The 72,089-nt window shown below is 37.5% G+C and overlaps 1 pseudogene; it reads right to left on the bottom strand.

Annotated features, from left to right (window-relative positions):
- Positions 1–35,834: 35,834 nt before the first annotated feature.
- On the bottom strand, positions 35,835–36,527 carry LOC101595142 (annotated as a pseudogene).
- Positions 36,528–72,089: the final 35,562 nt, after the last annotated feature.

Raw genomic sequence — 72,089 nt, 5'->3', positions numbered from 1 at the left:
CACCACCACGCCTGGCTGTCTTATTTTTTAAAAAAATAATCATATTAATTAGTTTAATAAGTTAAAAAATTGAAGGGAAGCAATGCACTTGCATCTTTAAATACTCTGTGTCCTTGGATAGAGTGATGGCTACCAACTCTCAGTACTAGAAATTGGTAGCTTGACCCACATTGAGTTGTTAGTTGGAAAGAACATTGAGGTTCCCAAACAAAGCAGACTTTGGTCACTTACCTACCTGTGGTAAAATGTAAGATCTTACAGCCAAATGTACCAGCACATGCTGCCAACACAGAACATTGAGAGATCAGGTTGGAATCTGAAAGGGAAATAGTTCCCAGATGGTTAGCCTGTATAGTGCTAGAAAGTGCTACTTGAGCTGCTGGAGGAAAATGGCCAGCAACATGATGAGCAACAGGAGGAGATATTTCTGTATGAAAGCAATCAGCCTGACAACATGTACACACCTCTTCAATAGTGGCGCCCAGGCTAGATGTGTAACCAATGGATCTCTGATTGGCTAAAAGACCCCCTCAGTGGAATGTAACCCATAGCTAGTACTGGGACCAAGTCAGAATCCTATGGAGACCAAGCTTATGGACTACAGTGAGAAGTTCCCACTAGTCTTTGGCCAAAACAGAGGCTACACCCATCAAAATCTGTCTTAATTAACAATGTTTATCCCCTTTAACCTATGCTGATCTCACTCTCAGATGGAGAAGCTGTTTTTCTTTTACAGAAATTAGCAAAAAGGACAACCAAATTCTATCAACAAGATAAGGAAAGATAGCTGAGCCAGGTGTGGTGGTACATTGTGGTACATGTGGTGGTAAACCCAGCACTCAATATGCAGAGGTAAGAGGGTCACCATGAATTTGAGGCCACCCTGAAACTACTTAGTGAATTCCAGGTCAGTCTGGCGAGAGTGCGACCTTACCTTGAAAAAGCAAAACAAACAAACAAGATAACTGACTCCCAACTATGAGATGAGCCACCCTTGCACATCAGCTAGGACCCAGGTGAAACCACAGAGGCACTGACAAAATGAGCAAGAGTGCTGCTTCCATTGTAAGCTTGACAACCAGTGCTAGGATGATGGAGATAGACATGGAGAATACTCAAATTGCACCAAAGTAGAAATCCAGAAGCTACTGAGATCTCAATGCTAAGGTAGACTTAAAATATACCAACAAAGCACAGGAAATTTTGAGGAAGAGGGGGCAGAAAGATTGTAAGCCCACAGAATAGAAGGGAGTATATACAGACATTGCACCCCCTGACAATGACTGTTGCTCTTACAATTTATAGCCCACATCCCCATGGGAAGTACCAGAAGTCCCACTGAGAAGGGTCCATAGTGGAATGGAGTACGGAGAAGGGAAAGGATTGTAACAACACATGAGGTACTAGGTTTTTATAGTTAAAGTATATTTCTTTTCATCAGTTTGAGCTTACTTGTGTTACATAGTAGTGGTTCAATACTTGCATTTTCTCTGGTGTTTTACCACTGGCAGTTATAAGACATATTTGATTTATGACAAATGTTATTTTATTCATCTTCCAGATTGTCCCAACAATATATTATAAGACAGAAAATGTCATGCTTACTCAACCACTCTGTTTTTTTTTTTTTTAAATTTCTGAATAGAATCCATTAAACTATTGTGGGGTAAATGAAGCAGCTAAGGCATAATGAAGTGTTTACTCACTTGTTTGGCTCATAAGAGAAACATGCAATATTGCCTCTTTGGCATTGTTCCCTACAGGGCACTCTGATCTCTGGAAACAAGTTTTTTTATTTTAATGCTTTGTGGTTACATCGCATTTACACACCACTTCTGTATTTCAGTTAAAGAGGATGATTGTCTGACAGTACAACCTACTTATCTTTAGATGATAACCAAAAAGACCAATTCCACAGAGGCAGAGAATAAAAGAACCCCAGAGAAAAGAGTCATCTTAGTGAGTTCGGTCAATAAAACTATGAGGAAACAAATCCAGAGCATCCTCTGTTTGAATGAGCACACAGAACTACCTGAACAGATCCCTGCGATGAGAATCAGGAGTCGCCCCAATTCAGTGACTACTCTATTGTGCTATGAGCTTTCCAGTGAAAATACAACCATATGTTACTTAAGAATTTCAATTATTCCCTAAAATAAGCAAAACAACATCGTCTCACTATCTAAAAGACAGTACTATTCAGATAACAACTACTTGAATAGACTTCCCACATTTGGCTATGTACATAGACAGTTTATAAAATAATTAATTTTATATATAATTATGAATTAATAAAAATTATATATCCATGTTACTATATACAATGCATCTTTTAACAAAACCCAATATATACTCATGATAATAATTTTTCTTAAGTATAGGAATTAGAGAGAACATTCCCAGCCTACCAAAGATTATCTCTAAAACACCTACAGATAACATCATCCTAAATGGTGAGAAAGTCGTTTTTTGGGTACTATTGTCTTGGATTAGGAACAAGCAAGGATGTCCTCATCCATCACTGTATGTCTGCTCTGCTCTGTATTCCTACCTAGCAAATAAGAAAAAAACGGAAATAATATGCTTGTAAATTGGGAAACAAGACATATTTTATATGATAATCAAAAAAAAAAATCTAAAGATTCAAAATAAAAACTGGAACAAACAGGTGATATTTTAAAAGTTTCAGAAGGCAAAATTAGCCAAAACTCACTCACTTTCCTGTAAACTTTCAATAAATAAGTGGAGTTTTAATTGAAAAATTTTAATTAAAAAAACCCACAATACTATTTTTATTAACACTTTAGCGATGAAAATTTCTATTTAAATCTACTGAAATATAGACAAAGGCTATATGAGAAAAATTATATAAATGTTGGGAAAAAGGAAACAAACTTAAAGAAGAACCACAACATGGAAGCATCAAAAATGCAGGATAGGAATAATGCAAATTTTCAAAATATATGATTTTATTTTCCAACTTCATCGCTATTCTGGTATTTATAACTGAAAAACTGAGTCTAAAATTTGTATAGGCAAACAAAACTAGCCAACACAATATCTAAAAAGAAAGGAATTGGCAGAGTGACATTATCTGACTTCAAACCTCAGTAAATGCAAAGCTATACTCATTGAGAGAGTGAATTATTGGTGACAGGATAGATCAATACATCAACAGAACATACAAGTGAGCCCAGAAATAAACCACCATCAATATGCTAAGTGATTTTGAACAGTGGTGCCAAAACAGTACACAGAAACAGACCTCATACCTCTAATGAAAAAGAACTCAAATAGTCACATAAAATGAACACATGTAAAAGACAAAACTATAAAACAGAAAAACAATAAGAGGAGAAAATAAAGATGACAGGGTTGGTTGATGTCTTTTGGCTACAATGTCATAGAATCAATAGATGAAAGTCTAAACTGATCAGCTGAGCTTCATTAAAACTAAAAGAACACATTTTATTAAAGGGTAGCCCAATGAATGAAGGGGTAATGTTGAAACCTGCAAAAAATATCCATTAAACCAGATCTAACTAATAAAAGAGTATAATCCAAAATACATGAGGAAACTTCAAATTAGATTTAAAAATAGTCCTCAAGGGCTGGGAAGATTGCTTAGTGATTAAGTGTGCTTGCTTCTTTTTCTTCTTTTTTAATCAGAATGCTTATTTAATTTTCTTTTAATTTCTAGTACAAAGAAAATTTTGTTTAACAATTATTCTCATTCATTATTTTAAGACATTGTCAGATTGGAAACTCAAAATTGAGTTCCAATGTAAAGTTATTTTTGACTCTGACATAAATTATGAGATCCACAAATAATAGCAATTAGAGTTGACATTTATTGTTATCGCTTAAATATAATCACATTTGATCCTTACAACAATCTTATGAGATAAATATAGTTTTCCCATGTGTGCTTGCTTCTTAAGCATTAAGGCCTTTCAGGCTGGAAACCTCTGAGTTTGATACCCCCAAATCCACATAAAAGACTGGGCATGGCCATACACATCTGCAAGCCCTGTCTATGGGAGATGGAGACCAAATATACGTGGGACTTACTGAATAGCAGCATCTCTGCATTGAAGGAGAGACCTCTCAGGAAGGACTAAGAAGATCTGTGGTGGCTAAGGGCTGCGAGGGAGAGACTAGTGACACACTGAGGAAGTGAAGGGCAGTGAAAGTGTTTTGTGAGATTCTATAGGTATTTGTAATTGTGCTTTTGTCCCCTGCATGGATTTATACCAACACTGAAGCTTAATGTGAATAATTCACTTTGAGTGATAATGTTAAGACCAGTGAAGCTCAATCAATTGACCCTTTGGTTGAGGTTGTTGGTGATGGGTGAATGTCTACATGTATATGGGGATCTGGTGGTTCTGGGAAATATCTGTACCTTTTTCTCAGTTTAACTGAAAATGTAAAATTCTCTAAATATTAGTTATATTTTTGCAAAGCTGTTAGAGGAGAAAGTACTGGAAAATAGATTAAGCATTAAGCAATGGCACTTCTACACTTCTTTCCCAGATAGAACCCCTGTATGGAAGCAAAGGAGGTTATCAGGTCTCATACTGTGGTGGGAGCAGATCGTGTTACTTATATGGATCCCAGAACCTTTTGTCTGTGTCACCCACATCTCTGGCTGGCCAAGGAGATCTAATGACTGGGTCAAATGCTAAAATGTTTCCTAATTTTCTTCTTTATTCAAAAGACCTTCCATTCCAAAATTGTAGCATTCTATCCAGGTTCTTAAACACAAGTTATTACATCATTTATAATGAAGAAAACGGACGTTTTTCCTCATTACTTTTGTGAAAGATACCTGAATATAACTTGAAAATAAGTAATTGATATCTGTTTTATGTTTTTTAACTACCTAAATATATTGCCGTCCAAAAAAAAAGAAAGAGAAATACTCAGTGTAACAATTGGGTGAAGAGTTCGGGCAACTGGCAACTGGTGTGAGTTGGGCTTCTGGGTCCATCATAAGGTCAAAGTAACTTCTTTGTCTTATTTCATTTATAGATGTTCAAATAGATTAACTAGTTATCATTTCCAGATAGTGGCATTCCAATAGCCTATATAATTAATCTTACTCAAAAAATTATGACCATTTTTTCTTGTAGTCTTTATTAGGGCCATAGAAAACAGATTGATTAAGAGTTTTGGATAGATAACACTTACTTTTTTGATAGACAGTTTGATAGGTGTAGGCCCTCTTATACCCCATGATTGATGGTAGCTTGATATTGGAGAGTGGGCTTGTGTTTGAGTATGGTTCTGACTTGTTTCCCAGCTCCAGCTATGGGTCTAGTACCACTGAGTGGATCAGTTAGCCAAATCAAGAGCAGTTGGTTCCTCACCATGGCTGTGTACCACTATTGCACTTGTGTGGGCATCACATCAGGTTATTTGTTGCTAATTAGGTTAAACAATGAGTTGCTTGGACAGATCTTGGTCATTTCCCCCAGTCACCTATGTAGCACCTTCTGGCACTAGACATGCTGACTGTCTGGGGACTGACTCTCTCCTGGCTTCCAGCCATGTCATTCCATTTTATGCGTCAGCTGCGTATGGAGTCTTCAGCAATAGGGTCTTACCACTGGCCTTTGGTGGGTCATCAAGTACTCTGACAGAAGTCTGTCATTGTTTTGGGAAACCTTGTAGGTTTCTCTGATCAAAAGCTCATTGTGGATGGTAGGCCCAAGCTGGAAGTGGGGGTTACAGGTCAGTGTCCACTAAGAAATTGAGGAAGAACATAACTAATATACAAGAGTTAGAGAGGAGAGAGATAGAGGGGAGAGGGGGAGAGGGAGGGAGGGAAGATGTAGAAGATTTAGGTTAGTCTTGATACTACCCTCTCCAGTGTCTTGTGGTTCAGGTGTTTCCTGTAAGGGTCTAGTGAAGGTTCAGCCATTTGGTCTGTCTTTTAGGAAGTAGAATTTTATGGTACCATTGCTGTTTGGGTCCAGATTACTGTTTTCCAACCTTCAAAGCCCTCCCCGCCCTCCCATCCATCCTATTGTCTAGTCCATGAGGTGCTTGCTGGGTATGTAAGGCAGATCCTAAGGAGAGAGCTGCCCCAACATACCTCAAAAGGGGCCCAACTGAAACTAAGGACAACTGGCAAAACAAGCAAGGGTGATGTTTTCCTGTGAACCGAATACCAGCACAAAGCGGAAGGAGACCAACGCAGAGAAAAATAAACTCCTACAAATCAGAGAGCCAGAGCCTCAGAGGCCCCCAACACCTCAGCACTGAAGCAGACCAAAAATGAACCCAACATGGCTCAGGGAAATTTTGCGGAAGAGGGGTGGAAAGAATTTCAGAGTCACATGTTGGGTCATGATTTGCAGAGACATTTATCATACCAATAACTGGGGGCTAACTCCACAATGCACAACCCATTTACATCAACAAGGAGGACCCAATGGGAGGGGGTAGATCACAGATGAGCCTAAACAATGGTACCAAACTGCCTGTATTTACTGAAAAGAAAACTAATAAATTAAATTTTTTAAAAAAGAGTTTTGGATAGAATTTTTTTAAAGATAAGATGTTCTTGATAGTCTTTTTCCCCTATGACAGTGGCTCCTTCAATTTGTTAAAATTTGAAGAACCTGTGGTAGTCAAGTTGAATACTGAGAGATGTGCGCAACAGTGAATCTCCCATTTTAATACTTAAGAGAAGTGAGAGTAGCAAATACATATCTAAGATAAATACATGATTTTTGCCTTTGTCATTTCTGTTAAGCTCTACATAAAAAAAGTCACTATAGCTGCTGTCATGTACACATTTATCCTAACACTCACTGACTTATGAGGTGTGAGGAAAGGGCTTCATGGTTCATGCCCCTGGGTAACTAGAGCTCTGCGTCAGGTTCCAGAGCAGACATTGGCTGGAGCCATTCTATCACTATTCTAGGGTCCAGCTTGAAGAGGAGCCATTACACACAGTGCTTTTTTTCTCATACAAGTGCAAAAGCCCAAGAGAAAAATGCCCAACTGCAGTATAATAATGCAATCTCTCCTTGCCTCTTGTTTAAAATATATCCCACTGACCAATGCAGAAGACATTGCAATACCCAGGCCAAGTGGAGATTTGATGGGAGGGTGTGTGACTATATAAGACAACCTAAAGGGAAAGTAACAACTCATATCAAGAATTTTATGCATGACACATTTGACTCCTACTTATCTAACAATTTATTACTCAAGCTTAAATATCTTACTTCTTATTCAGATAGGGCTATATTTACTCTTTCAAAATTCTTAGTGAATAAATTATTCTTGACAGCTTTTCTGGATCTTGGAAGATGTAATAAGTGCATAAAGTAAGGCTCTGGGGTATTAAATATATGGGGCTGCGAAGATGGCTCAGTGAATGAAGTGCTTGCTGTTCAAACATGAGAACTGGAGTCTGGATTCTCAGCACTCATGACAAATTCCATGTGCTCCTGATGGCCTGGCTATAATCCTAGCACTAGGGAGGCACAGAGGGATATCTCTATCAAGCTGCTGGCTAGACCAGCTGAGTTAATGACCTCTGGGTTCAATCAAATGAAGACCCTATTTCTATAAATGAGATGGGACAGCAATATTGGAAGATATCAGACAACCACCTCTGGCCTCTATACATGCATGTGTGCACATGTAACCATGCATATATGAATATGTATATAACACACACATGCAATACACAACACACATATACACACTTAAAATAGTGAGGAGTCCTTGAATAACATGCTAAAAATTTCCTGGCATTCCTTAAACTCATGAACTAAATATATTCAGCCTTTTAAATAAATATATCAACTTCATTGTAATATCAGTTACTGTTCTATGCTATTGCATCTTCCTGAATATCTCAGTTTGCTTTTTGTTGTTGTTGTTGTTATTGTTTTTCTCACTCTAGCCCAAGCTGACCTGGAATTCACTATGGCATCTCAGGGTGGCCTCAAATTCATGGCAATCCTCCTGCCTCTGCCTCCTGAGTGCTGGGATTAAAGGTGTGCACCATCACGCCTGCCTTTCAGTTTGCTTTTTTTGCATATAAGTAGATTTTGAATACAATGACTAATTTTATGTGTTTTTCATTGATTAGAAATTTGAAGTAATTTGTAATATAGCACATAATATAGTAGAGTGACATGTGACAATTCTTTAATAATTGTCAAAACCCAAATATTCTATCCAAACTTAAGTTTATTTGAAATCAGTATATATTGCTATTGAATGAAAGCTGATGAATGTGCATATAATGAAATTATATCCATTTCAGTATACAGACATGGTAATTTATAACTTTACTCTCATTAGTGGATTTTAAGTGTCTTCTGGGTATACCTCAGTAAGGAAGCATTATGCTTGCTGCATTCCTATTGCTGCATTGGTCGTTCTCAGTTAGCTATTGTGACTAGCCATCTTTGATATTAAGCTGTGTACTTCTGTGAGGTTCTGTTTGATATGCTGTCATGCATGGAAAGAAGCTCATAACAAGGTGAAATATCTATCATTCTCAACATTTTGTAAACTTTACAACTTCTTTGAGTTGAGCTGGAAGATTCCATAATACAAGTGCTATTTTATATTTTGCTTTTCTTTCTTAAAAAAGATTATCATTACAGAATAAACTCCTTAGGCTACTAAATGTGTTTTATTCTTCAATTCATAACAGGCATTTATTTCATGAAACATTTTCAAAGTGTAGGGAAAAACTAGGAAAGCACCTTAATTTTAGTGCAGTGATTATCAAATAACTATAGATATTTTAGTATGTTGGTTTGAAGTTCTTTTTAGTATAAATTGTTGTGTTCATACAGTTGCCATAATGTTGGTCTTACAGAACATTTGATTTACAAATATGATTACACATTTCTTTGAAAGAAAATCAAAAGTACATCTCTCTTAAAATGACAATGATTACAGACATAATAATAACTCTCAGTTAACATTATTATAGAGCAATTACAATTTTATATGTATTAGGACATATACCTCTAATATAAAAAAGTGCCACATAGATACTATTATTTTCATCTGCCATTCACAGATAAAAAATCTGATGATTAAAATATATTGTATAAAAAGGTTCTGAATCATGGCTCTAAACACTGTTGAAAATAACATATTCCAATATGTTTTTCTTCAAATGGACCATATTTATCATGTAACTGGGAAGAGGTTTCTCGTGTATTTTCCAAAACTCAGTATTATAGGCCAGTAAGCTAGAAAGGAGATATAAAGGAAACAGAAAGGGAGGGAGGGGGACTTAATAGGATATTATTGTACATGTGTAAGTATAAAAAGGCCTAAGTGAGGTCAGGGAGAGAGATTGAGTAAAGGAGAGGTGGAAGGAGGGCTAATCAAAATCTAACCGGATATAAATAAGTCATGGAAGCTTACTTTTTTGAACAATGAAGCACATAGAAGCCATAGATTGTTACTAAACTTTTTTCAGTGCCAGGGATGGGATACCTTCCAGTGAGTTGTTGGCCAGGGAGATCCCTGATGGCCCCAAAACTTTACAGACCATTGCCAAAGCCCTTGGTTTCCCACCAGCAATAGATGGTAAGACCCTATTGCTGAAGACTCCACATACTTGGGCTGCCAGGTCACTGAGAACCCCTGCCAGAGCTGAGCTGAAAAGCTCCTCCATATAGACCAGCTGACAGAAAGCTGGAAAATGCCAGTCTGCATGCAGTTCAATGAGAGAGAGAGAAATCATCAGTGAAGATACCCAACAGTGGACACTGCAAGGCTTATATTTGGCCAGTCAGGCCAAATGAGCCAACAGATGCAATAGTAGCATGTCTGTTATGGAGGAAACAAACCACCCTTTAATTTGACTGGAGGCTCACTCCATGGGAGGGAATACATCGATGACACTGAAAACCTACAACTGGGGTAGTCATGAGCCCTAGGGGGTATAATGTCTGCTGCTATCTGGTTAAAAGTATATATTATGCTCACCAAACTGCCCAGTAAGCACTTCTTTTAATGTTCATACCCATATATTATTGCTACTCTCACTTTTGGTTAGAGAGCCTTCTCTTTTCAGACGGCAGTGACCTTGGGATAACTCAGAAGGCACCATAGTACTAAGAAAAAGTGACAGAGGAGTGCTCAGCACTGAAATCTCTCAATCATACCTTCTATGGCTCAGGGGCCATTGTGGAAGAGATGGTAGAAAGAATGTAAGAGCCAAAGGAAAGGTAGGACTCCTTACAAAGTGCTCCTCCAGGTACAAAATGGACTGGATGTCCCTGACCTCACAGTGCCTGACACAACCTACACAAGACCATCATAATAGGAGGAAAAGATGATGACATCAAAATAAAAGAAAGACTGATTGACAGGGGGAGGGGAGGGAGGGGATAGAATGGAGAGTAGAGTTTCAAAGGGGGAAGTGTGGGGGGAATTACCATGGGATATTGCTTACAATTATGGAAGTTGTCAATAAAAATTAAAAAGTAAAGTATGACATTTATGAAAATGTAGATATTGTGCACAAGATAGTAAATACAATGCTATAGCTGTTACTCATCCTCATGAGAATGCGCTTCAGCAACATAGACTCCAGTATGGATAAAATAACTGTGATCTCTGTGTGGTAGCTATCTTACATACAAAGATGCAAGTTCAGCCAGGAACTCTATACAGTGTCTATCAGGGTTCTTGCCATGCTCAGTGTTCTAGGCACGTGGCACTCCACCAGTCCCTAGTATTTTATTTGGATTTTCTGTGTATCTATTTTATTTATTATATGACCTTTAAAATATTTATTTATTTGTCTTTTATGCCTGGGCAAGAGGTAGGAGGATCACTGTGGGTTCAAGGCCATTCTGAGACTATAGTGAATTTGAAGTCAGGTTGGGCTGAACAAGACCCTAGCTTATATAAATAAATAAATACATAAATAAATAATAATAAAAGTTCTCTTTAGGAGTGAAGAGATGGCTTAATAGTTAAGGTGTGTTCCTGCAAAGGCAAAGGACCCAGGCTTGATTCCCCAGGACCCAGGTAAGGCAGATATTCAAGGTGGCTCATGCATCTGGAGTTTGTTTTCAATGGCTAAAGGCCCTGGTACACTCATATTCTCTCTTTCTCTCTTTCTCTGCCTGTTCCTATCTCTCTGAAATAATTTTTTAAGAAGTGTGCATTAAATTTAAGATATAAACTCAGTATTATGGGAAAAAATCTCTTAGCACTTATTAGCAAAATGCTCCAGAGGAAAACTGAGCTTTCAAAATATAGAATTGGTATGCATATCATATCTTCTTCATTACTACCTCATATGAGACAAATTGTCCTCAGGACATGTCTTTCTGAAGAATAAATTCATCTGCTTTCTGATCTTTACAAATTTTGTCAATGGAAGGAGATGGAGCTCACCTCTCTGCTTTAATCCTTTTGTAATAGATCACCAGTTAAGAAACATGAGGATTAGAATTTCTGTTTCATATAGTTTTAGTTAGCTTTGAGTTACTAGCAGAAAGCAGCTTGTGTTAGGGTTAATTTTGGGAAACCCCATAATGTCAAGGGAAAACGTAGCATGAGCAGATGCTTCCTTTCCTCTTGGCCAACATCAAATAGCAGGAGGAGAATGTGCCAAACACTGGCTAGGGGAAACTGTCTATATCACCCAAAAGCCTGCCCCCCCCCCATACACCTCCCAGAAGGTTTTTAATTCCAAGTTTGCCAACACATGGGGATCAAGCTTTCAGAATACATAAGTTTATAGAGGACACCTAAATCAAATCACATACACACACACCTCTATCATCTATCTATCTATCCATCCATTTATCATCTATCTATCTGATCCAAGCAGATAGAAACACTATATATGTATATGTATATGTATATATATATATTTTTTCATTTATTTATTTATTTAAAGTTGGTGTTTGCATGAGGGATACATATATAGCCAGGTACATGCCAAGGTGGGAGGACAATCTGAGGTGTTACTCCTCAGGTGCCATCCAGGTGCCATCTAGGTTTTTCTTTGAGAAAGGAACTCATATTGGCCTAGAGCTCACCAAGTAACCTAGATTGACTGACCAGAGGGACCAAGGGATTCTTCCATCTCCACTTTGACAGTTCTTGAATTACAAGTTTATGTTGTCACATCTGGCTGCTTTTTATGTGGGTTTTGGAAATTAAACTCAAGTCTGTGATTGGCAAGCACTGTACTGACTGAGAAGTAACCTCAACTCCTTTTTAAAACCACTTTATGACAATTTGAAGCATTAAAACCCATATCAAGGGGAAGTAAGTGATATTAAACTTTGTAAAATAATTCAAACTATTCTGAAAATATGACGTTTTAATAATTTCATCCATTTGATGCTTAGTAAGTTTTATGATTTTGTCATACAATTCCTTGATTATGGAAATAATTTAATTTTAAAAGTAGCAATTGATTGAGGAGGCATTTGCCTCCAAGTATTTTTCTCTTTGTCTGATTAAACTCTTAGCTATAATTACTTTGGCCTTAACCAATAATATGAAAATGAATATTAATTGCAGTCATTTACATTTGAAATCACACTGCTGATGCTAATTTTAATATGATAACTATATCTCTAAAAACCTTTATTTAAAATAAATACATCAGAGAATATACTTTGAGCAAATATTCCCTGGAATACTATGTCATTATCATAATGATAATTTCAATTTTCAGACTGATTTCATATGAGGTTACATCATTTGACTTGTGAAACATCTTTGTGGGATTGAATGGGCATGTGCTACTCCTTTCTCTCCAATTGAGAAGCAGATTCTTATAGCCCTAGTGGCTGAAATCTTGGGATTCTTAAGTAGAGATTTCAGAAAGACAGAATACTTTACATATTCAGAATTCTATATAATATCTCTGTCATTGCCACCAAACAGCCAGTATAGGATTGTCCTTTTGGATACTTGGGGAGACTAATCTGAGTTATATATTATGTGATGATTAATCTTGAATGTCAACTTGTTTTGATCGAGAAATGCCTGGAACACCTTTGGAGATATCCAAGGGCATTTCCAGAGATGATTATATCATAAGGACTTTGACCTAACCAGTGAATTAATCTAATAGTGAATTCAGACTTTGAACAGACTGTTAAGAAGGGGTGGAACTTTGGAAGGTAGTGTCGACTTGGAGGAACTAAGTCACCTTTGTCATGAATTTCTGCACTGTACATGCTTACTGCTCTGTTTACTGCTAACCAAGTTCCCTAAAACTGCAAACAAAATAAATATCTCCACTGCTAAATTGTTTTCCCCATCCTTCCCTCTTGCTATTCTTTTTAACATATCTAGGAACACTTAAGAAAATGAAATGATTAGGCTGGCATGATGGTGCATAGCATGCAATTCTGTACCTGCCAAGGATGAGGGAGAAGAATCTCATTTCCTATCCTGAGCTGCATAGTGAGATCCTGTTTAAAGTCATTGAAGAAATGCAGACAATACAGCAATACAATATTACCTCAAAATGGAGAGGGAGAGGGAGAGAGAGACAGAGAAACAGAGAGAGAGACAGACAGAGAAAGACAATGGGCACGCCAGGACCTACAGCCACTACAAACGAACTCCAGATGCGTGTGCGCCCCCTTTTGCATCTGGCTGACTTGGGTCCTGGGGAATCCAGCCTTGAACCGGGGTCCTTAGGCTTTACAGGCAAGCGCTTAATGGCTAAGCCATCTCCCCAAGCCCACAAACTTCTTTCTTTCATGCTTACTCTGCTGTTTCTCCTTTTCCTTTTTTTAACTTTGACTTGCTTCTCTCTTGTTTTTGACTTTTGCCAGATTTCTCATTGGTGCACTGGCCACTCTGTAATTTCTCAGCTGCTGGTCCCTGCTATGGTCACTATTACAGCTGAAGCCACTAGGACATTGGTTAGCAGGGCTTTGATATACTGTTGTTCCTCCTGTCACTGCCATGGCGGGCTTACCACCTCGGCTGCAACTGTCTCGCCTACTGCTCTGCCGCTGGGCCCTATTGCTCCTGTTGTCTCTCCGCTGTGCTGTTCCTGCCCACAGCTCTGTCGCTTCTGCCAGCTGTGCCGCTGGCTATTCCCACTGCTCCATTTATGGCACAGCTGCCTTTGCTGCCTCAGGGGCTTCTTCATGTTATCAGCTAAGCCAACTGTACTATTAATATAAAAATGGGCAAAAAATACAAAATAAAAGCTTTTTATTGGGCCAGTGTTGTAGCAGCAGGGTTGACACCCTTGTCCCTTACAGAGACCTAAGTAACCTACTAATATAAACCATAAAGGGGGTGTTTTTATACTACCTTCCACAGACCTTTTTGCAAATGAAGAATTACTTGCATAGCAGCTCTGGAATTGTCTCATTTACACCAGCTAGGGTAGACCCTCTGATAGTTTTCCCCAGTAAGTTCTTTTTTTTCTGGCCTTGGGAAAGAGTTCTCAGTAAAAGACCAGTGCAAATTGCAGGAAAAAAATAAGAGGGCTGGACTGTACCTTCAGTAATCATGGCAAGCTACTGTAATGGTCATATTTCTTCATTTAGACCTACTGTAATGGTCATATTTCTTCATTTAGACCTATGTTCCATGTTCAGTGGATTATTGTGGCATAAGGCCAGTGCAGCGGGCCACTTAACTGTCTTTTGTTCAAGAGAGGTATTAGAGAAGTGGCTACCAGTTGACAATAAGATATTCAAATGATTTTATTCTCTACTTCTTTGCTTATTTACAGTAAAATAAGCAAAAGAAGCAGTCTTAAAAATGGGAACTCATTATTAAGGTTGTTGATTTTAATAGCGTTTAAAAGTGCTTAACACCTTTCAGTGCCTGTGAGGATGTGAGTCTTCCTGTCTCATTTATTATATTCTCTTCAGCTTGACTTAACTTTTAAAGTTGTTAGTAAGGATTGAGTTAATTTTGCACTCAATGTTTCTTTTTCTAATTTTATTTTGCTATTTTATTACACTAAAATCATAAACTAATATTTTATCTTAGGTTTAGTTTTGCTATCCATAAAATGGGCAGTTAAAATAAGTACTATTAATTAAATATTTTCAATACCATATTTCTTTATATATGTATAAAGAATTTTATTAAAATATTAATATTATTTTCTTATGAAGCCAGGTGTGGAGCTCATGCCTTTAATCCCAGTTGTCAGAGGCTAAGGAATGAATCACCTTGAATTTGAGGTGAGCCTGAGATAAAATGTGTGTTTCAGGTCAGCCTGGGCTATAGTGAGACCCTACCTCAAAAATAAATTATAATATATTAATTTCAATATACTTACATATGTGACAAAATATTTTATTACACCATAAACTATTTTTGTACAATGTAATATCTTAATATATTTACTTTTATTATTTATTTTGCAGTGATGCAAAAGAAGTTGAGTTATTAGGAATAGTCCATGTGAATTTTCAAACATACCTCCCTAAGTATCTAGCAAATTCAAATGATTTCATGGGTTGTGAGAATTAATGGCAAGATGCGTAGCATGGTTAGGTGATTTCTCTCACATTCCTTTGTCATATGCATAATGATGAAAAGAGTAAGTTAAAATGGTGTAACTTCTGAGTTTTAGTTCTTGTAGTTTGCAGAAGAGCTGTCAAAATAGATCCAGGCATTCTAGACTACATTATGTCACTCTGGGGACATTTCAGCTGCATGAACATCTGGAAGTTTGCATATGCAGTAAGATAGAGCATCCATAATTTCAACTGGTTTCTCAATGAATATGTTCTCATGGAATGTATTGTTATATTTTAAACTATATAGATTAGGAAATGTCTTCATAAAATTCAGACATTAAATCATTTATAGTTACATAGAAGACATAGAACCAATATGAATTCATTTATAAGCTTAATAGATAGAAGTACACCAGCTACAGAAGATCATCACATAATCAATCTTTTATTTTTTTCACATTTATGTGCTTGCAAATGTTTGAGGATCCACTTGACAACTGGATTCTGAGTGTTTTTACTGTCTTTCTTCCAGTCTATATTTCATTTTCACATGAAATATTAAAATGGTGTTTTCCCAACTCTTGAATCTGGGATCATTGTACAAAGTAGTTTTGCTAATAAGATTTGGAATTTCTTCTTCAATAACACTTGACATGGCAATTTTTTTGTGTGAAAATAAGATAATTATGTCATCTTAGGTCAATGGGTGATTGAAAAATCACAGCCCAATTCCCATTTCTTGAGTCAATTTCCAGTTAGTTGACCACTGAACAGGTTATCAGGATAGATAAAAAGCAGCTTCAGCTGACCATTAAGATCTGAAAACATTTCTTACAAAGCAATTAGTTCACTTATACACACATCTGAATACTGTTTAAAACATCTGTACACATACACTTATAATACATAGACTATTTTTAGTGTTAATATACAAATTAAAATCATTTAAAAAATTTTTACGCTGGGGTTAAGAAAATTAATATCAACAAATATTTTTGGGTACTTTACAAATAGGCATCATTTTATGCCTTACTTACATAGTGAAATAATATATTCAGTTATAGCAATGTGAATATCTATATAGAGCAGGGTATTTTTTCTTCAGAACAATTGTCTAGTACCTGGTAATTCCTGTTACTCTTAGTTTTAAATGAATTTCATAAGGGAATACATCTACTCTTCATTTAAAGCAAAACTGAAAATTAATTTAAACTAGTTGATTTGTCTCAAAACCAGAATGTGGTGGTATGATCTTAGAAGAGTGCTTTCTATTACCATCTAATACTCAAGGTCAAACATCTTGTAGCATGGAGAATGATTTGGCTCAATATGGAGTTGTAATACACAAAATCCTAGTAATGCTTGTTAGAATTAGGATTGACTAGAGTGACATGAGAAATACTAGAAAGAAAGAAAACCAGCACAGACTATGTTTCACTGGTGGGACAGCAGCTTTCCTGGGATGGAACATTAGCTGCTGCATTTGAATGTGGGAGAGAGTAGAGATTTTTAGGGTGAGAGGTGGGGGGAGGGATCGTTGGAGGAGAAGGACAGGGGAAAGATAAGACCTTTCCTTTTGTTTACTAATTGCCTGTTCAAGTGGCCTGAAAGCTCTTGAGGTCGGATCTTTGAGTTATGAGCTTGCTATGTAATTGAAGTGCTTTGTTATGCTATGGTCTCAGAAATTTTTATGGCCCACCAAGGTCAGTGGTCTAAGGCCAGTGGTTCATTCACCCTTCAGTACTTACACTGAACATAAAAAGTGAAATATAAGCTGGTGAGAAGTTGTTTCCAAACAAATACAAGTAATTCATTTTTGAGTTTGAGCTGCACTTTCAGTTAGTCATACAGCATACAGTGCCCTGCAGATTCACATACTGACACTGATTTTAACACAAGTGATTAACATAAAGGAGTCTCCTGGGATAGTATGTCATGAGCTGTTCTTTAAGACAAGCATGAAACAATACTGTCACTTCTCATACTCACTGACCTAGTCTTAAAGGACAATGTATACATATCTGCATAGGCATTCTTTAATACTGATCAATTTTCTATGTATTGTACAATTTCTAATTTTAATCATGTCTGGAAAAATAACAGTTTGTAGTCATGCTGGCATGGTGGCCATGTGTACAATTCTCTTTTTTCTCAGTTGGGAGAAGATAAATTTTGCCTTCAAGCTCTCTTTATAAAAAAAAAAAAAAAATCCTTCTTGTGCTGGATAAATGGCTCAGTGGTTAAGGTGTTTATCTGCTGTGCCTAATGTCCTGGGTTCAATGCCCCAGCAATCACATAAATCCAGATGCACAAAGTGGCACATGTATCTGGAGTTCGTTTGCAGTGGCTAGAGACCCTGTCATGCATATTCTCTCTCCCGCTCTCTCTCTCTCCCCTTGCTAATAAATAATTTTTAAAAAAGGTATCCATGAACAATTTCATACATGCAAGTAATGTATTTTTTTTAAATTTTTATTTATTTATTTATTTATTTGAGAGAGACAGACACAGAGAAAGACAGATAGAGGGAGAGAGAGAGAATGGGTGCGCCAGGGCTTCCAGCCTCTGCAAACAATCTCCAGATGCGTGCGCCCCCTTGTGCATCTGGCTAACATGGGACCTGGGGAACCGAGCCTCGAACTGGGGTCCTTAGGCTTCACAGGCAAACGCTTAACCGCTAAGCCATCTCTCCAGCCCAAGTAATGTATTTTAATCACATTTACCTCTATTAACCTCTTCTTCCTATCCTGTTTTCACTCTCACTGAACCCTTTCTTCCCAACTAGCCCCCATCCTAAATTCATGTCTTTTTTTCTTTTTTGCTACATACTGAATATAGTTAGGGTCCTCACATGAGCATGAGTGGACTGTTGTTTACTGGAGCACTGACACGTTATCAGTACTACTAATAACAACAGACTATTGACAAGAGAGACTAGAAAAGCCAGAGAAACAGATGAAGCCATTCTCCAGAACATAGTAAGGGAAAGGCACAGCTATATTTGCAGTACTCAAGAGGCTGAGGTAGGAGAGTTGTTGTGAGTTGTAGGCCAATCTGGGTTATATAGTAAGTTCCAGACCACCCTGAACTACAGCATGAAAGCCTGTTTCAAACAATAAAAATAAGGTAAAAGGAAGCTGTTTGAGTAGGTGGTAGTATTATAATGCAGATGATCCCTGAATAAGCCAAACCTTACCCTACAAAACATAATAAACTGCACACAATGCATATACATACAATAGACTGTAAGCAATACTCACATACACAATATACCTCTCTCTTTCAAAAGTCATGACTATTAAAGGTAAGGTAGATATTTATTCAATAATTCCTTTATAGACAAGTATCATGCTATCTTGTATTTTACTAGCTTAACTTTAATTACAGTGATATTTTTATACATTTTTGATTTTGACATAGTAAAAAAAAGTAAGTATGAGTAATAAACAGTGAGAATGTATAAAATGATAGACATTTGCTTTCATGTTATATTGCTGGGGAATGCAAAGTTATTAATAATGTAATAATGAGACTGATGTCTCTCAAAATGTGACTCCATGAAAGCAAAGAAAAAAAATCAAAGTTAACAGATAGTGTTCACCTCTGGCTGAAATTTCAGGGGTTCAACTTATAATATTTTTTTAATATCCCCACTCTCCTTATCTGTGAGCCTTTCCCCCCATTTTTTGATACACTTTTCATTATTTTTTTACACACAAAGCAACAAGTAATAGAAGGCATGGATAGTTATAGAAGTCTATAAAATGACTTATGGTTAATTTTATTTTGTCCATCAATACTCTGAGTTTTAAGCTTCCTCTGTCTATCCAAATGCTTCATTGAAATTCATGTATATATGCTTGTCCTGTTGAAAACTCCTTTTTGGTTTAATAGACCAGAAGCTTAACCTTAGCAGTGTTGCAGATAATTATTTAGTTGCTTTCCAACAAAGAATAGTTAAACCTGGAAACTTTTAGATTTATTTCATGTTTGTGTGTTTACAAAATATTTTTTACTTTGAAAACAACAGTTGTATTTATTATTTAAGAGGTTTTGAAGCACTTTTATTTTATTTCATTGATTTATTTGAGAGCAAGAGGCAGAGAGAGAAAGGAGAGAGAGAGAGAGAGAGAGAGAGAGAGAGAGAGAGAGAGGGAGAGAGAGAGAGAGAATGGGTGTGACAAGGCTTCCAGCCACTGCAAACGAACTCCAGACATGTGCTCCCCCTTGTGTATCTGGCTAATGTGGGTACTGGGGAATCGAGCCTTGAACTGGAGTCCTTAGGTTTCACAGGCAATCGCTTAACCACTAAGCCATCTCTTCAGCCTTTGAAGCACGTTTAAATACAGAAAAGTGATGACTTGCTGCTTCATATTTCTTGTTAATTCCACATGAAAATTGTTCTTTACAACTCCTCTGTACTGTGGTCAATAGAAACAACACTTCAGTTCCCATGGAAGAGGGAAGCAAAATCCCACTGATTAAGGAGTGTCAGAAGAAAGTATTTTCAAGTGGAGATAGCATTTGATGATACCCTGAATCATTAACACTGAGCAAATAGCTTTCCTAAGCAAAATAATGTATTTGAATATTCTGTGGATTTTTTCATACCACATTCATCTCCGGGTATAAAACACCACTAGTAGAAGCATCCAAACTGTGTGCTTTGTGTGTGTAGGCAGGAAAGGATGTGAGTGGGTTCATATCTATAGAGAAGGGTGGGAAAAAAGGAAATGATTGCAGCTTGTTTGCATACAATTTGTAGGAACTCATTGATAGCTTATTTACTTTTATTCTATTTAATATATATCAAACACATTACTAGGATATCAGAATTAATATAATTTGTACAATACAATTTGATTCTTAGAACACACAAACATTGTGGTAAGAAGTGGCATACTGATGCCACAAATGAAAGGAACACAAAGGTGAAAAACCACAATGTCTAACAATTGTCTCCAACAGTTTGGGAACAGAAGGCTATGGGAGAAGTCTTATCTCCATTTTTCTTTTCTTTTTTTTATTTTTTCCCCACTAGATGTCATGAACATTTTATGGTGTTCAGTGGCCTGAAAGAAAGTAACGATATACTCATACTGTGGTTTCTTTTAAGATTCAAATTATGTTTTTCTTGATGAGGATGTAATCTTAAGTCACCAGCTAGATGTACATTCTTTCCCACTTTCAGGACCAATGTTTCCTAGTTGAATATTCATTAAGGAGAATGGTGAGGCATGGTATTTAATTAAACTTAAAACAGATTTTTTTCTCTTGTTAGAATTCATATCCTATTCTAAGAAACATAAAGTAAATTACATTTTGTAAACCACATGATCACATGATTCCTATTGATACAGGAATTTGGGGCACCTAGTATGCTGAACTTGTGGTGTTCCTGAATAAGATTTTATGGGGAGTGGCAGCAGGTTACTATGATCAAAGACCAGATTTTATAGCTTTTCCAGTAATTTTTAGGTAAGGATCCAAGTTTCTGTCCTATGGGAAGGGTGCAAACTTATCTAGAAATCTTTCCTGGAGAGTGTATCATCTATGTTTCTGCAAGCTTAGTGACATTTTCTGCTTTTAGTCAAGGAATAAAACAATCACTTTTGGGGTCCTGCTACCCTGACTGCTTAGCCAATTTCTGTCTCCTATCATGATGAAAGGGCTTGAATTCAACAGCAAAGAGGAAAAAATAATCATGAAATTGTTTTAATTGAAGACACATTGTAACTTAAGATGGAAGGGAGGAAGAAGAAATTGAAAGAAGAAAAGAAGGAAGAAGTAAATACTATACCCAAACTTTCTCTGCTTCTTTTTACTTAAAATGTTTAGTGACTCTAAATATTACTCTCTTAAAATATCTATGCCTTCATTCTTCTTTCTCCCATGGAACAGGGTATTCCTGAGCAATACATTTCTGACATCGTTATCTTCAACTAAGAGAGGATGGAGGCTTGAATTCTCCCCTCCCACATACACTTTAGAAAACATTATGGTATTAGCTTCCTGTCTTATGAGGTGTGTGCATAATTGCAAGGAAGCATTTTCAAATTAGTGATTTATAAAGTCTTGTTAATACATGTTGTAGCACTGTAGATACTTGAGAAGAATACCAGAATCAGCCTCATTATTATATTCCTAATATTTATCTGTGAATATTGGAGTAATTTACTTTGTTAACTACTGACCATGTGCTGGCTACTGTTATAGATACTGAGGAAGTTCATGGATAACAGGCCCTGAAACTAAACTAAGAGGGCAAAGGTGACAATGCCTTGAGCCTGTAAGGGAAAATCTGGAGTTATCTATTTTTTTTCATAAATGAGTTCCCTCTCTAGATTTCCTTTTATTTTGAATCTGAGTCCCTCCCTAGATACCAGATATCTTTCTTCCTAAAGTTCTTCTTTCTGTAAAAAACAAAAGAACAACAACAACAACAACAAAAAAGGGCCCTACCAGGAATGGTGGCACATACCTTTAAAGCCAGAACTCAGGAGGCAGAGGTAGGAGGAATGCTGTGAGTTTGAGGCAAACCAGAGACTATGTAGTGAATTACAGTTCAATCTGGACTGGAGAGAGACCCTACTTCCAAAATAATAAAAAAGGAAAAACATGGCTCAGAAGGAAGAATGCAGGTTGTTCCCTACCTTCTTCCTACAAGTGGTCTTACATACTTTTGCTTACAGTAAGAAATACCTTAATATCTCAATTTAATATCAGTGAAATATCATAATTCTTATTACTTGTATCTTTACTGGTACAATATTCTCCATTTTACACAGGGGAAAACATTTATACAGTTTTCTATTCTTGCATGGGTAAAATTTGTCTGATACACAATTCCTATGCCTTGGGTGTAGTAATTTATACTCAGTTAATGAGGTTAATGAATGGAAAAACTATGCATGCTACGAGATCTTGATGTGTTTGTTGTTATTCTATTTTTTTGTTTGGAAATTTATGGGGAAGCATATTTACAGTTTTGAGTTGTGAAGCTCTATTCATCTTAAACAACCAGAATTCCAGGCCAGCACAAGTTTCATACTACTGAGGTGAGAACCTCATAAACAAACTCTTCAGGAAAGAAATGGAAACAGTTACTCACTATGGAGCAGATCTTTTTTATTTCTTCTCAGTATCATAATGAAGGAAACATAGTAGTAAAACAGCTTTCTATAGACAGTTAGTCAAGGACAGAGGGCCAAAGAGAGAACAAGAACAAATGCTACTGTGACTTCCCTGGCAAAACTAAAACACAGTGTTGGGTCCAGTCACCCAAATGACTAATTACTCAGCAACAGCATGCCCAATTTCTTCCCCAATCTAGCACGCTTGGGATCAGCCATTGGAGTTCACAATCCAATCAAGTATTTACTCCTTCTGGATCAGCCCCTTGAGTCAATGAATCAATGGGGCCTCTGTTTTTACACCCGAGTCTGATAACAAGGCTCACCCTGATTGGATATCTGATCCATATAAAGGATTCTGGCTACATGGGTTAGCCTTCACATTTTCTTCCTGTGGTTTTGCCTGAGCACCAGTGTGTAAGTCTGTCTCCCTTCCTGCTAGGAGGGAGGGCGCTTCTTTCTGCTTAGTTCTTTTCCTGCTTGCCTTTTACATCCATGTGTCTTGCTTCCGGATGCTTTCTTGTTTTGTTAGCTGTTTGATTTTTCTTCATCTTTGAGTACTTCACTATTTCTTAATTCTTTCTGGTCTTGATGTGAAAGAATCTTTTAGTTTTTGTGGTTTGCCTTCCATGTGTGCATGTATGTGCCTCCTGCAGAGTGGAGGTTTCTCTGTGATGGAGATTCTCCATCTCCTCTCTCCCTTCCCAGCTGAGCAAGGAGAACTTGCACGGATTTCAGTCTTCCAGCTAGCCCCTCCCTAGATATTATTATCCCCAAATAAACCTCAAAATGCATAGTTTTTCCCTAAATATATTCAAAAGTTCATAATTAATCCTTCCCAAAGTTCGTTTGCTAAATTCTTCTTAGCGTTCAGGGAACATTCTTCAACATAGTAGTTTGCTTTCTTTTGGAAATTCAGTTTGATTTTGATTGGTGGAATAAAGTCTAAAATGACCCTTCAGAGTGAAACTTATGGAGACTATGAAGGACACAAAGGCTGATCTTAATGTTGAATGGCTCCTATCAAAGTATGAACTCGGGCGGGAGAGATGGTTTAGTGGTTAAGGTGCTTGCCTGAGAAGCCTAAGGACTGAGGTTTAATTCTCCAGGTCCCAAGTTAGCCAGATGCACATCATGGTGCATGCATTTGGAGTTTGTTTGCAGTGGCTAGAGGTCCCGGTGTGCCCACTCTCTCTCCCTCTGTCTCTAATAAATAATTATAAACAATAAAAAATTTAAAAAGTATAAACTCTACCAACCAAGGCTATAGTTATGTTAACATATGGCTTAATATGTCTGTTGATGGTGATTTCTTTTGATGCTTACTAATGATCATAACTATGTACTAATTATACTACACTCTTTTATTAACATAGATAAATAAATTACAAAATTTATACAATCTGAAATATTAAGAGCAATATGGGAATTAAATAAACATTACATAAATCAATTTAATGTGATTTAAATTAAATAAATGATTAATTAGAAAGTTGCTTTCATTACTACTGTAATTCTCATTTTAAATTTATTTTTTAAACTGCTTCTATAAAAGCCAAGGAATTAATTTGTTTCAAACTGAGGAAAAATTTATATTGTGAAAATGATATAACTGGCAAAATAATCTTATTTACCCATTTCTAGAAATAAAAATATTATTCTTTAGATGAGGAGTAGCTGAGTTTATTTGTATTTATGTTTGTATTCAAAAGTTACAAAAAATAAATATTAATAAGATTCAGGATGAGGTATAATTATTTATACAAAATTTAAAAGTATCTTAGATTCAGTAATTGATATTCAAATATCTAGTAGACATAGGGCAATTTTACAGTATGAAGCAAGGCTGAAATCCCTGTAAAAAAGACCATGTAAGGCTATCGTGTGGAGCTATGAAGACAAACCATGGTTTGCATTATACAGCTGATGATATTTTTGATATACCAGGACTATGCCATGGAGAGCTACTTGCTTAGGGCTGTGAGCAGCTCAGCGGGAGGTATGAAATTAGAACCAAGGGACTTCATCACTACTGATGGATATTGTACTTGGAACTACAAATGTTTGATGTCTGCTTATTAGTTATTAATTTTGCCTTAATCTAGTTCCTTCTTATTATGACTTTTTACAATGGAAATGTTTACCATGTGACATTATGTATGTAACTTGGGTTTTGATTTTATAGGGCTCACAGTTAAGAGACAGTCTTGAGTCTTAGATGAGACTTTGTGATTTTGATCAATGTTAATGTTGGTAAAAACTATGTTTACCTTTGAAGTTGGACTGAGTGCAAGTTGCATTGTAAAATAGTCATGAGTCTATGGGGTGAGGGGCAGAATGTGGTGGTTTGAAAGCTAATAACTCAGGTATTTTTTGTTTACCCTTCTTATTTTAGTCAACAGAAGTCTGTTGGAAGAGGTGTGTCATTGGGCATGGATGTTGAGTCCAGCCCTCATGTGTCAAGAGCCAGTTTGAGTTCTTCCTGTTGGTGCTTGTTGTGTTAATTTTTTCTCTCTCTACTGTGATTGCATGCTGGAGTGAGCCAGCTTCTTCTATCTTGATGAAACTTCCCCTGGATTCTTTAAGCATGAAATAAACCTTTCTTCCCATGAGCTATTTCTGGTATGCTTGTATCAGGAAAAAAAAAAAAAAAAAAGTTAACTGCAACTGTGGTCAAAATATACTTTTACTCAAACCACTTTTATGAGGTTATGTTGTTATAATTATGGAGTTTATGAAATGTAATTTACCTGTTCAAACAAGATACTGGATGTTACAATTCAAGACATATTAATTAGTACTTTGATTATCTGATAATGATTAGGTATGTCCTATTAGGACCTCTTGGAGATTAGACGGCTAATGAGAAATCCATATATAAAGAGTTACCGATGACTATGAAAGTTACGAGAATATGGTACACTAGTTCTTCAATAAATTGAGCACTCCAAATGTCACCACATCTGAAGAACTAAGTCCAACTATATTTTATAAAAAGTTTCAAAAGAAAAAAAATATATGTTACAACTTCTTTAAAGCATTCTATCTCAAGTTAATAATGGTTTTAGAAATTTAGGCTCATGGCATCTATGTTTGAAATCAAGTATATGGAAAAGGATGATGTTAGGAATCGAAACATTGGGTAACTTGGCAATGAATACCTTGCCAATGTTTTATCAATGACTGATCATAGAAGCTTTCAACTTTATATTGTGTGGGCAATGTTATAAAAATATCTTTTCCCAAGATACCAGACCAAATTTTTGCTATCAGTATGTGCCAATAATTTCACCAACTGCTTTTTTATCCATTTCCCTGTGAAATGTGTCTCAAACGGAATCAGAGAGTTGGTTAAACATGATGGTCATGCCAGTATTGTACCATGGGGCACATCTTTTTTTTTTTACTTTTTAATTATTTATTTATTTACATTAATTAGTTTTGTAATTAGTGAATACAGTCAAGTTGGTACCATTGTTAGCCTCTTCTCTGTCCTTCTTCCTCCCCCTGGTCCCTCATAGTTGAGGTATATGGGTCATGCGTTATGAAGTTAATCCTCAATAATGGATAGGAGGAAATGTCTCTGTGTATCATGACCCAATGTGTGGCTCTGACATCCTTTCTGCCCCTTCTTCCACAAATATCCCTGAGCCATGTTGGGTTCATTTTAGGTCTGCTTCAGTGATGAGATCTTGGGAGCCTCTGTGTCTTTGGATATCTGATTTGGAAGGAGTTGATTGTTCTCTGTGTTTTCCTTCACCCTTGTGCTGGTACCAGGTTCACCAAGAAAACAGCACCCTTGCTTGTTTTGCCAATGATTCTTAGTTTCAGCTGGGGCCCTTTTGAGGTATGATGGGGTGATTCTCCCCTTAGGATCTGCATCTGTCTGAAAAAGAGAAGCAGATTCTCCAATGGAGAGTAAAGTTAGCACCAGATAAATGGAATAACCATTATTTTTTTTTAGAGAGAATTTAATAGCTGTAGGCCCTCTTTTAGACCATGATTGTTGATAGCTTGATAATGAAGAGTGGGGTCATTTTTGGATATGGTTCTGACTTGTTTCCCAGCTCCAGTTATGGGTTACATTCCACTGAATGGGACAGTTAGCCAAATCAAGAGCAGTTTGTTTTCCGCCATGGCCGTGTGCCACTATCACACTTGTGTGAGCGTCACATGTTATTTCCTGCTAAGTAGGTTAGACCATGCGTTTCTTGGACAGATATTGGTCATTTTCTCCCAGTCACCCATGTAGCACCTTCTTGTACTAGATGCATTGACTGTCTGGGGACTGAATTTCTTCCAGTTTCCAACTCACAGCCATGTCACTGCATGTTACATATCAACCACATATGGTATCTTCAGCAGTAGGGTCATACCACTAACCTTTAGTAGGTCATCAAGTACTCTGACAAAAATCTTTCATTCTTTTAGGAAACCTTGTAGGTCTCTTTGATCAAAAGCTCACTGTGGATGACAGCCACATGCTGGTACTGGGAGTCACAGGTCAGTCATTGGGCACATCTTTGTTGGCTGGTTAGTTGGTTACTCGTATAGTACACTGGGTCCACTGCTAGTTAAAATTTCTGATAACTTTCTGCCAGCTGCCTACATAGCAATTTCTAGCATTAAATCACCTATTCTGTAGGAAGGAGGCTTCCAGCTCAGTTAAAACTTGACTTTTTAATGTCCTGCAACTGAAGGATGCAGTGTCTTTAGCTATAGGGTATTACCATTCAGTTCTGGTGGGCAATCAAGAGCACCAGAAATATATGGTGTTATTTGGTGAACCTAAAGGCCTGCCTGACCAACAACTCAATGTGGAATGCCCCACTGCTGACCATAATTGGGTTTTATTGCTGTTGTAATTTTATAAAATAAAATGAAATTTTGTGTTTGTAAGGACAGCTAGCACAGTCTATGCTGATGACTTCTAAGTAAAATGGCACATAAGCATAAAAATTTGAAAGTACTACCTTTATTGGTTTAATTTTAACTCAAAATGACTATGGCAGTAAAATATATGCATAGACATACATTGTAGGTTAATGGAGTATTGAAAATAAAATATCACCTTATTACACTTCTAGAATCAATTTCCTTCAATAGTCAACAATACAAAAAAAAAAAACACATCTTGGTATTTTAAATAGGTTGCTATTCTTGTTCAGAGTACATTATTAGATGATTTCTCAAAACATGATTATAAATTCAGGCAGAAGCCAGGACATCAGGTTGTTTTGTTTATCTATGTTTTCCTCTGATGGTGTGGCTTACTTTGTTTCCCCTTGCTATAAAACAGCATAAGTGTTTTTGTTGATTAGTAATCCACATATTTAAAATGGTAGTTTTATTCTCCCACCTGGTTAAAAATGCCTTACATCTACTTGAATGATTATGCATGAGTCCTCCTCAAACTATTGAATTGCTAGTAAGAAATGAATATAACGACTGGAAAGAAACATTTAAAAATATGTTGCTGATGAAACCATGCCATGAGTTAAACAAAACTTGTTGAATAACAAATTAGAAACAAATAGTTGCAGGAAAGGTGAGTTGAAGATAGGGACACCATATCATCACATGGTTGGAGCCGCAGAGGTCTGCTGTATGGGGTCATGTATGGAAGACACATACAAGGAATGCTGCCATGCCACTGTTGACAAACCATGCTGCTTATAAAGAAAAACATGTATTACCTTGTCCTTCTAAGTTTTCTAGCCACTTACATAACACAATATATTCTGTTTATTTTTAAAATACTTCTTTTTTCAATATTTTATTTATTTATTTGAGAGACAGTAAAAGATAGAGAGAAAGAATAGGTTCTCCAGGGCCTTTAGCCACTGAAAATGAATCCAGATGCATATGCCATCTCATCTGGCATATGTGGGTATGGGGGAATTGACCTGGGTCCTTAAGATTTGTAGGCAAGTGCTTTAACTGCTAAGCCCTCTCTACATCCCTAGGAGATACAATATTTTAAACTCTTGTCCTGCATTTAAATATCTTGAAAAATTTATTAGTAAAAATTCAAGTATATTTAGATCATCTATATAATTATCTTATCTAAAATAATGTCACTTCATTTGGGGGTTCTGAATTTTGTACTTTGTTTTTAATAATTAAAAGTAACTCTCTCTTTTTGAAGCTTCTTGTATTTATTCACATTTGCTACTATATAACAGAAATTTAAAAAAAAACAAAAAACAACTGGGCATAGTGGCACATGCCATTAATCCCAGCAATCAGGAGGTAGAGGTAGGAGGATCACCGTGAGTTTGAGGGCACCCTAAGACTACAGAGTGAATTCCAGGTCAGCCTGGGCTAGAAAGAGACCCTACTTCAAAATACAAACAAATAACAAACAAAAAGAAAGAAAGAAAGAAAAAATATAATGCTTACAATCATGTTTTTAGAACAAAATGGAAAACTTTCAAAATATTCATGAGATTATAAGTAAATATAACAGTGTTATATGTTGATAACATACCACAAATTTGCTAGACCTATTTTATATTTTTAATTAGTTTTGTATTCAGTGAATACAGACAAGTTGGAAGCATTGTTAGACTCCTCCCTGTCCTCCCCCCTCCTCCTGGCCCCTCCTTGTTGGGGTATATGGGTCATGCTTTGTGGGGTTTGCCCTCAGTTATGGGTAGGAGGAAATGTTTCTGCGTATCATGACCATATGTGTGGCTCTGACATTCTTTTGACACCCCTCTTCCTCAAATTTCCCTGAGCCATGTTGGGTTCATTATAGGTCTTCTTCAGTGATGATGTCTTGGGAGCCTCTGTGTCTTTGGATATCTGATTTGGTGGTAGTTGATTTTTCTCTGTGTTGACCTCCTTCACCCCTGTGCTGGTACCAGGTTCACCAAGAAAACAGCACCCTTGCTTGTTTCACCAGTTATTCTTAGTTTCAGCTGGGGCCCTTTTGGGGTATGATGGGGTGGTTCCGTCCTTAGGATCAGTGTCTATCTGAAAAAGAGAAGCAGGTTCTCCAACAGAGAGTAAAGTTAGCACCAGATAAATGGGATAACCATTATTTTTCTAGACAGATTTAATAGGTGTAGGCTTCTCTTATAGCCCACAACTGGTGGTAGCTTGATAATGAAGAGTGGGCACATTTTTGGGTCTGGTTCTGACTTGTTTCCCAGTACCAGCTATGGGTTCTGTTCCACTGAGTGGATCAGTTAGCAGTTGGTTTCCCACCATGGCTGTGTGCCACTATTGCACTTGTGTGGGCATCACAACAGATTATTTGCTGCTAAGTAGTTTAGACCATGAGTTGCTTGGACAGATACTGGTTATTTCTCCCAGTCGCCCATGTAGCACTTTCTGGCACTAGATGCACTGACTGTCTGGGGACTGACTCTCTTCCAGCTTCCAGCCATGTCACTCCATGTTATGTGTCAACTGCATATGGTGTCTTCAGCAGTAGGGTCTTACCACTGACCTTTGTTTTATAAAATTTTAAATGAAAACTGTATTTTTGTCCTTCATACCTGTGGTAGCCTGAATCATATGTCCCTTAAAAACTTATATCTTTTTTAATGCTTGTTCTCCTGCTGGTGGTGATTTGGAAGGTGGGGCCTTGTTGAAGGAGGTATGTGCCTTGGGGCAGTCTTTGCAGTGAAGTAGACTAGCTGCTCACATAGCAGAGCTCAGCTTCTTCTCTTGCTGCTATCTTCAACCTGCTATGGCAAGGAGTGATGTCTAGCCTCTCTTCATGCCATGATTTTCCATGCCATCATATCCGGGGCATTTGTTCAGGTGTTCTGTAACACCAATGCAAATGTAATTTAGCCATATGTATTGTTGGTATGGATACCATTAAATCCAGAATGCTGGAAAGACATGAGGAAGAGGGAAAATGATGTAACTTATGAGTGCAAAAGTGCTGGACAGCTGGAATTGGCATAGGAAGCACTTGGCCATGCTGCCCTGCTGGAATGGAACCAAGAAGGGACCATCTGTGGAGGCTGAAGAATGGATGGAGTCCTGTGCTGGGGGACAAGGGTCTTTATAAAAACAATGAGGTTGGTTTGAGCTGAGAGGAGACAGCATCTTGCTGAGCTTTGTGGAAGGGAAGATGTGCTTCCTATCAATGAAATGGTTGAGGTCTGAAAGCACTGTGTGAGCGGGAGGAGAGAAGGAGTGTGACTAGAGTGAGGATACATACAATTCAAGAGCTGGACTCTTCCTGGGGAGTAGGACAGTGATTTTGTAACCATCATTAAAGTTATTTTGGATTTGTAATCACAAGGGTTCCATTATTTATCTTTGACTATTCACATATAATTGTAAAATCTGTTTTTACAACCCCAAGTACTTTTACATTTGCTTTTTCAAAATGTATTCAATTGGAAAAAAAAAAATAAAAAACAACACCACTATCTCTACACTTATGAAAGTAAAAGTAATCAATGAATTTCAAGATCAGCTTATAATAGTTAATAGAGATGAGAGTAAATGAGTTTTTATATACTTTTTTGTTTGTTTGCTTTTCAAGGTAGGGTCTCACTCTGATCCAGTTTGACTTGGAATTAACTATGTAGTGTCAGGGTGGCCTGAAACTCATGGCGATCCTCTTACCTCTGCCTCCCAGGTGCTGGAATTAAAGGTGTGTGCCACCATGCCTGGCTTATATACTAATGTAAATAACTGTTTTATTCATTTCAATTAAAATATCCTTAAAATTAACATCTGTAAAAGTACATTCCCCCCACATGTCTTTCACTCATTTTTCTCTATCTTTTTGGCTTTTTTTTTTAACCTCTGTTCCCTATATAGTTTCTTTTATAGTATCATATTATTTATATGCACTTGATTCCATGTAAATAAATTTTAAGAAGCAAATGAGAGACAACCATATTTTTTTCTGAGACTCACTTAATTCACTTAGTATGGTTATTTTTACTTGTATCCATTTTCCTGGCAATGGAATAAATAACTTTGTTCTTTCATTGCTGAAGATAATTCAATGTGTAAAATATATCACAGTTTCATTATCCATTTCTCCCTCATTGAACTCTTAGGTTGATTCCCTAACTTAGGTCCTATGAATAGTGCTGCAATTAATATTGGTACACAAGCATCTCTGAAAAGTGTTCAGATCTTTCAGGTGAATACCCATGAGTGTTGTAGCTGGGTTGTATGGTACATTTAGTCCTAGTTTTATGGTTTAGTTTTTATGGATCTAACTGATTTTGATAGAGCCTTTATTAGCTTGCATCAGCAGTGTGTAAGTATTCCCTTGTCCACATCCTCAAAAATAGATTTGACCTTATTTGTGTTCTTTGTGACTGACATTGTCATTGAAGTAAGGTGGAATCTCCATGTACTAATTCCAGTTGAAAAGAAGTAGGGTCAGGAAATATTTAAGCATCGTTTTTGATCTAGCTTGACCTGTATTGACCTAAAAGTATCAAGGTAGATGTAGGTTCTTTCATTGTAATTATTATTCTTATTAGAATATGGATTCCCTTCATTCCTATTTAACTAAAAATTTAAAGTATAGACCAGTCATATGTATCTTCAAGTTACATTGGCTTTTGAAAGTACAATGGTTATAATTACACTGTACCTTTTATGTAAAATATTATTTAAATAAGAAACATATACACAAACTTGCATACACACATTTATAAGAATTCACAATAAAATACATTGGAATTTTACTTCCATAATAAGACAGATTACCTTAATAAAACAATGTTTATTGTTACTTTTGTATGTATGGATATTTAAAATTGTTTTTATAATTTTCACAAATATATACTAGAACCAAATGCTATACTTGAATGAAAACTCTGGAGAAGGTGTGGGGAAAGAGGAACAATTCACTGATGAGGGGAATACAAACTACTACACTGTTATGAACTTCTGAGTGAATTCTTCTTAAAAATGTGCAAAAAGAACTCCCATATGGCCTACCCTACTACAAACATACTGGCACATCCATTTACTGCTGCTCAGTTTAGATGCCCAGCTCTGATTCATGAAAACATGATATACAGAGGGAAAAATGAAGTTTCATCCATCTTTTCTTTGTCCTTTTCTTTCAATTCCTCTGTTTTAGACCATCAGTGATGAGTTCATGCCATGGGATATTGAAGTAATGTGCTTTTAAATTTTTATTATATGGGGGTTCACAGTTAAGATTTTATCTTAAATATCAGACATTTAATTTTGAACCTTTTTAAAAAATTTTTTTGTTTATTTTTTATTTATTTATTTGAGAGCTACAGACACAGAGAGAAAGAGGGAGAGAGAGAGAGAGAGAGAGAGAGAGAGAGAGAGGGAGAGAGAGAGAGAAAATGGGCGCGCCAGGGCCTCCTGCCACTGCAAACGAACTCCAAACGTGTGCGCCCCCTTGTGCATCTGGCTAACGTGGGTCGTGGGGAATTGAGCCTTGAACCAGGGTCCTTAGGCTTCACAGGCAAGCGCTTAACCACTAAGCCATCTCTCCAGCCCTAATTTTGAACTTTTGAGCAGTGCTTAGAATTATAAAGAATATGTGACACCATGGAAATGACCTAAACATTGTTATATGGATGTTGTGAAGGCAGTGCCAGGCACTATAAGGTCATGGATATCCAGGCCATTGTGTGTCTGGAAGATTGTATTATAAGAAGTCCTACCCTTTATTTGTTTCTTACATCCTTTCCAACACTTCTTCCACAATGGACCCTGAGCCTTGAAGGTGTGATAGAGATGCTTCAGTGCTGAGCACTCCTCTGTCACTTCTTCTCAACACTATGGTGCCTTTAAGATTATTCCAGTGGCCACCTTCATCTGAAAAGAGAAGCTTCTCTAACCAAAAGTGAGAGTAGCATTAATATATGGGTATGAACATTAAGAATTTAAGGTGCTTAAAGACCAGTTTGTGAGTATAATATGTACATTTAGCCAGACAACAGCAGGCATTACTCTCCTAAGGCTCAAGACCTCCACTATTATATACTTTTGACTAAGTTTTTTAGTACCAGGTATGTAGTCCTTCTGATGGAGCAGGCCTCCAGTCCAATTACAGAGTGGTTGGTTTACCACATAACAGACTTGCTACTATTGCACCTGTTGGCTCATTTGGCCTGCCTGGTCAGACTTAAGGCTTGCAGTGTCCACTGTTGTTTATCACTGCTGATGACTTCTATCTCCCATAGGGCTGCATGCAGCATAGCTTTTTCCAGCTTTTTGACAGCTGTTACAAAGGGAGGAGGTTTTCAGCTCAGGTCCAGCTTGATTTTTCAGTGACCTGCAGCCCAAATATGTGGAGTCTTCAGCAATGGGTTCTGTTGCAATTAGGTTCACATTGCTGGCAGAAAACACACAACCATGAGTAGCTTGTGGGAGGCAATGGTTTATTTTGGCTTACAGCCTTGAGAGGAAACTCCATGATGACAGAGGAAAATGACAGCATGAGCAGAGGGTGGACATCGCCTCCTGGTGAACATAAGGTGGAGGTGGACAATGGCAACAGGAGAGTGTACCAAACACTGGCAAGGGAAAGCTGTCTAACACCCATAAGCCCACCACCAACAATGCATCACTTCCAGGAGACTCCAATTTCCAAGTTGTGACTAGCTGGGTACCTAGCATTCAGAAGATCTAAGTTTATCAGGGACATCTGGATCAAGCCACCACATTCAGCCCCTGGCCCCCATAAATTGATAACTATCAATGATATAAAATTCAATATATTCAGTCCAACTTTTAAAGTCCCTATAATTTTTACTGAATTGTAGTGATGTTCAAACAACTCCATAGTTCAAGGTCTTTTAACTGAGCTGTAATACTAAAAGAATAAAAAATAAAATAAAATAATGTCACAGAAAAACATTTTCACACTGCAGAAAATGGCAGTGTGGATAGCAAATAAATATTGAGGTAATACAAGATTTCAAACAAATAGGGCAAACATCAAACTGTGTAGATAGCTACAACTCTCTCTCTCTCAAGTGTGACAACTCTTACCAGTAACAATTATCCAAGTCTGATAGTTCTAACCAGTGATGGGTCCCTGAAGTTCCAATTCTGCCCTTAGGCTACTCACAGTCCCAGAAAACTTCTTCCACTGCCAGAATCTCTCTTTGGCAGCCAACCCATAGACCTGGAATCTCCACTGGTTCTCTACTGCAACTCATGGCTCATCCACACAACTTCATTTGGCCTCCACACAGGTAATCCAACAAACCTGCTTCACACTGCCTATGGCCATTTCTAAAAAACCAAAATTGTCTTGCAAATCAAATGGCCCTCTTTTTCCTGCATTTGCTATACTTGGTAATACCAGATGGCTTTTTTTTTTTTTTTTTAACTCTGAGGAAATAGACTTTGAAGAAAAGGGTTCTCCTTTAGCATTCAGACCCCTTTAAACGAATGTGCATTCTTCCTGATGTCTCAGTGAAGATCAGCTGGCTCAATATCAATGTTGTAATCTCTCAAAAAATTGCAGCTGAATGTTCAGACTTTCAGACGACAGATACAATTTTTTTAAATTTAGATTTGATAGTTTATTATGATTTGTGTCATTATTAAAACCATCAGGGCTGGAGAGATGGCTTAGTGGTAAAGTGCTTGCCTATGAAGCCTAAGGACCCTGGTTCAAGTCTCGATTCTCCAGGACCCACATTAGCCAGATGCACAAGTGGGTGCTTGCGTCTGGAGTTCATTTGCAGTGGCTTGAAGCCCTGGTGCACCCATTCTCTCTCTCTCTCTCTCTCTCTCTCTCTATCTCTCTCTCTCTCTCTCTATCTATCTATCTATCTATCTATCTATCTATCTATCTATCTGCCTCTTTCTCTCTCTGTCACTCTCAAATAAATAAATAAAAATGAACAAAAGAAAGTAAAAAAAAAAAAAAAAAAAACCATCAACACCAGACTGGAGACATGGCTTAGCAGTTAAGGTGCATGCCTGCAAAGCCTAAGGATCCAGGTTTAATTCTGCAGGTCCCACATGAACCAGATGCACAAGGTGGCTTATGAATCTGGACTTCGTTTGCAGTGGCTTAGAGGCCCTGTTGAGCCTATTCTCACTCTGTTTCTCCCTCTCTCTGTCTCTAACAATACATAAATAAATAAAAATAAATTCATTAAAAAAAGCACCAATACATTAAACCATGTAGAAATAACATGAAAAATGTTTGTAAAATAACCCCATAATTTAAGCATGTATAAATAGGTAGATGATCTGAAATTTTGAGTATCTACTTATTTCCTTATTATGCTATGGCTTCCAAGAAATCCTTAACTTCAGTTGAAGTAAGCCTCCTCAAGCCATCTTCATTGCAGACCCTGACTTCTATGTTATCTTCTGTCATTCAAAGCTTTCCTTCAGGGTTAAGATGGCTCTATGGATGGCATCTTCTAGTTCCAAATCTTCATTATATCTTTTCTCAAGGAAAGTATTCCCGAATTCATAGTTCTTTCCCATTGCTATGGCCTTCCAGGTAAAGTAAGCTCCAGATGGATCTGATTGAAATAAATATGGCTATCTATCATTCCATCCACAAATAAGAAACTCCAAATGGACAAACAACACCTGATTAGGTATATTCCTGCATCACAGAAGCTACTCTCTGAACTGGCTGAGCTGTGGAAATGAGTTCTTGGTAAACAAGACAGTACTGCTGAGCAAGTGTTTGGGCTCTGTGCACAAGCACCCTGTAATCTGGGCCCATGCCACTATACACCAAGCCTATATGCTTGGTAATTGGTTCCACTTTGTATACACTTTGTTCATCTTACAGAATGGATTTCTGTTTCTTCTCAGTTGCTGTTACCATACCATTTGCAGCTTTAATTCCCACTGAAGGGGCCCCTCCAGCTATAGCAGCCAAAACATATTCGATCTGGACAAGTTAACCAGATGGGCTAAATGTAGTCAATAAAAAGCTGTAGTTGCATACAACCATCTTCCCTTCCAAATATATAATTTTTTTTTTTGTGGCATGTTCCTTTGTTGACACCAATCCATATCCACACAATGCAACTATGCACAGGTTCTAAGGACATGGGCATAAGAACAAGTCTCTCACAAAAACTGCTCTAGCCCAGGCCAAGCAAAGCTCTTTCTTACCCTCATAAGCCAAAGCTAACAGTACATAGTTCTTACTGCATTCAGGTTTTTAAACTCAAAGGCCAAAACCCACACATATTTCCATCACAATGATCTCACTTCTTCATACCAATTTTACTGTTGCAGTTCCCACTGCTGGAAGAAAATACCCAACCCTTATGCATCTAGCTTATGTGGGTCTTGGGGAGTTGAACCTGGGTCCTTTGGTTTTTCAGGCAAGCACCTTAACCATTAAGCTGAGGATAAATGTGGGGGTGGGGGGAAAATCTGGACCAAAATGGCAATGGTACCATAAAATTGTGTATCTTAAAACACAGACCAAATGGTTGAAACTTCACCAGGCCCTTAGAGGGAGCACCTGAGTCATGAGGCTCTGGAGATGATACAACAAAGACTGACCTTAATCATCTCCTGTTTCTGTTTCTCTCTCTTTCTTTGTCTGTCTCTCCCTCTTCTCTCTCATCTCTCTATCTCTTCTATAATACTTATCTTTTTCTTCCCTCTCTTCATGGATACTGACCTGTAACTCCCAATTCCAGCAGGTGGCTGTCATCTACAATGAGCTCTTGATCAGAGAGACCTACAAGATTTCCCATAAGAAAACAGATTTCTGTCAGAATACTTTATGACCCACAAAATATTAGTGGTAAGACCCCTCTGCTGAATACAGCATTTGCTGTTGACAAATAACATGGAGTGACATGACTGGAAGCTGGAAGAGAGTCAGTCCCCAGACAGTCAGCACATCTAGTGCCCAAAGGTGCTACATGAGCAACTGGGGGAAAATGACCAATATCTGTCCAAGAAACTCATGATCTAACCTATTTAGCAGCAAACAACTTGATATGATGCTCACACAAGTGCAATAGTGGTGCACAGCCAGAGTGGGAAACCAATTGCTCTTGATTTGGCTAATTGATCTGCTCAGTGGAACAGAAACCAAAGCTGGATCTAGGAAAAAAGTCAGAACCATATCCAAAAATGAGCTTGCTCAGCATTATCAACCTCCCACCAATCATGGGCTAAAAGAGGGCCTACACCTATTAAATTTCCTCTAAAAAGTAATGGTTACCCCATTTTTCTGGGGCTAACTTTACTCTCCATTGGAAAATCTGCTTCTCTTTTTCAGATACATGCAGATTCTAAGGAGAGAACCACCCCATCATACCTCAAAAGGGCCCCAGCTGAAACCAAGAATAATTGGGGAAACAAGAAAGAATGTCATTTTCTTGGTGAACTTGGTACCAGCACAAGTGTGAAGGAGATAGACAAAGAGAACAATCAACTCCTACCAAATCATATATCCAGAGACACAGAGGCTTGTAAGACCTCACCACTGGAAGTAGACCTAAAATAAATCCAACATTACTCAAGTAAATTTTTGAAAGAGGGGGTGGAAAGAATGTTACAGCCACATGTTGGGTCATGATATATAGGGACATTTCCTCCCATCCATAATTGATGGCTAACCCCACAACACATGACCCATATACCCCGACAAGAAGGGTCCCTCTAGAGGGGGAAGACAGGAGGAGTCTAATAATGCTACTAACTTGACTGTATTCACTGAGTACAATAAAAAAAAAAATGAATTACCTTGTGCAAAGAAAAAAAAGAAAGAAAATAACCCAACCAAGAGCACCTTGTAAGAGTAAAGGGTTTATTTTGGGGAAACTTCCTGATGGCAGCAGAAAATGATGGCATAAACAGAGAGTGAACGTCATACCTTGGACAACATAAAGTGGACAATAGGAGAATGCCAAACACTGGAAATGGGAAGCTGCTACAAGACCCATAAGTCTGCCCCCAATATTACATCACCTCAAGGAAGCTCTAATTCCCAAATTGTTATTACGTGGGGACCTAGCATTCAGAACTTATATGTTTATGGGAAACACCTGAGTCAAGCCATCACAGCATCTTATCATCCAGTACTGGTGGGAAACCATGAGCCTTGGCAATAGCCTGTGACGTATGGGGGCATCAGGGACCTTCTTGGCCAACAACTCACTGGAATGATTTGTGTTTCCTGGGTGAGCCATTATTATTATTTTTTTCTTTCTGTTCTTTTTATCATTATTATTATTACTTTTCTATTCAGCAAATACAGGCAGTTTGGTACCATTATTAGGCTCATCCGTGGCCTACCCCCTCCCCATTGGCCTCTCCTTGTTGATGTATATGGGTTGTGCATTGTGGAGTTAGCCCACAGTTATTGGTATCATAAATGTCTCTGCATATCAAGACCCAACATGTGGCTCTGACATTCTTTCCGCCCCCTGTTCTGCAAAATTTCCTTGAGCCATGTTGGGTTCATTTTTGGTCTGTTTCAGTGATGAGGTGTTGGGGCATCTGAGTCTCTGGCTCTCTGATTTGGTAGGAGTTGGTACTATGAGTTACAGGTCAGTGCCCACTAAGAAAATGAGGAGAAAGATAACTAATATACAAGAGTTAGAGAGGAGAGAGAGAGAGAGAGGGGAGGGGGAGATGGAGGGAGGGAAGATGTAGAAGATTTAGATTAGACTTGATACTACCCTCTCCAGTGTCTTGTGGTTCAGGTGTTTCCTGTAAGGGCCTGGTGAATGTTCAGCCATTTGGTCTGCCTTTTAGAAAGTAGAATTTTATGGTACCATTGCCGTTTGGGTCTAGATTAGTGTTTCCTACCCCTTTGATGCCCTCATCTCCCTCCCCCTCCATCCTAGTGTCTAGTCCATGAGATACTTCCTGGGTATGTAAGGTATCTTGGGTAGATTTAGGTTAGGTGCTGTAGATGAGGGAGACTAAGTGGTCATTTTTTTTCTGTGATTGGGTAAGTTCGCTGAGAATGATCTGTTCGAGGTTCACCCATTTTTCCTCAAATTTCTTTGTGTCATTTTTTCTTACTGCTGTGTAGAATTCCATTGTGTAGATATACCACATCTTAGTTATCCATTCTTCTAGTGGTGGACATCTGGGTTGATTCCAGCTCTTAGCTATTACAAATTGAGCCACTACAAACATGGTTGAGCAAATTGCTCTGGCCTGTGGTTTGAAGGTTTTAGGGTAGATGCCCAGTAAGGGAATAACTGGGTCTGTTGGTATCTCTATAGTCAGCTTTTTCTAGAGTCTCCATGTTGCTTTCCAAAGTGGTTGTACAATTCTACATTCCCACCCACAGTGGATGAGTGTTTTTACTTCTCCACATCCTCGCCAGCATTTATTTTCACTTGATTTTTTGATGTTTGCTATCCTTATTGGGGTAAAGTGGAATATCCTAGTTGTTTTAATTTACATTTCTCTGATTATTAGGGATGATGAACATTTTAGCTGTGTGTTTGCCCTTTGTGTTTCTTTCTCTGTGAACTGCTTGTTCAGCTCTTTGCCCCATTTTGTGAGTGGGGTGTTTGACTTCTTAATGTTTAGATTTTTGAGTTCTTTGTAGATTCTAGAGATTAGGCCTTGTGGTGGTTTGATTCAGGTGTCCCCCATAAACTTAGGTGGTCTGAATGCTAGGTTCCCAGTTGATAGATATTTGGGAATTAAATCCTCCTGGAGGAAGTGTATTGTTGGGAGCAGGCTTATGGGCTTTATAGCCAGTTTCCCCATGCCAGTGTTTGGCACACCCTCCTGTTGCTGTGGTCCACCTTTGGTTGGCCAGGGGGTGATGTCCACCCTCTGCTCATGCCATCGTTTTTCCCTCCATCATGGAGCTTCCCCTTGAGCCAGTAAACCAAAATAAATCTCTTTATCTCAGAAGCTGCTCTTGGTTGGGTGATTTCTAACAGCAATGCGAACCGGACTGCAACAGGCCTCTATCAGTTGAATAACCCGCAAATATTTTCTCCCATTCTGTGGGTAATCTATTGGCTTTGATTACTGTATGCTTGTCTGTAAAGAAACTCTTCAGCTTCATATGATCCCATTGGTTGAGTGACTGTTTAAGATCATGAGCTACTGTGGTTTTGTTCAGGAAGTCTTTTTTCCATTCCTATATCATGGAAAGTACTTCCTAAATTTTATTCTAGTAGTATTCAAGTTTCTGGTCTTATATTGAGGTCTTTGATCCATTTGGATTTGAGTGTAGTGCATGGTGAAATGTGTGGATCAAGTTTCAGTTTCCTGCATGTGGTTATCCAGTTTGTCCAGCACCATTTGTTGAAGATGCTGTCTTTTTTTCCAGCCTATATTGTTCAGGCCTTTGTCGAATATCAAGTAGCTATAGTTGCTTGACCCAAAGCCTGGGTCTTCAAGTCTATTCCATTGGACTATACTCCTATTTTTATGCCAGTACCATGCTGTTTTAATTACTATGGCTTTGTAATATAGCTTTAGATCAGGTATGGTAATGCCACCAGAGGTATTTCTTTTGCTGAGGATATGTTTGGATATGCGGGGCCTTCTGCCTTTCCGTATGAAAATTGAGATCATTTTTTCTATCTCTGTGAAGAACACCGTAGGTATTTTAATTGGAATTTCATTTAATCTATATACTGTCTTTGGTAGGATTGTCATCTTTACAATGTTAATTCTGCCTATCCAGGAGCATGGGAGGTCTTTCCATTTTCTCAAGTCCTCCACAATTTCTTTTTTGAGTGGTTTTCTGTTTTCATTGTATAGACCTTTCACTTCCTTGGTTAATGTCATTCCAAGGTACTTTATTTTTTATTGTTACTATTGAAAATGGAACAATGTTCCTTAATTCTTTCTCTGTATCTTTGTCATTTGCATATACAAATGCTACTAATTTTTGTGCATTGATTTTGTATCCTGCTACTTTGCTATAGGTGTTAATCACCTTCAGGAGTTTGGGGATGGAGTCTCTTGGGTCTCTTACATATAAAATCATGTCATCAGCATAAAGAGCTAACTTAACTTCTTCCTTTCCAAATTGTGTCCCTTTTATTTCCTTCTCCTGTCTTATTGCTTGAGCTAGGACTTCCAGTACCATATTGAAAATCAGAGGTGAGAGAGGACAACCCTGTCTTGTTCCTGATCTTAATGGGAATTTCTCCAGTCTCTCTCCATTAAGTATTATTTGGGCCTTCGGAGCTATGTATATTGCCTTTATTATGTTAAGATATGAACCAACCATGCCCATTCTCTCCAGTGTTTTGATCATGAAGTGATGTTGTATCTTGTCAAAGTCCTTTTCTGCATCTATCGAAATGTTAATGTGGTTTTTATGTTTAAGCTTGTTTATGTGGTGTATTACATTGACAGATTTCCGTATGTTGAACCACCCTTGTGTTCCTGGGATGAATCCCACTTGGTCAAGGTGGATAATGCTTTTGATGTGTTGTTGGATTCGGTTTGCGAGCATTTTGTTCAGGTTCTTTGCATCTAATTTCATCATGGAAATAGGCCAGCAGTTTTCTTTTCTTGTGGCATCTCTGCCTGGTTTTGGAATTAGGGTAATACTAGCTTCATAAAAGGAGTTGGGTAGCTTTCCCTGTTCTTCAATTGTGTGGCACAGTTTGAGGAAGATTGGTTTGAGTTCTTCCATGAAGGTTTGATGGAATTCAGCTGAGAAGCCATCTGGTCCTGGACTCTTTTGGGAGGGAGGTTTTTTTATTACTTTTTCAATCTCCATGAGTGTGATGGGTTCATTGAGGTGATTAATATGTTCTGAGTTTAGCTTTGATAGATGGTATGTGTCCAGGAATTTATCCATCTCCTCCACTTTATCTAGTTTTTTGGAGTAGAGTTTTATGAAATAAGTCCTGACGATTCTCTCAATTTTACTTATATCTGTTGTGATCTCTTCTTTTTCATTTTGAATTTTGTTAATTTGAAGCTTATTCTTTTTTTTTTTTTTTTGCTTGATCAAATTGGCCAGGGGCTTGTCAATCTTGTTTATTTTTTTCAAAGAACCAGCTCTTTGTTTTGTCAATTGTCTTAATTGTTTCCTTGGTTTCTAATTCATTAATTTCTGGTCTAATTTTAATATTTCTTCCCTTCTGGAGCTCTTTTGGTTGGATTTTTCTTGTTTTTCCAGTGCATTTAGGTGGATGGTGAGGTTATGGACTTGGGATCTTTCTTTCTTTTATTTATGAAGGCATTGAGTGCTATAAATTTTCCCCTGAGGACTGCCTACATTGTGTCCCATAAGTTTTGGTGTGATTTGTTCTCATTGTCATTCAATTTTAGAAATTTTTCAATTTCATTTTTTATTTCATCCACTATCCTTTTGTTGTTTAAAAGTGTGCTGTTCAGTTTCCAGGTGTCATTGGGATTCATTGTGGGTCTTTTGTTGTTGATTTCTAACAATATAGCATTGTGATCTGATATCATGCAGGTAATTATGTCGATTTTCCTAAATATGTGGAGGCAGTCTTTGTGACCCAGTATATGGTCTATTTTAGAGAATGTTCCATAGGCTGCTGAGAAGAATGTGTAGTGTGTGGATTTTGGATGGAAAGTTCTGTAGATGTCTGCTAGGTCTAAGTGATCTATGGTTTTGTTGAGCTCTCTTACTTCCCTATTGAGTTTCTGTTTGGATGATCTGTCTATTACTGAAGTCCCCAGCTTTGATGGTGTTGGTGGTTATTTATGTTTTATTGTCAAGTAGGTTTTGTTTTATGAAATGTGGTGCCCCTGTGTTTGGTGCATACAAATTTATGATTGTAATATCCTCTTGATGGACCGTTCCCTTAATGAGTATCAAGTATCCTTCTTTGTCTTTTTTGATTATTTTTCATTTGAAGTCTATTTTATACAATATTAATATAACTACACCTGTTTGTTTCTTATTCCCATTTGCTTGGAGTATTGTTTTCCACCCTTTTACCCTGAGGAGGTGTCTGTCTTTAGTGGTGAGGTGGGTTTCTTGAAGGCAACAGATGGAGGGGTCTAATATTTTGATCTATCCTGTTAGCTTGTGTCTCTTGAAGGGTGAATTATAGCCAATAATATTTAGAGTAATGACTGTGAAATTTGATTTGATCCCTGACATATTGTGGTGGTATATGTGTGTTGGTGTTTTCATGGGCTTTGAAGTTTTTTGTGCCTACTCTAAGTTTGGTTGTTGTAATCTGCTTCTTGTAGGCATTTGAGTTTGGTTATTCGTTTCTTCTTTGTGGAAAATTTTCCTGAAATACTCTCTGTAGGTTTGGTTTTGTGTTCATATAATTGTAAAGCTGAGTTTTGTCATGGAAAGTTTTCCTTTCACCACCTATTATGAGGGATACTTTGGCCAGGTAGAGTTATTTTGGTTTGGAATCCATAGGTTCTTAGACTTTGGAGAGTTTCACTCCAGGCCCTTCTAGCTTTCAGGGTTTCCATTGAGAAGTCTGAGGTAATTCTGATGGGGTTACCTTTGAAAGTGATGTGCTGTTTTTCCCTAGCTGCTTTTAGGATTTTCTCTTTGGCATCAGTGTTTAGAGTCTTAATGATCACATGTCTTGGAGAGTTTCTCCTTTTGTCCAGTCTGTTTTGAGTTCTGTTGGCTTCTTGTATCTTGATGGGCCTTTCTTTTAAGAGACTGGGGAAGTTTCTTCAATTAATTTGTTAATTAAGTTCTCCATGCCTTTGGTCTGAAATTTTTCTCCTTCTGGTATTCCAGTGAATCTGATATTAGGAAGTTTAAGTGTATCCCACAATTCCCTCATGTTCTGTTCACAGGAACTTTTGAACTTACTGAAGTTTTTGAACTCACAAAATGTTTCTTCCATCTTGTCTTCCAGATCAGAGTTTCTATCCTCCACTTTGCTGACTCTATTCTTAAGAGCCTCCAGAGAGTTTTGGACTTGTTCAGTTATGTTTGAATTTTTTACTACTTTTCTATGTATCATTTCCATCGCTCTGTCAAGCTCCCTTTTCACATCATTTTCTGATTTTCTTGATGATTCTTAGAATTTATCCTTGCATTTCTTTATGTCTTCATGTAGTATGGCCAGCTGATCTTTAAGGTCCTCTTTTTTTTCACTCTCCCTCAAACTCTGACCTCTCTTTGAACTCCTTCCAATCTATTATCAAATTGTTCTAGTTTAGTGATGGTAGCATCCACAGGATTATTGGACCTTTGTTGCTTTCCTGCAAGTTCTACCAGTAGATTGGTCAGGGTTGCATTGCTCATAGCTTCAATTTGATGTTCTGATCCTAATAACTCTTCTATGTTTTGGTTAGATGTATTTCTTGTAGGACTGGTTGATCTAGCTGGATTTTCTTCCTTTTGATTTTCCATGTTATTTCTTTTGTGCTGTGGTCTCCCCATGACAGTGTATGAGCAGGTAGGTGGGTGGATAAGCCCTGGCTCTAGCACAATGGGACTCTGAGGCAGCCTGGGGCAGATGCTAAGCAGCCTGGGCTTTGGCTTGCACTTGCCAAAGCCACCTATCTACTATCTGACAGAGGCACCAAAGTTGCCTGATTTCTCAAGCGGTAATGCGCCAAAGCTGTCTGCATTCAAACTTGGAGGGGGACTGAGGTAACAAGCCCTGAAGCAGCCCAGACTCTGGCTGGGAACACTGGGACCCCAAAACAGTCTGCGCTCCCCTGCCACAGGAGAGTGGGGGATTACCAGCGTGGACAGGTGGGGTATGGCACCTGAGCTGGCGCAAGCAAGAGACACAGTTTGGGCTTGTGTGGCCATTGCTGTGTGACTGGGCCCGCTGAACATGCACTGGCAGGAGCAATAATGTGGGAAAGTGTGCAAAGCAGTTTAAGCTTCCGCACTCAGGGATAGATTGGCTCGCAGAGCACAATTGGCTCACGCGCAGCAGCAGCTGTGGTGTACGTGTGATCAGAACTCAGAGGCAGCAGGCCGCTGCACCCAGGGATTGATCAGTGTGCAGCCTACAATTGGTGCGTGATTGGAGTACAGTGTTAGTGATGGCAGGCCCGCGACCAGAGCACAGTAGTGGGGACCATGGGTGCAGCAGCTGTTTGGGGGAGGGGGTGGTCTACCCACCCGAGAGTGGATCTGTGATTCCCTGTTTTCCCCCACTCTGTGCCCTCCTGCTGACAAGAAGACCCAGAAAACCCTTAATATCTTTCCTTTCTTTCCCTGGGATTTGCAGCACAGCTAGGTCGTCACCATCTTGGCTGGGAGTCTGGAGCCATTATTTTTAAAAGTAGGTTTCCTAAGGGAATAGAAAGGGATGTAGGGGGTAGTTAATAGGAAGGTATTGCATATATGTAAGTAGAAGAATGAATTAATGGATGTGAAAAGGCATAAGTTAAGTCAAAAAAGAGCTTGAGTAAAGGAAAGGAGGGATGAGTAATCAAAATCTAAGAGGATATAAATAATTCATGTAGAACACTACTTTTTTGAACAATGGAACACACAGGAACCATAGATTGTTATTAGAAAATTTTCAGTGCCTAGGATGGTGTTGCAGTCCGGTTCGCATTTCTGGTAGAAATCACCCAACCAAGAGCAGCTTGTGGGAAAAAGAGATTTATTTTGGCTTACAGGCTCAAGGGGAAGCTCCACAATGGCAGGGAAAAACGATGGCATGAGCAGAGGGTGGACATCATCTCCTGGCCAACATAAGGTGGACCACAGCAACAGGAGGGTGTGCCCAACACTGGTATGGGGAAACTGGCTATAAAGCCCATAAGCCTGCCCCCAACAATACACTCCCTCCAGGAGGCATTAATTCCCAAATATCCATCAGCTGGGGAGCTAGCATTCACAGCACCTAAGTTTATGGGGGACACCTGAATCAAACCACCACATTCTGCCCCTGGCCCCCATAAACTGATATCCATACATGATGTAAAATACAATGCATTCAGTATGACTTTAAAAGTCCCCATAGTTTTAATCAATCCCAATGATGTTCATACATCCCCATAGTCCAAGGTCTTTTAACTGAGCCATGATACCAAAAAACAACCTCAAAATACCCATAATGGCACAGAATAAATATTCACACTGCAGTAGATGGCATTGAGCACAGCAAAGAAACATTCAACCAATACCAGATTTAAAACAACCAGGGCAAACATCAAACTCTGTAGCTTCAAGTCCAGCAACTTTAACCAGTAACAAATCTTCAAGTCTGATAATTCTAACCAGCAACAAGTCTCTGGCATTCCAGTTCCACCCCTCCAGCTAGGCTACTCACAGTACTGGAAAACTTCATCAGGCCAGCAGCTCCTTGCCAGCCATCTAATGGTCTCGGCATCTCCACTGGGTCTCCACTGCAAGCCATGGTTCATCTTCATGGCCCCATGGGGTCTCTATGCAGGCAACCAGAAAACCCGCTTCACAGTGCCCATGGCCATTTCCAAAACACAAGACCGTGTTGCAAAGTCAATGATGCTCTTTCCAGCATTTCTTATACTCCACATTACCAGGTAGGTGCCAATTTGTTAATCCAGGGGGGAATAAAACACACTTTGAAGAACAGGACACTCCTTGAGCACTCAGGCCCCTTCAAAGGAGTAAACATTCTTTCTGTTGGCCCAGCACAGGTCAGCTAGCCCAGTCTCAAAGGTTGTAATCTTTCAGTTGCAGCTGAACGGGCAGCAGTTCACCCAAATATTTTCCTTTCTGTGCCATATTCCTCTGCTCACACCAGTTCATTTTTACACAAGGCAAGCCTGCACAACTTCTCAGGACACGGGCATAAGAGTAAGCTTCTCACTCAAACTGCTAGCCCAGTCCAGGCAAAGCTCTTTCTCACCCTCATAAGCCAAACCTCACAGTCAATCGTTCTTACTGCCTTCAGGTCTTTCAGCTCTGACTAGAATAGTCCATCAAGCTGTACTTACAGCACTACAAGGCGTCTCTTAGGCTAAGGATTCAACTCCTTCCACATTCCTCTTGAAAATCAGCTCCAAAAGGCCAAAACCACATAGTCAGGTGTTTAGCAGCAATCCCACTCCTCGGTACCACTTTACTGTTTGCATTGCTGTAGAAATCACCCAACCAAGAGCAGCTTGTGGGAAAAAGAGATTTATTTTGGCTTACAGGCTCAAGGGGAAGCTCCACAATGGCAGGGGAAAACGATGGCATGAGCAGAGGGTGGACATCATCCCCTAGCCAACATAAGGTAGACCACAGCAACAGGAGGGTGTGCCCAACACTGGCGTGGGGAAACTGGCTATAAAGCCCATAAGCCTGCCCCCAACAATACACTCCCTCCAGGAGGAATTAATTCCCAAATATCCATCAGCTGGGGAGCTAGCATTCACAGCACCTAAGTTTATGGGGGACACCTGAATCAAACCACCACAGATGGGATACCTTCCAGTGAGTTCTTGGCCAGGTAGGTCCCTGATGCCCTCAAAAAATTACAGGACACTGCCAAGATCCTTGGTTTCCCACCAGGAATAGTAGGTAAGACCTTATTGCTGAAAACTCCACATAGTTGGACTCCAAGGTCACTGAGAAATCCTGCTGGAGCTGGGCTGAAAACCTCCTCCATGTAGATCAGATGACAGAAAGCTGGAGAAAGCTACACTTCATGCAGCCCAAAAAAGAGAGAGAAATCACCTGTGAAGAAACTCCTCAGTGGACACTGCAAGCCTTATATTTGGCCAGCCAGGCCAAATGAGGCAATGGGTGCAATAGTGGCACATTTGTTATGGGGGAACCAACCATCCTCTAATTTTAATGGAGGCCCACTCAATGGGAGGGATACATTCTTGATACTGAAAACCTACAAGAGGAGTAGTCATAATCCCTAGGGCATAATGTCTGCTGCTGTCTGGCTAAAAGTATATATACTATGCTCACCAAACTGCCCAGTAAGCACTCCTCTTAATGTCCATACCCACATATTAATGCTTCTCTAACTTTTGGTTACAGAGCTGTTGCAGTCTGGTTCGTATTGCTGGTAGAAATCACCCAACAAAGAGCAGCTTCTGGGAAAAAGAAATTTATTACGGCTCACAGGCTCAAGGGGAAGCTCCATGATGACAGGGGAAAACAATGGCATGAGAAGAGGGTGGACATCACCCCCTGGCCAACATAAGGTAGACAATAGCAACAGGAGAGTGTGCCAAACGCTGTCATGGGGAAACTGGCTATAAAACTCATAAGCCCACCCCCAACAATACACTCCCTCTAGGAGGCATTAATTCCCAAATATCCATCAGCTAGAAACCTAGCATTCAGAACACCTAAGTTTATGAGGGACACCTAAATCAAATCACCACAGAAGCCTTCTCTTTTCTGATGGCAGTGACCTTGGGATGACTCTGAAAATACCATGGTGTAAAGGAAAGGTGGAGGGAGGGCTAATCAAAATCTAAGAGAATGCAAATAAATCTTATGGAATCCTCTGGTTTCAGACAATGGAACACTCAGGAGCCATAGATTGTTGTTAGAAAGTTTTCAGTGCCCGGGATGGGATGCCTCCAGTGAGCTGTTGCTCAGTGATGTCCCTGATGTCCCCCAAAATTTATAGGCCATTGCTGAGGCCCTTGGTTTCCAACCAGGAATCGATGGTAAGACTCTATTGCTGAAGACTCCACATACTTGGGCTGCAAAGCCACTGAAAATTCTGCTGGAACTGAGCTGGTAACCTCCTCCATGAAGACCAGCTGACAGAAAGCTAGAAGAAGCCATTCTACATGCAGTTCAATGGGAGAAAGAGATAGCACCAGTGAAGATACTCAACAGTGGACACTGTAAGCCTTATAATTGGCTAGCCAGTCCAAATGAGCCAATGGGTGCTGTAGCAGACAGATTCAGGTTTGCTGAGATGAACTTCCAGACCAGTCACAGTTATGGAGGAAGGGATTTATTGAAGCTTACAGATCCAGGGGAAGTTCCATAATGGCAGAAGAAGCTGGCCTGCCTTCACAGGACCAAGCAGAGAAAGAGAAGTACAAGCCTAATAGTCAAAAGCCACAGCACACTTCAGGAACTCCAGCTAGACACACTTTGCATATCTTTAGATTGAAATCTGAAACACACCACCATACCTAAAGATCCACCCAGTGACATTGCCTCCAGCCAGGTGGCTACAAATGCAAACTACAAACAAACAACTGAATATATTTGGGGCCATCTATTCTATTCAAACCACCACAGGTGCAATAGTGGCACATCTGTCATGGTGGAAACCAACTGCCCTCTAGTTAGACTGGAGGCCCACTCCATGGGGGGGAATACATCCCTGATACTGAAAACTTAAAACAGGGGTAGTCATGAAACCTAGGGGTGTAACATCTGCTGATGTCTGGATAAGTGTATATACTATGCTTATCACACTACCCAGTAAACACTTCTCTTAATATTTATACCCTTGTATTAACGCTACTCTCACTTTGGGTAGAGAATCTTCTCTTTTCAGATGGCAGTGATCTTGGGATGACTCAGAAGGTATCATAGTGCTGGAAAGAAGTGCTTGGAGTAGAGTAGCATCTCAATTACACCTTCCAAGGCTCAGGGTCTAATGCAGAAAGAATGTAAGAGCCAAAGGAAGGGTAGGTCTCCTTACAACATGCTCCTCCACACACAAAATGGCCTGCATATCCATGACCTCACTGTGCCTGACACTACCTACACAAGACGATCATAAGAGGAGGAAGAGACTATGACATCAAAAAAGAGAGACTGATTGAGATGAGGAGGGGATATGATGGAGAATGGAATTTCAAAGGGGAAAGTGGGGGGGAGGGTATTACCATGGGATATATTTATAATCATGGAAAATATTAATAAAAATTGAGTAAAAAAAAGAAAGCACCATGGTGTAAGAAGAAGTGACAGAGGAGTGTTCAGCACTGCAATATCTCTATCACATCTTCCAAGGCTCAGGGTCCATTGCAGAAGAGGTGGTGGAAAGAATGTAAGAGCCAAAGGAAGGGTAGGACTCCTTACAATATGCTCGTCCAGACACAAAATGGCCTGGATATTCATGACCTCACAGTGCCTGACACTACCTACACAAGACCATCATGACAAGTAAAAGATCATGACATCAAAGTAAAAGAGAGACTGATTGAGAGGGGTAGGGGATATGATGGAGAGCAGAGTTTCAAAGTGGAAAGTGGGAGGAGGGAAGGAATTACTATGGGATATTGTTTACAATCATGGAAGTTGTCAATAATATATAAATAAATATTTTTTAAATATTCTTTATGAGCTGGAGACATGGATCAGTGGTTAAGGCACTTGTTTTCAGAACCCAACAACCTGAGATCAATTTCCCAGTAGCCTTTTAAAGCCAGATATACAAAGTGGCACATGCATCTGGAATCCATTTGTAGTGGCTGGAGACCCTGGCATGCCCATTCTTTTTTGTGTCTCCCTTCTATCTCTCTCTGCTTGCAAATAAATAAATAAATAATTCAAAAATATACTTAAAAATGAAAAATAGCCCTGCATGGTGTCATATACCTTTAATCTCAGCACTCTGGAGGCAGAGGTAGGAGGATCACCATGAGTTTGAGGCCACCCTGAGACTACAGAGTGAATTCCAGGTCAGCCTGAGCCAGAGTGAGACCTTACCTTGAAAAACCAAAATAAATAAATCAATATATAAAATAAAAAATAAAAAGTAGGTTTCCATATGGCTTATTCATAACATCTTAAATTTTGGCTAACCGTCTTCCTACCCTTTCTTTACTTAATCCCTTCCCCTGACCTCACTTAGGCCACTGTAACCCCTGTAATCTGCTCTGTCCTTGAATACTCTCCTCTCCTTCCTCCCCTAGAGCCCTTTCCTATCTTATTGCCTGCTGCTACTCATTTTTGCTCCAGCTCACATATAATATAAACTTTTGTAGTTAGGATCCACATATGAGAGAGAACATGTAAGGTTTGGATTTCTGGGCCTATGCTACCTCACTTAGTATAATCCTTTTCAGATCCATCAATTTCCCTGTAAACCTCATAATTTCATTTGTCTTTACAGCTGAACCAGATCATTTTTTAATATAAAATACAATTTCACTTTTGGTAGTGATGTGTGGCAACTTCATAGGGTACTTCCAGTCACTGAGCCTTCTTCTTGACAAAATGCCCCAGAACATCAGCTTAAAGTACCTATCACATGCAAATTGTGCAGTGCCATTTAATGTATCTGTCATATGGATCAATTCATCCTATTTTATAAGACAATTAGTTTGTTGAACTAGCCTAACACCACCAGAGGGTGACAGCTGTCATTTTACTAACATGTTTCTGTCCATATTTCTCTTGAAACTTGGGCTGTGTCATAGGCCTGAGGGTTGAGATGGTTAAAATCAATATCTCAGAATAGTTTGTTGACATCTCTGCCCCTAAATTCTATCTGAATATTTAAAATTATTTATTTTGTGGAAAGGCAAATATTGTCCTACCATCTGCTTAGCTCAGTTTTTCTTTAGTCTGACTTGCCTCTGGTTATCAACACTGGAGACCACTTGATAATAACCCAGAATCTCTTTGGAGAAGGTAACTTCTATTGCCATTGCTGAAAAAGCCTTTTTTTTTTTTTTTTTCCCTCCCACAAGTCATGTTTTACTGTTGTAGAGCAGATTTTGTTTGATCTTAATTATTGCTTTAGGCAAAACAGGTGGACTCCCTTCCTTGTTTTAAACCATAGCAGATCAAGGTGCTCTGATGGCAGGTAAACCAGAAGCCTTCATAGAAAGAAGCAAGGGTGCTGTATGCAAACTTTTCTCATTTTGCACCTGTCGTTTTTCATCAAGTTTCCTCATAACTACTTCATGCTGTGTAGCCACATGGCCACCAGAATGACACACATCATTACAAATGAGAGCACAGTGTGAGGTCCTTCGCTTTTGTAAACTGAGAGAATGTTTGAAGGAAAATTAAAAATAAAAATAATTGATTTCATACTGGATTTTAAACTATCCCATACTTTTTTTTATATGCTTATAATTTGAGGTCATACCATACTGACAAATGTATTTCATAAACAGGGTATTTCATAAACAATACTAGATGACATATACATGAAAATATAATTAATTACCAATAGTGATCCCTATTAGATAAATTATTCATCTTTCCCACTAAAAACAGAATGAGTTAGGTTATTCAATGTAATAATGCTTACTACATACTATGTATATATATATATATATAGTCTAGATATAATCTAGAAATATAGATATAATTTTCTTCATGATATGGAGAAATAAAAATGTTTAGGCTAATCTTTTATGCATCTCTGATTATATAAAAGTGGTATATTTAAGTATTTTCTCTAAATAGGAAATTTATTAACAATTTTATACATGTATTTTCTCTACTTTTTCTAAAACATCTGTTATTTATTGTAGATATATCTAAACTTAAAAGCAGTTTTATCAGTTTAAAGACTATATTGTGTAGAAAGTATTTAAAATACTAAAATTTTAAACACATGGAAACTTTGTAATTGCATACATCAGTGTCAAAATGGGATAGCTCTGGGTAACTGGGCAGAACATAGTTTATGTCCTCTATTAGGTTTCTTGGACCATTGGGATTTTATCTTATTTATGTTATATAAAATGATCATAAGTTTAATTTTAATTTTTTCATAAATTTATTTTAAATGACAAATTAGACCTATTTAAAATACTGAGACAAAAAGAATAGTATAAGTTTAATTCAAATTATACTAAAGCCAAAAGAATGAGTGCAGGGTAGTAGCTTTGTAGGGAAGAAAGCTATCTATTTATTTACTAGATTAAAATAACCACTTAGATTATTACCACAACTATAGCCAAAAAATATAGGACAAAGACAGGGGTTGTTATAAGGAACATGGATTAAATTTTTCTGAACTCAATTCTACTTTAGTATTTTAGATGATACAATAAAAGCCAGATAATTTGGCATAGAAAATGCAAGACAGAACTATGGGGGTGGCCCAGAGTGTAAAGTACATAAATATGCTGACTTAACTTCAGTTTCCCTGATCCCATGTAAAGCTGGCTGCAAGAATCTCTGTAATCCCAGAGATACCATAGGGAGAAGGGAAGCAGAGACAGGAGAATTTTGGAAGCTTCCAGGTCAGCCAGACTGGAATTTGCAGTGACAAGAGGCCATGCCTGAAACAAGATGGAAGGTGAGAACCAACACCTGGGGCATGCATGCACCTGTATGCACATACACACGCATGCACACACACACATATATGTATATGTAGACACACATACCACACACGTGCATGTATACACACACATCACACAATTACAAGTTATTAGAAAAGTCTAAACAATTCTTAATAATGAACAAAATGAGGTATTGTATTAAGTATATCACATAATTTTATTTAACATGATTTTAGTTATTCACTTCATGAGTTGCCATCTTAACATAGGACTTTTTTTTTTGTATCTTGACACTACTGAATTAGCACCCTCAATAAAATTTTGGGTGCCCAAACATTGAGAAATCATTTATTTCTGTATTTATAGTAAAATAAACTTCCAACCCAGATCTTCCCTAACTGTTGTTTTCACTTTTATATTTAAAGAATACACATAATAAAGATTTTTCTATATTTTGTGAAGGTCAAGCCAAATGGAAAATGTCTTCTCTTTGCACAAGCTAAGCCTGGGGATGCAGAAGATAATGACCTTTGGATGGGGCTTCTTGAAAACAGGAAGCCACAGTTTCTCAAAAGATTCCCTGATTAAATAAACCTAAACAAACAACTCATGATCTGATCTGATGCAAACTTGTGATCTGTCTTATGTTCAGACTCCCCATAGCATTGACTACCAGAATCTGAATAAAAGCTTTGCATACAATCATTTTGGGGGAGCCCTAGAGTGCATCCCTCTGACCCTCCCTTAAATCATATCTTGCCTGGTATGTTTTCATTTCATGTTTATTCAAACACTTCTGGGTGGTATGCACAAAATTTTAGTACATTTTTCAAAATTAAAGTGATTGTAATTAACACTTGATACCAGTAAGTCATATTGCAATTCGGAATATATAGATTAGAGACCAAGAATAGGTTTGTGCGGTTCTTTCATTAGATTTTTTTTTTTTTTTTTTCGAGGTAGGGTCTCACTCTAGCCCAGGCTGACCTGGAATTCACTATGTAGTCTCAGGGTGGCCTTGAACTCACAGTGATCCTCCTTCCTCTGCCTCCCGAGTGCTGGGCTTAAAGGCATGTGCCATCATTAGATATTTTTCATAATACTTAATCAATCGTGTTAAAATACATGCCAACTATATTTATTGCACAATATATTAATAGAAGCTTTGCTCTAATAATATTGCTTTTATACAGATTGTACTCGTGAAACTTGTTAAAATAAAAACTTAGAAATCTTTGTTAAAGTATGGATTTACAAACATCTGCCATTACTTTAACACTGTAATGATTTCATGTGTAGGGCCTAGTAACTACTATGATTAGACAATTATTTTATATTCACATCCCTAGGTTATGCATACCTGGCATTTGTATCAGATCCCATGTCACTAAGAGCACTTGAAACACTAAATGCAATTAAAAATAAACTACCTGCTGTTCTAGTCAAATTACTACCAGAATTAGCACTCAAGCAATTTTAGCAAGGCAGATGTACACATTTAATGATACCACCTCAGAATTCTTCTTCAAATGATACCAATGTGAATGGAAGGAAGTACAATTACATAAACAGGTAGCAGACTGTTGTTTGCTCATTTAAATTTTACTTGTAAGACCCTACTGCTGAAGACACCTTATGTAGTTGACACACAAAATGGAATGGCATGGCTGGAAGCTGGAAGAGAGTTAGTCCCCAGACAGACAGTGCCTCTAGTGCCAGAAAGTGCTACATGGTAGACTGGGGGAAATGACCAGTATCTGTCCAAGCAACTCATGGTCTAACCTACTTAGCAGCAAAAACCTGTCTTGATGCTCACACAAGTGCAATAGTGGTGCACAGCCATGGTGGGAAACCAACTTCTCTTGATTCAGCTAACTGATCTGCTCAGTGGCACAGTACCTATAGCTGGATATGGGAAAAAAGTCAGAAACATATCCAAACATAAGCCCACTCTCCATTAACAAGCTACCACCAAACATGGGCTACAGGAGGGCCTACACCTATTAAATTCTCTATAAAAAAGTAAAAGTTATCTCATTTGTCTGGTTCTAACTTACTCTCCTTTGGAGAATCTGCTTCTCTTTTTCAGATAGATGTAGATCCTAAGGAGAGAGCCACCCCATCACACCTCAAAAGGGCCCGCCTGAAACTATTGGTGAAACAAGCAAGGGTACTATTTTCTTGGTGAACCGGGTACCAGCACAAGGGTGAAGGAGATCAACACAGAGAAAAATAAACTCCTACCAAATCAGAGGTCCAGAGACTCAGAGGCCCCCAACACCCCATCACTGAAGCAGACCAAAAATGAACCCAACATGGCTCAGAGAAATTTTGCGGAAGAGGGGGCGGAAAGAATGTCAGAGCCATATGTTGGGTCATGATATGCAGAGACATTTATCCTACCCATAACTGTGGGCTAACTCCAGAATTCATGTCCCATATGCCTCAACAAGGAGGGGCCAGGGGGAGGGGGTAGAACATGGATTAGCCTAACAATGGTACCAAATTGACTATATTCACTGAGTACAAATCTAATTAATAAAAAAATTACTTTAAGTGTATTTGGTGAGACATTACACAAAATGTTATGACAGTTTAGGCAACTAGTTACAGATTATAATATGCTATAATTTTTCTTCTGTGTAAAGTTGCTTCCTTTCCCATGTATTTGCATTCTTACTAAGAATTAGAATAAACTTAAATAGGAAAATTGCATTTTAAGTGTACAATTTTAATCAATTAGATCTGTGAAATGGCTAGTGATATTTTGTGTTCACTTAAAATACAGTATCCACTATTCATCTTTATTTCACTTGAAGTAATTTACTTAATTCATTCAGTCTTTTTGGAATTGATCTTTACTGGTATAAATATTCCACGGTCATGGTAAAGTGCATTTATTGAAGGTCATGTAAATTTGCTATTGATTCTTAACATGTTCAATCAATAGACTTGGAAAAGTCATTTGAACATAATTATCCCTGTTTACATTTCTTTCTATACCTTAATGATTTTTTTCTAACATATGGAAGTTACACTATATTGATTATAAATACATTTGAAATTAATATATGTTTGTATTTCAATTTCTAGTTGGTTCATCAAGTCATTCTATATTTAACAAAAGTCTACTAATTTGAAACAGGGGTTTGGAAAGTAATTCTAATAACATCTCTAGAAGCTAGAATGGACATCTTAATTTAATTGTCAAAATGGGTATTGGTATAAGACAGTTGAATACAAATCTATTAAATTTTATTGGTTACAAAATAATGACATTGTTGTCTCAATAACTGTTACCTATTCTAAATAAAACCATGTTGCACTACATTACTTAGCATATTCATTAATATTGTTATCTTTTCAGTGTTCTCAAATTAGTTGCACATATATTTCATGCATAAATTATATAGGTTAACAATGGTAATTACTTGTACTTGAATTATTCATGCCCTTCTATGTCCCATTGGATTTTGCTTTTACATTCATTTTAAAATATTTATTTAATTATTTGCACACTTAGAGAGAGAGGCAGGGGGAGATGGATATGGCAGGAATTCCAGCCACTGTAAATGGACTCAAGATACATGTGCAACTTTGTACATCTGCCTTATGTGGGTACTTGTAAATGAAACCCTGGTAGTTAGGCTTTGCAGACAAGCACATTAACTGCTGAGTCATCTGTTCAGCTCCCCTTAATATTTTTTTTTAAATATGATGGTATTTTTGACTAAATAGCTCTTTTGTGGTTACTAATAATTTCTTGATGTCTTTGATTCATTGTATTTTAATATTTAAAAATGTTTATTTTTTAAACAAGGTCTGGGGTTGGAGAGATGGCTGTTGTGAAAGTACTTTCTCTACAAGCATTAGAGCCTTAGTTCAGATTCGTAGAACCTATATAAAAGCCAGTCATGACAGTACACACCTATAATCCCAGCCCTGGGCAAATGGAGGCAGGAGGGTCCATAGGGTTTGATGGCTAGCTAATCTATCCAAATCAGTGAACACCAGATTCAGTAAAAGACCCTTTCTAAAAACAATATGGTGGAGCCCTTGACTAAGACACCTGTTAGTGACCCACCTGTTTTACACACACATGCACTCACGCACGCACGCACGCACACACACACACGCACATGCACCATCAAACACATCAGAATCCACATAAATACTCATACCACATACCACACACACACACAAACTTAATTATACACATGTATGTGTACTGATAACATGTTTCATTACTGCATAATCTTTTCTTCGTGACTTACTGACATTCACATTTTCCATTCCAGTAAATTAATGTATTTTGCTTATTTCATTTTTCTTTCAATATTTGAACCATGAATTTTAATATTATATATCTTTGTCAATTCTGCACTATAGTTTAACATTTAACTTGCATTCACACTTGCTGGTAAATATTTTAAAGTGATTAATAAATAATATAGAATTTTCTGATCAGAATTTGCCATCTGCTTTAAACTCTATTTCCCATAAAATAAATTTGATAGTATGTTGATTAAATTTGTTTTAAAAATTATTTAGGCTTCTATTCAAGCTGGATTGTTTGATTTTTAGTTTTGAGTTGAAAACCTTCCTGTATAATTGTTAGTCTGTCTGCTAAACATTTAAGAAATTATTACAGAAATGGTAATTTCCCTACAAGGAAATGACAATGTTTCATTCAGGTGGATGGTTGACTATTTTTGTCTATACAACAATTATATTTTCAAGCACTTTTATGACATTAGTTCATGGTAGTCTAACATCAGGCTTATAGATGATATCAGACAGGAACCTAATTCTATTTGCTTGCAAATAAATTCTGATTTTTGTTTTCATTTGTGATTTATTTATAAAAGATATCATTATCCTTTCTTGTATAATAGTAATATTATGGAATTAATGTAGATTTTTGAATTTATCAAATTAATTTGCCTAATAGCTGGATGTATGTTCATGCCATTCTTTGTGTGTATGTAGTATTGTGTGCGTATGGTGTATGCCTATGTCTCTGTGTGTGTAGATGTACATATGCTGAGTGCACACAGAGATATTCTGAAGAGAACCTCAGATTTCTGCCTCTTTGACATGAACAACTTATTTTCTCTAGGTAAAGTTGTTCACTGAGCCCTGAGTCCATGCTATTTTTCAGCTAGACTGGCTGACTAACAAATACCTTTAATACTCCTGTTTCTACCACACTCATTGCAGAGGCCATAGGCATGCATAGCCAGACACAGACTTTTATAAGGGTGTTCTGAATTTAAGTTCTGGTCCTTGGACTTGGATAGCAAGCATTTTTACCCAATAAGCCATCTCCTCAGGTATTCCATACTAATTCTTCCTTATTATAATCCTCATTTATATCCACTTTTAAAAACACTTAAGTTTCCTTTGACTTGCCTTTTGCTAAGCTTCCTAAGATGCCTCCAAGTTTAATTCACCACATATTTTTAGTTTTTTTCATTAAATGCTTAATTATAAAGATGGAAAGGGATCTTAAAGTATACCTCTCAATATATGATGCTATTGTAAGTGTCTTTCTGTCTCTAGGTATGGGATAGACCAGTTGCCCAACTTCCTACTAGAGTGCTCAGAACCTTGCAGCTTTAAATATTTTCTGGCCCATCTGCTGGGGTAGCTAATGAATCTGACTCCAATCAATGGATCAGACCAGACTTCTAATAAAGTGATCACTGGACAGTTTTGACAGTCTAAAGTGGTTCTGCAGGTCAATTCCAAGAGTATATTCCTCTGATACCTGTACTTGGTTCCCAGGGTGACTGTTCAGGGAGAAATATTTCTCTCAAGGGACACCTAGCTGCTAACCCATAGGGGGATTTATGAAGTGGCTATTTGCCACTGTTCCAGTGGAATTCCAAGAAGAGGATTTTACTGGATTTTATTTGGTATTTAGACCCCAAGATTCTGGATGCTTCATTGGATTGGATTCTGCATGGTGATGACCTCAGTGTTACTGGTGATATCCTCTGTCTTGGTTTCCATACCTCTGCTTATACCATCTGCTTCTTTTCTGCACATTTTTAAAAACTACTATTGACTATATATATGCATGTATGTACTGTCTAGACCCTCTTCTGTTTTGGCATCTTTATTTTTTCCCTCCTCTATTATCAATGATGGAATGTTGATGGAACCAGTATTGGGCAGGTCTTGTATGGGTAATGATAGCTGTTTTGAGGTCATGAATGAAAATAGCTATGTCATGTCTGGAGGAAAGGGTTCAAAAGTATTCCACTACATCTTCTGACTTTTACATTCTTTCCACATCCTTTATTATTATTATTATTATTATTATTAGTTTTCTATTCAGCAAATACAGGCAGTTTGGTACCATTATTAGGCTCATCCATGACCTATCCCCTCCTCATTGGCCCCTCCTTGTTGAGGTATATGGGTCATGCCTTGTGGAGTTAGCCTACAGCTATTGGTACGATAAATGTCTCTGCATGTCCTGACCCAACATGTGGCTCTGACATTCTTTCCGCCCCCTCTTCCACAAAATTTCCCTGAGCCAGAATTTTCACTGAGCCTTGGAGTAGGTGATATAGATGTTTTATTTAACAGTGACAACTACACAATTACTTATTCTCAGCAATTTGATAAGTTTTAGTCTTACCACTAGTCATCCCCAACTACAAAAATGAACTTCTCTGACCAAAGGTCCGTGTAACACTAATCTATGGCATAAATATAAACATTTAGAAGGCAACCTGATGGGTACAACACATCTATGTGACCAAACAACAGTAGTAACTTTCCTCTTAAGCCTGTGGTTTTCTACACTAGTAGGGTTTTGATTAGTTTTTCAGTTCCAAGAGTAAATCCCCTTCTGGGAATAAGACTTCAAATCCAATCAGAGTGCAGGTGGTTACCTCTATAAAAGCCCTACCACTATTTAACTAGTGAGCACATCTTGACTGGCTGATCTGTTTTGTAGCTCACAGGATCCACTTCTAGTTAAGACCTTTTGTCTTCCAGAAACCGGAATAACACTTTCTGGAATTATGACAGCTAGCCACTAGGGTAGAGGCTTCCAGCTCAGTTCCAACTTGATTTTTCAGCAGATGGTGTTCTCTGCTCTTGGGTCTTAATATCTAGTGCTGGTGGGCAAACGAGAATGTTGACAATAGCTTGGATTGTTTTAGGCATATTAGAATGGGCTCTTTGTCCCAAGTTATGTTTTATCTGAAAATCTGTGAACTAAAGAAGTGAATTATTTATCCTCAATAGTCCATGTGCAGCAAAACAACTAATACAGACAGAGAATTACCGTACCAGGCACTTTTACTCTTACAGGGGTAAAGAGAAAGCATAGTAACTGGTCTGAGCAATTGTGTAGTATAGCTGAATTCTGCTTGTCACTTCCTTAGTTCTCTAATAACAGTTCAGTCCTGACTCCTGGGGGAGATTATCCATGGCTTTGTTCTGCCCTCTAAGTTCTAATGCTTATTGTAAAAACTATTCTTTATTTTCAGTACAAATTATTCATAGAAAATGCAGGGGTTTCTTAGTCTGCTTTCTTCTCATGGTAGCTTAACAAATCTAAGAGCCTCTTTACCCTTTGCTTTTCAGTCTAAGCTTATTTAATTGGCTTAAAAATGGTGGGTTTTATATGCTTTCATTATAATACAACCCATTAGACAAAAACTTCCACATGAAATTTGATTACAATAATCTCTAAATTATTCGCTATTTTAAAAATGTGTCATTGTCATGTATCCTCTATTATTTAATATTATAATTCATGAATTGTTTCATCATTTTCTCTTTATATGTAAATTGTTCTACTCTGGACCAACTTTTTTCTGGAGTTTTAAAAGTTTCACTATGATGCCAGGGTATTGCTTTCCTTGTATTAATCTTGAATGATGTTCACTAAATTTCTACAATTTTTTTCTACAATTTCAAATCAACAAATACTCATCATTTATTTCATTTTTTCATCCCATTAAATCTCTTTTTATTACTAGTTTGTCCTTGCTACTCTTAAACCACTTGATATTGCCCTATAAACTTCTGGGTGTCTGACTTTATTGTTCATAGACATTTTCTGTGTGCTTTTTTTCATTTTGTTAACCATTTCTGTTTCTCTTTAATTTTCTCATCTGTCTATCTTTGCAAATTGTTGATGGGCTCTTGAATACATTAATAATGCCTTTTTTTTTTTTTTTTTCCCGAGGTAGGGTTTCACTCTAGCTCAGGTTGACCTGGAATTCACTATGGAGACTCAGGGTGGCCTTGAGCTCACAGCAATACTCCTACCTCTGCCTCCCAAGTGCTGGGATTAAAGGTGTGCGTGACCACGCCTGGGTCACTAATAATGTCTTTTAAAAATATCTTTGCCTATTAGTTACAACATCTGCATTACCATAGTTTCTCTCTGTATCAGTCAATTCTTCTTTTCTTTATACTTAACAAACTTTTTCACATATTGGGATCTAGTACACATTCTAGAAAATTGCATTGATTGAGCTTGATTTACACTTTCTTCTTTTAAACATGTTCAGTGTTTTCACAAGTGGTTACATATATTACTTCCAATCCTTTGATATACTATGTTTGTCTTTACTACTCATTGAAGTAGACTAATTTAATTATATTGCCAATTGCTTATACTCCTTACTTTTATCAGTTACGGCCATTCCAAAATCTGTGTCACAGGGTGTTCTGACAGGTTCTTTCAGTCTAGTTTCAACATAAATAAATAATACTCTCAGCTGCCATTCGTTTTCTCTTTTACTTTTTGTGCCTCTGAAAGATAACAGCCACCTAAATTAAAATTATTCACATGAATAGGAATCTCTTCTATCTGTTAAATCTCTCTTAGAATATATATAGACTTTTGGTAGCAATCCTTACATTTTTCTTTGTATTTGGAGCCTTTATTGTAAACTTCTGTTGTAAGTGAAGCATCAACTTTCATTATCTGCAGTTCCATAAATGCATTCCTGGAGCTTTGATTGTCTTCTGCTTTCCTTCTTGGTGTTTGAGGAAGTGTTCTCAAGTAGGAAGCTGGAGAGAAGGTGAGATGCAGCTGAATCTTAACCTCCTGTTATGGATTAAAGTCCCAAGAAGTCAATTTGTCAAAAGCTGAAAACAAAAGGTTGCCTTATCTATTTTGTTAAGACTTGTAGCTATGTGCAGGTGTAGGACTGATTTGTTGCCAGTTATGCCAAAAGTAGAAACTACTCACACACACACACACACACACACACACACACACACACACACACACACTAGAGTTTCTAATTGAAAATGTAGTAGACAAATATTCACAGAAAAAAAATTCAAATCAATATGAAAAAGGAATCAAATGTACAAGGACACTGTAAAGGGAGTAGAATTTGTGGTCTCAAGATGTCTGTACTTTTGACCCCCACACAAACACCTATAATTCACTATGTTTCAGGGTGGCTTTTTGCAAATAATGTAAGTAGATCATAGTTGCAAGAATGATTGATTTACATTTTGATTTATTTTCAGTGACCAAAACAATTCTAGCTTTAATTGCATGCCATCACTCCCTTCTTATATTGACACTATATTGTGTATAAACTAGGTTAAATATTCAAAACGATCATAGAAACAATAACAGCCCCCAAATTGATAAAGAATGATATGTTTTTAAAATTGTAATGAACTAGACATTAAAGAAGTAGAAGTTTTAGCTGTAGTGTGGTGTTAGGTCCTATAGTCTAGGCAAATATAAACTTTCTTTGTCGAACCTTATTCATTCAAAGCATTGGCCCATCTCTGGAGCATTTGAGAAGAAATTTCATTTACACTGGTTTACATCATCATGAAAGAGGAAGCATTTGCCATTTAATAGAGTCTAGATTGAAAATTTTCTGATTTACAATGTGTCAAGATTTATGATAAGGGTTATTTAAAATTCTGGGATGGAGAGGCACTAATGATAAAATAATATATTCATATAGACAGGGCTGGAGATCAGGATTTTAGATATCTAAGGCACTTGCATTCAGAATGAATTTATATTCAGTAATGTGACCTCTGCTTCTTCATAAATAAACTCTCTCCTGACATTAAAACCTGTAAAAAAAAAAAAAAACCAACAACCATCAATGCTATTAGCAAAACAGAAAACCTTGTCTCATATATTTATTTCTTATTTACTGAAAATAATTTTGCACTGACATTAATTAATATTTAGAGCAGTTAAAATTTTTCATTTGATTTTTGGGGTTCAATGCCTCCAATGTTAGTTAAAGATTAACAAGGTTTATTTCCTTTCAAAACACTTCCTAGAAACATAATATTGCTTTTACAGTCTGGCTCAAATTTAAATAGAACAGCACCAGAAGAAGAAAAAATATTTGTTCTGATAGCTATTTTGAGCTGTGGAAGGAAAAAGTATGCATAAGAAATACATGTACTGACAAGGGGGGTGTTTTTATGTCAACAATTGAAAGGTATGTTGTGAGCATACTTCTGGCTTCCTGCACATCTGTAGTAATGTTTTAAGGAACAAATAGTTTATTGTGTCAAGGACAGCATGAATCAATGATTTTAGTGGATTTAATAATAACCATGAAAAATCTACTCTCTGATATATTGGTTTTGACAGACTTTGCAAAGTGTCATGTAGAACTTGAATTGTATCACTGAAAGCTGCAATTCTTAGAGCAGAGAAATGTAGGTCATTTTGTTCTTTTGTATAATCAGATAGAAATAGTGAGAAAGCACTTCATGTCACATAAATGAAACAAAAACTGCATCATTCATTCATCTTAAGATACAACCTATAATAGACACTGTATAAATGCCCTTATTATCCAAATGTCAGTTAACTAAAAGTGAACTTGTAAAGGTTTAAAGTATATTTGTTTATAATAATACTGGTTATGAAAAACTGAGTTATTCAAAATAATACTTGGAGTTTTTCTTTATTCTGAAATGAAATGTGCTCTGAGGAAATGAGCTGACAATGGAACTGAAGGCATTGTAGGCATGACAACCTTTAGTGCTTCCCTGGACTGTGTCTGTTAAAGTTGAGGTCCTATTCTGGAGAAGCAGCCACAGTTTTTAGGAAACTGAAGCTTCTCATACAAAGGAAGCTATCTATGCATCAGATCCCCAAAATGTCTGAGAAACTCTGTATTGGTCCATCTTGAATTCACTATTACAGGGCACATTCCAATAGAGACCTGAGGTCTTAAGTACACTGTTCTTTCTTCTCTCAGCTTATTTGTTAAATCATGAGGTTGTATTAAGAAGTGAGATAAATGGAAATGATGTAAACAGAAAAGCAAATAAATCTACCTTATATTTATTTTGTTTAATATATTTACATTGATACCAATGACCTAAATATTATAGCCATGGAACATTAGAAGAGTTCCCATAAAAAGTATCAAGATCTACATATGTTTCTGCCCATTTATCATCTATCTATCTACCTGTCTTTCTTCCTATCTATCTATCTATCTATCTATCTATCTATCTATCTATCTATCTATCTATGACTCTATCTATTATCTATCATCTGTCTACTCTTGTCTCCATTCAGAATGTAGATATCTACAGCCCAGGAACAAAAGTGACATAGGGGATGGAGTCCTTAACAAGAGGTTTGATTCTAATGAACACTAAAAGAATTAATCATATCCTAGTACTGAAAGAGATTTATCAGTTTTGAAGAACAAATTCTGACACCTTCACAATTTTAATGCTTGCACATGAAATAACATAATTTTTTGTTGAGGTAAGGTCTCACTCTGGCCCAGGTTGACCTGCAATTCATTATGGAGTCTCAGGGTGGCCTCGAACACATGACAATCCTCCTACCTCTGCCTTCCAAGTGCTGGAATTAAAGGTGTGCACACCACACCAGCTTGAAATGACATAATTTCTAGACATGTCATTGGAATGAAATCTATTACAAGCAAGAGGAATAAAAGGCAAGAGTAACACAACTATTATAAATTTTTTCTGAAAGTGTTTTATGATTGAAAGAAACTTTAAGTTGTTCAATAAAAAAGTAAATAAATGATAGAAGAGGTGAAGATATTTTCACCAGACTCATTGATTAAAATGAGTGAAGTAAAGTTACTGAATACAATACATATTTAGTAGAGTATCTGATTCAATAAAACAGATACCTTGGAAGATAGAAAAGTAGAGAATAATTCAGTGAATGCATGGTAAGAAACAAAGAGGAGGGACAGAAAATTCCATGTAAAGAAGCTAAAGAAAGATAATGTGAGAGAGAAGATTCAGAGCTAATTCATCTAGATTACTATGCAGATGAAACTGAAATTTTTGACAATTATTACAAGAGCCATGAGATTATTCTAAGCCATGGAGGGAATGAACAGACTCATGGGAAGGACACAGGTATAGGCCATTTTGGAGGCAAATGCAGTACTACATGTAATAGATGAGAGGGATTTAGATTATGGTAGTACATGAAGAGAAACTGAATAAGATATAGGTGTGAATTTAAGGAATTGATAATTTAGTGGATGTAAGAGATAAAAAACATAATAGAATTGTTCAGAAAGGCATGACACTATTTACTTGACAAAGGGCCCAATATTCACCATGTATTCTTATAAATTATTTAAGCAATGAGAGAAAATCAAATATATTCCACATAATTTTGTCTGTATGCTTGTAAGATTAGGTTTTATGGGGCTGGAGAGATGGCTTAGAGGTTTAGCTATTGCCTGTGAAGCCTAAGGACCCTAGTTCAAGGCTTGATTCTCCAGGATCCATGTTAGCCAGATGCACAAGGGGGTGCATGAGTCTGGGGTTCGTTTTCAGTGGCTGGAGGCCCTGAAGTGCCTATTCTCTCTCCCTCTCTCTATCTGCATCTTTCTCTCTTTGCCTGTCACTCTCAAATAAATAAATAAAAAAAAAAATTTAAAAATAAATATTTTAAAAGATTAGGTGTTTTTATTAAAGTTCTGGAGAATTTCAATGTATTCTTTGTTTGAGATAGGGAGGGAGGGAAGATGTAGAAGATTTAGGTTAGTCTTGATCCTACCCTCTCCAGTGTCTTGTGGTTCAGGTGTTTCCTGTAAGGGTCTAGTGACGGTTCAGCCATTTGGTCTGTCTTTTAGGAAGTAGAATTTTATGACCATTGTTGTTTGGGTCCAGATTACTGTTTTCCACCCTTCAATGCCCTCTCTGCCCTCCCATCCATCCTATTGTCTAGTCCATGAGGTGCTTGCTGGGTATGTAAGGTATCTTGGGTAGATTCAGGTTAGGTGTTGTAGATGAGTGAGACTATGTGTCAATTTTTTTTCTGTGATTGGGTAAGTTTGCTGAGAATGATCTGTTCCAGGTTCAACCATTTTTCCTCAAATTTCTTTGTGTCATTTTTTCTTACTGCTGTATAGAATTCCATTGTGTAGATATACCACATCTTTGTTATCCATTCTTCTAATGATGGACATCTGGGTTGATTCCAGCTTTTAACTATTATTAATTGAGCCGCTACAAACATGGTTGAACAAATCTCTCTGGCCTTTGGTTTGAAGGTTTTAGGGTAGATGCCCAGTAAGGGTATAACTGGGTCTGTTGGTATTTCTATAGTTAGCTTTTTCAGGAGTCTCCATATTGCTTTCCAAAGTGGTTGTACCATCCTGCATTTCCACCAACAGTGAATGAGTGTCCCTGCTTCTCTACATCCTCACCAGCATTTATTTTCATTTGACTTTTTGATGTTGGCTATCCTTAGTGGGGTAAGGTGGAATCTCATAGTTGCTTTAATTTGCATTTCTCTGATGATTAGGGATGATGAACATTTTCTTAAGTGTGTGTTTGCCATTTGTATATCTTCCTCTGTGAATTGCCTGTTCAACTCTGGGCCCCATTTTGTGAGTGGGGTATTTGTCTTCTTATTGTTTAGACTTTTGAGTTCTTTGTAAATTCTAGAGATTAGGCCTCTATCACTTGGATAACCTGCAAATGTTTTCTCCCATTCTGTGGGTATTCTATTGGCTTTGCTTATTATATGCTTGTCTGTAAAGAAACTCTTCAGCTTCATATGATCCCATTGGTTGAGTGACTGTTTAAGAACTTGAGCCACTGGGGTTTTGTTCAGGAAGTCTTTTTCCATTCCTATATCATGGAAAGTACTTCCTAAATTTTCTTCCAGTAGTTTTCGAGTTTCTGGTCTTATGTTGAGGTCTTTGATCCATTTGGATTTGAGTGTAGTGCATGGTGAAATGTGTGGATCAAGTTTTAGTTTCCTGCATGTGGTTATCCAGTTTGTCCAGCACCATTTGTTGAAGATGCTATCTTTTTTCCAGTCTATATTGTTTGGACCTTTGTCAAATATCAGGTAGCTATAGTTGCCTGACCCAAAATCCGGGTCCTCAAGTCTATTCCATTGGTCTATATTCCTGTTATTATGCCAGTACCATGCTGTTTTTATTACTATGGCTTTGTAATATAGCTTTAGTTCAGGTATGGTGATAGTCTCTCCCTTGCTCCATATTTTATAGTCACATAATCTTTAATTGAACAGATCTAGATATTTAATTGATTCTAGAATTGTTTGTCTGTTTTAAGTACTTTTTAATTCCATATCATGAATTATAACATGAATTATAACATGAGAGAATTTACCTAGTGTATCAGATAGATTGTAGAGAATGCAGAGAAGTATTTTTTGAGTTTTAAAACCTGTTGTTGAACTTTATTTTTATGCATTAATATCTATAGTTTTTGTTTTAATCTTAGACCAGATATAAGTAAAAGAAATATAGGCTTACTGTTTCTTATTTCATCCTCTAATATGTTTTATTCATGACTTATTTCTCTTCACAAAAAATGGAAACTTTATTTATAAGTTGAAAGAAATTACAAAAATGAAGAAACCTTACAGATTAGAATAATTACTATTATTTGTTATATTAATTCCATAATTTAGAGAGCACAGAAAAGTAAGTGAGTGAGAGAAAAGAGTAGATAGTAGTAATAAAAAGAACTTAGAGAAAGTAATTGGTACCCTTTGACAGGAAGATTAAGGCTGCATTAACCTTTGGGATACATCTGTGTGTTTGTGCATATCCCCAACAGTTTGATCAGCAGGAGTGGAGAAACAAGAAGTCATATGATCAGTAGTAACCAGAAACTGAAAAAGACCCCCTGCCCAAATGATTTTTCAGGCTAATGTACGGCCATTAAAAGTCATTTGTACATTGTATGGGAAGCTTTATGCTGTGACTAATATGAAACACAATCTACAAGGAATAAACAAAATGGCTTTATTTTCTAGGCCTCAGTGTAATGAAGGCTTTCCTGCTGTCCCCATTATCACATTAGCTTGGATTAATTGATCTATTTATTACTTGCCAACTAGGAGATAATTTGGCCCAAGAAAAGAGGAATTTGTATGTTTTATTGCAGATAAGAGGCTAAAGCCACTCTTAATCCTGCACCTCTGCCTTAGAGAGGAGCCTAGGCAGTTGTGGGAGGGTGTGCATGGGGCTGATGGCTCATCCTTAACAGGCAATTGCAGCCAAGATGCACAAATTCAAAGATGGATTTGATCAGCTGAGAAATTTGGCAGTGGGAAGTCTTGGCAATAAATATTCAGAAAGTTGATCAATATTGTTTTCTTGGAATTAAATTTAACACTTCTGTGGGAGACATTTGCATTTGCAAGGAAGACTGCCTTAAGGCAGAACCAAATTCTTTGAATTGGTTTATATCTTCACTGTGTACATGGCTTGATATCAGCCATCTAACACACTTGCTTTTTAGTTGATCTTCCCCTTTCATATCAGGCTCTGAAACTACTTTGACCAGAATGAACTATATTTCATGTCCTTCTGGTTATAAAGAAATATGTTTTCAGCATGGCTCCAACTGTATTAGTAATTAGATGTGTCTTAAATTGAATCTACATTAAGAAATTTAAATTACTAAAGAATGTCTTGGATTTGAAGTAACCACTTGAAATTAATAAAACAGCAGTAACATGCTAAGTCTCTAGATCTGCAAATCAATGCCTTTGATGTTAAATAGAACCTTGAGAAACATGAAACTACAATGTATGCATGTGAATGTTACTCTTCATATAAAATCTTGTCATGCTAACTGTATTGCCATAAGTCAATTATATGTGAAGATGTATTAACAATTTAGTCTCTTAAAATCATATGATTAGTTTTTCAAAAATATTTGTCAATATATTTTGTATGCATTTAGGACTATGTTGTTTCCACATTGCCTCAATGAATATTTGAAATCCAGCTTCCATATCTCAATGTCTCATATTTTGCACTGCAGTATGCTTTACCTACAGAATAGGTTTTCCAAAGACTCACTTCTGTAGAACTATTTCTTCCCTTAAAGGTCAGAATGGTTCTCTATTTATCTCAGATTAGATAACAATGCTTCTTGTTATGTTTGATACTTTTATCTTATTGTTGATGTTATAAAAAAAGTACTTGTGGCTAAGTATTTTTCAAAGTTGCTTATTTAATCCAATATTCTGGAGTATAATAGACCAAAATGCATGGTGCCAGGTAAGACTCCGTGGCTATGTCATTACATGGTCAAATAACAGAAAATTTTAGTGTGTACTAGAGAGTACCAAGAGTACTCTGGGCATTTGCTCTTCTACACATTCCCCTCTATGTTTATCCAGGCTCATATCTTGCTTTACATTCATCTCAAGGCATCTAAAATACTCATCTTCCCTTTTGCTTAAGTATAAAACTAAAGTCCTTAATATATAGCACACTTTATTGAGTGCTATGGAAAGAGTAGTTAGTTGTAGTTCAATCAGATTTGTCTCATTGTCCCTCTTACTCTCTCTCCCTCTATCCCTCTACCCTCCCTTCTTTTTCTTTTCCTTTCCAACTTTACTTCTAGTAAGAATCAAAGCCAGGGCCTCACACATGTTAGGCAAGCACTCTTAACTGACTTATATACCCAGACATAAACCAAATTTAACTAGCCTTTTGAAGTAACTACACTGTCCATTAGAAACCCAAAACAAATTAGATGGACTGATGCACATACGAGTATTCTATCTCACACAGATAAGCACATTTATTATTAAAGAATGACACATAGTTATATATGTTATATTTAATTATATAGACTAGACAGTATTCACAGCAACTAAACTCTATTCACTCACCTTTGCCAAGTAAATGATCGTATAAAACAATCATGAAAATACTTCTGAATAAAGTTATGATAATTAAGTTAATGCAGTCCTATTTTTCTCAGATTGAAAATATATTATTGTATGTATTCTAACCTTGTTACCATGTGATTATAAAGTACAATGAAATGGTAGATGAAAACCTACTAAATATTTTATATAGTTAAATTAGATCTTTACTCATCTCTGTCTCTGTGCTTTGACTTTCTACATACCAAAATGCAACCTAACTCTCCAACCTAATTTGAGAGAACTTTCTTTAAATAAGGCATCAGCCACATAAAATGACAGAAGTTCAGCTTTTGTCTTCACAGGCTACCACATGATCAAATCATATCCATCTAAGGAAAAAAAGATGCAATCCATAAAACTCTTTCTCTAATTAAATGTGCTCACATCTATATAAATACTGCATACTCATATTTCTAGAAGGCACTCTTTCAACCAGCTCTCCCCGAATTAGGGATTGATTAATTCATGAATCATTCTTTGAATACATTAATTTCCCTAAATTTAACTACTTTAAAGCATTTTAAAAATATTTGATTTATTTCTTTGTAATCAGAGAGAGATAAAGAGAAGATTGACAGAGAGAATGGGCACATCAAGGCCTACAGCGACTGCAAATGAACCACACACACACACACACACACACACACACACACACACACACACTTTGTGCATTGGACTTTACGTGGATATTGGGGAACTGAACCTGAGTTATTATATTTTGCAAGCAAGCGTCTTAACTGCTGAGCTATCTCTGCACAGCCCTAAAGCTTTTCTTTAAATAAAATAAAACAAAATACTACAGACACACATAATTTCAGAGCCACGAAGTACTCTTATCATCCCCTTGGCTTTAAATTGTTGATAATATTATCTAGATGTATGCTCTCAAAATAACAGAGGGACCACATTGGAGGAGTAAGGAGATCATCAACAAGAGGGAGATGGGAAAGGCAGTCAGGGGAAAACATGAGCAAAGGACAATGAAACATACAGATGAAAATAGGGCTGGAGAGATGGCTTAGTGGTTAAGCGCTTGCCTGTGAAGCTTAAGGACCCCGGTTCGAGGCTCAGTTCCCCAGGTCCCACATTAGCCAGATGCACAAGGGGGCACACGCGCCTGGAGTTCGTTTGCAGAGGCTGGAAGCCCTGGCGCGCCCATTCTCTCTCCCTCTATCTGTCTTTCTTTCTGTGTCAGAAGCTCTCAAATAAATAAAAATTTTTAAAAATTAAAAAAAAAGAAAATGTCACATTCACACCCATCATTTTGTATGC

This window comes from Jaculus jaculus, chromosome 1, assembly GCF_020740685.1.
Source record: "Jaculus jaculus isolate mJacJac1 chromosome 1, mJacJac1.mat.Y.cur, whole genome shotgun sequence".
Lineage (NCBI taxonomy): Eukaryota > Metazoa > Chordata > Mammalia > Rodentia > Dipodidae > Jaculus > Jaculus jaculus.
Note: the sequence above shows the minus strand (reverse complement) of the source record. Positions and strands in the feature narration are given on the sequence as shown.